General features: G+C 42.6%; 1 protein-coding gene across 1 annotated transcript; it reads right to left on the reverse strand.

Moving 5' to 3' along the window:
• Positions 1-5,860: 5,860 nt before the first annotated feature.
• LOC140268614 (dnaJ homolog subfamily B member 6-like) lies at positions 5,861-50,059 on the reverse strand. The gene is made up of 8 exons (XM_072363547.1): positions 49,882-50,059; positions 44,464-44,566; positions 30,307-30,416; positions 26,504-26,569; positions 15,125-15,235; positions 14,783-14,926; positions 9,512-9,734; positions 5,861-6,708 (listed from the first exon to the last, which is right to left on the reverse strand). Exons 2-8 carry the CDS (start codon positions 44,526-44,528, stop codon positions 6,603-6,605), a joined length of 825 nt encoding a protein of 274 aa, XP_072219648.1. The 5' UTR covers positions 44,529-44,566; positions 49,882-50,059; the 3' UTR covers positions 5,861-6,602.
• Between the last annotated feature and the right edge of the window lie 7,806 nt (positions 50,060-57,865).

Below are 57,865 nucleotides of genomic sequence, written 5' to 3' on the forward strand. Positions count from 1 at the left end.
CACACAGACCTTCACCGCAGAGCAGGTGAGGAGGGAGCTGTGCAGACTCCGCCCAGGCAAGGCAACAGGTCCCGATGGTGTCAGCCCGAGGGTCCTCGAAACATGTGCAGCCCAGCTGAGTGGAGTCCTGCAGCCCATCTTCAACCTGAGCCTGAGTCTGGAGAGGGTCCCTGCGCTGCGGAAGACATCCTGCCTATTTCCAGTACCAAAGAAGGCGCGTCCCAGCACCTCCAATGACAGACCGGTGGCGCTGACGTCCCACCTGATGAAGTCCCTGGAGAGGCTTGTCCTGTCTGTTCTTGAGCCCCAGGTCAGCTCATCACTGGATCCTCTTCAGTTTACCAGCCGAGACTTGGAGTGGAGGACGCCATCATCTTCCTGCTCCACCGTGCCGTACCCACCTGGACAAACCTGGAAGCACTGTGAGAATCTTTTTTTTTTACTTCTCCAGTGCGTTCCAACACCATCTGGCCTGCCCTGCTGTCTGAAAAGTTTGCTTATTATCAATATATAAATGTCACGGCCAGAGAGGCCATCATATATATATAAAAACTTCTCAAGGAGAAGTGGGGAGACAAAGAGAGCTGTGTTTTAAGAAGGAATGTTGCCTCCCCACTGATCGTTATCTTTATAGCTCCCCAAATAAGGAGATGCCTCCAAACTCAGGAGATATACCAGACCTGGGCACATGAAAGCAAATAGAGGATTGTATGTATGTGTGTGTGTGTCACCAAATAAAAGAGCAAGGGAGGCAACCACTCGCTGGAGAACTCTTGCAAAGCTGCAGAGAGAAGGTTCGTGTGTTGTTCTCCCCTTGCAAGTAAAATACTGAGGCCTCTGAGGGATTTCTTGGTTTCATGCCGTTGACTGTGAGTGAATTTTTCTAACACCTGCTGGAGAGTAAGCTGACGGCGATGCAGGTGGACCCCCCTCTGGTTTCCTGGATTACAGACTATCTGACGGGTCGTCCTCAGTATGTCAGACTGCAGGACTGTGTGTGTGACACTGTGGTCAGCAGCACAGGAGCTCCACAGGGAACTGTTCTCTCCCCTTTTCTGTTCACGCTGTACACCTCTGACTTCCAGTTGCACTCTGAGTCCAGCCACCTGTAGAAGTTTTCGGACAACCCTGCAATTGCTGGCTGTGTCAGTGAGGGGAAGGAGGAGGAGTACAGGGGTGTTGTGGATTCCTTTGTTAAGTGGAGTGAGACTAACCATCTGCATCTTAATACCACCAGCACTAAGGAGCTGATGATGGATTTCCGCAGGAAATTTCCACACCCATTTCCATCAATGGAGAGACTGTGGAAGTGGTCCAGGATTACAAATACTTTGGAGTACACCTGGACAACAAACTGAACTGGGCCATGGGTCAGAGCCGGCTTTATTTCTTGAGGAGGCTTTGAATGTATGTAACATCATACTGAGGATGTTCTACCAGTTGGTGGTAGCCAGTGCCATCTTCTTTGTTTTGGTGTGCTGGGGCAGCAGGCTGAGGGCAGCAGATGCCATCAAGATCATCAGGAAGGCTCGCTCCGTCCTGGGGATCCAGCTGGACTCTTTGTTGTTGGTGTCTGAGAGGAGGATGCTGTGTAAACTGCACAGAATCCTGGACAATACTCACCCTCTCCACCAGGTGCTAACCTCCCACAGAAGCACCTTCAGCAACAGACTCATTCCACCCCTTTGTAGGACTGAATGCCAGAGGAAGTCCTTTCTGCCTTTGGCCATCAGACTGTTTAATTCATCTACCTCAGGTCGAGAGAGGATTAGTGGAAACACTGCGTCCTGCGGCCAAATACCAATGACACTTCTCCTAATCACTTGCTTCTACATACTGTTTTCTTTACTGAGGCTGCTATTTGCTATTTGCACCCCGCACATATTGTACTCAGTTACTTATGTTATTTTATGTTAGCTTAATTTTATCTTATTTGTCTATTTTCATTTTATTTTATTTAGTACTTTCCCCCTTGTTCCATAACTGTTGCACAGCAATTTCCCTCGGGATAAATAAAGCCTCTTGAATCTTGAATCTACAGAGATTTGTCCACATAATCTCTGGACCTAGGGCCCACTGTGATGGTGCACACATGACTTTCTTAAGTTTACATGCTTCAGTTTTCAAGTACATTTTGCATCTGACTTAACTTTTAAAACAACTGTAACAGACAGAATCCTTTTGCTTGCGAATATCTTAATATTTTTTTAACAAAATTTTTTTCCTGTAAAGTCAAGTTTCTAAATGTATTTTAACCTCATTCCCTCCAAAAGCTTAAAATAAGTATAAATCGTCTCGTTATCTTGCCTTCTCATTCATGTAGTCCTTTTATGCTATTATAATAATTAAAAAAACTTGAATTAAAATTAAAAAGTAAATGAAATACCTGAATTAACAAGAGGATAGAGAAGTCAGAACAGTAAAACGTGCAGAGAATGAATTTAGTATTGTTTTTCACATTGGATATCTTTTCCAAAAACACATGCCATGCGAGTGTACACAGGTGAAAAAGTGCTTGTGTTGAACTGTGGGTATCTGTTATGGTTGTGCAGGCACTCCATGTATAGAGGCTACAGTCCTCGCTGCAGTTGGCCCTGGTTCAAGTCCTACAGCCTTTGCTACATGTCATTCCCCTCTCTCTGCCCCCTGTTCTATCCCTTAAAAGGCATAAAAAACATGCACACACATGCTAGTTTGAGATGTTTGCAAGTCTGGATGCTCTCTGATGCTCCTCTCAAGAAGCAGACAAATACTGCTGAAAATTTTAATTTCAAACAATGCAGAAAGCACTGTAGGTAGGTATTTATTAAATAATTACTATTCTCATGCTGCTGAAACTCAAGTGGCCATATCATAGATGGAAACAAGGTTGCGGTGCTGCAGGCTGACAGGCAGCGAGAAATTGCCCATAGTCAGAGTCAGCACAGCCCCAAAGACCAGGTGAAGGTCTCCTCATTACATTGTGACAGAAAATGGAGGAAGGTACTAGAGTGACTTGTAAGTAAGTAAACTCTTAGATTATTTAGATTTCTGCAGCCATAAATATTCATGTAAAAATACTTGTCAGTTTGTATATAGTTTGTATATATATTATATATATGTGAGCCCAGCTGCACATCCACCTCTGCAGCGGTTTCCACCGCCAGGCCTCCTTAACCCAGCCACACCTCCACTTCTGCAGCGGTTTCCACCGCCAGGCCTCCTGAACCCAGCCACACCTCCACCTCTGCAGCGGTTTCCACCGCCAGGCCTCCTGGACCCAGCCACACCTCCACCTCTGCGGCAGCTTCCACCACTAGACCTCCTGAGCCCAGCTGCATCTTCACATCTGTGGCTGCTGCCACCACCTGGCCTCCTCCTTCCAGCTGCACCCCCACCCCATCTGTAAAATATAGTATATGATAGCAACATCACTCCTGTCTTCATCCCTCGGCGACAATCTCTTTGTCTAACTATAGAGGAGGATGGAGCTGAGCTCAGGAGACTTCAGTCAGGGAGGGCTGCAGTCCCAGATGGACTCTGTCCAAGGCTTCTGAGGGACTGTGCTGGTCAACTAGCAGTCCCTCTTCATAGGCTCTTCAATATGAGCCTTCAGATTGAAAAACTCCCGGTGCTGAATGACTATAGACCGGTGGCTTTGACATCTCATGTCATGAAGACCTTGGAGAGATGAGATTGCAGGTTGCTGAGGATCTTGACCCCCTCCAGTTTGCCTTCCAGAAACACATAGGAATGGAAGACGCGATTCTGTAGATGCTGCATCGGGCATAAGCTTATCTGGATATACCTGGTTCATATGTGAGAATCATGTTCTTTGACTTCTCCAGTGCCTTCAACACCATACGGCCTCCCATACTGAAAGACAAGCTTCTGGGTATGGGAGTGGCCCCCTCCCTGACAGTGTGGATTATATTTGACTGCCAGACCACAGTATGTCAGGATAGGGAGATGTGTTTCTGGAACACTGGAATGCAGTACTGGGGCGCCACAGGATACTGTTTTGGCTCCTTTTCTTTTCACCCTGTACACATCAGACTTCAGATACAGAGTCCTGCCACATACAGAAGTATTCTGATGATAAGGCTGTTGTGGCATGTGTGTGCGGTGGACAGGAGAAGGAGTACAGGGACCTTGTGGAGTCCTTCTATGGCTGGACCAAAAATAACTTTTTGCTCCTGAACACTACCAAAACCAAAGAGCTGGTGGTGGACTTCAGGAGATCTAAAACTCCATACCAGTTAGTCTGCATTGATGGGGGGGAGACAGAGACTGATCAGACCTATAAATACCTGGGGGCATAGAAGCAGTGTACAGGAGGGGCCAGAGCCGTCTCTTCTTCCTGAGACGGCTCAGGTCCTTCCATGTCTGTAGTGATATATGATATGATATGCATGTTTTATCACATTATCACTGAGAGTGCACTGTTCTATGCTGTTGTCTGCTGGGGGAGTTGCTCTACAGACAAAAACTGTAGATGCCTGGAAAAAAAAAAAAACAGCCGGTTGTAGGCAGAAGACTGGACCCTCTCGGTGCTGTGGTGGAGCAACGGATGAAGAGGAAACTGTATTCTGTTTTGGAGAATAATTAATATCCTCTCCACAGCATCCTGGCAGGTCAGTAGAGCAGCTGCAGTGAGAGGCTGCAGGACTGAGAGGTTCAGGAGGTCCTTTGTCCCCACAGCCATAAGACTTTTTAATAGTGACTGCTGACATGTTCTTCTCAAATTAATTTATTTATGTATTTCGCCATTGATTATTATTATTGTTGTTGTCTAGTATGCAATCATTGTAAATATTTTTTTTTTTTTTTTAGATACTTGACTTATTTGAATTCCCCCCACTGGGGGATGAATAAAGTATTTTTCTATTTCTATTCTATATATCCAGATACTTTCTTAAATAGTCTTTTCTAATGCGAAACTTCATTTAACTGAAATGGTATGGAGGCTATTTGTATTGTCTTCTGTGTGCCAGACTTAATGATAGTTTCAGTTTTTTGTTGATCAATGACCATTTCTGAACATCTAAATCACAAAATGATAGTCTTCATATCCATTTAGCTTCAGCTTCTATATACTCGTTAATATATTCATTCTGTTTAAAGACCTAAAGTGAGGTTAATATGTAACAAGAGCTAAATTACTGTTTTTCATAGTGGCTTCATGGCTTATTTTGTGACTTTATGTTTCTGCATAAGGAGAGTCTCTAAAAACCTTAACTCCTCGTCAAATGCATTTATACCAAGAAGAAATTTCTGGACCTTTTTCTTTTTTCAGCTCCAGTCAACCCCACCAACACACAATCAATCTTTTTTGAACACTTAGACAAAAAACACAGAAGCAGTGTGTGAAAAACATAAACCAATGCTGCAAACCTCAATGAGCTGAAGCAACGCTGGAGAGAAGAGTGGGCCAAGATTCCTCCACAACCATGAGAGAGACTGATAATGTCCCACGGGAAACCATTACTGCAGCTCACTGCTGCTGAAGCTGCTGGATCAGGGGTTCACTTAGTTTTTCAATTTCTGCATTTTGTCATTAAATAGTGACATAGTAAATCTTGAACTGTTCATTTGCTTGCTGTTTATCTGAGTTTATGTTTTACTAATTTCAAGACATGGTAAAGACTAAATTATATTTTATGATTTTCTGACATGCAAAACCTTAGAATTCAAAAGGGGGAACCTAAATTTATGCCAGTGAAAAGAGAAATTCAGAGACATATTTGTAGAAATCTAACAAAGTGGCACTGGCATGTGTGTTACTGATGGTACTCTTTACAAATTAATTTTGGAACAAGTCTACATTATTGCAAACTAATACTAGCAGTAACTCAGATTTTAGCATACTGACAGGATGAGTGACTTACGATTTATTGGTTTTCAAAGTACACAATTCTTTTGTTGTATTCATGTCATTTACAGAATGCCTTCCATCACTTGAGTATCATAATGCAGTTGGAACATTAAGACTTAACAGGTGTACATGCTTAATTTAAATTAGAAAAAAAATCATATTAGGACATAAAAGAAAAAAAAGTGTAATTCATCCAACCAGCTTCACAGATATTTATTTTTTTTCAATGAAAATGAACAATTACTAAGAGGATTCAAGACAAGTAGTAAACAAGGGAAGGTGGGGGGAGACATGCCTGAATTATTCCCACTTTTCAAAAGTCAAAGAAAACACATTTTTATTTCAGATAAAAAAAAAGCAAAGTAATGCTTTCTTTTCTGAAACTAGTGCGCAATCTGCACACAGAATGACAGAGTGAAGTGCATACAGAAAGAGAAGTGTCCTGTCATATCAGAATAATACTGTGGTCCCAGGCAGAAAAAAATAACACCACCCTGAGGCACAATGGAAAGACAGCTTCAATTCTGAAAAGTTTAACAAAATGCATAGAAAAGTCTACATTGAAAGAATGTGATCTGAATCACTGATAAGAACATGAGAGGCAGTTGGGGAGGACATGAATTTTAACAAACACAACTCAAGTATATACATCAGACTAATAGTAGATCACTATTATTACATTGTTTTGTTGCTTTTTTTCCTTCTGTTTGTGCTGAGGTAACTTCTCCAGCGGGGGATGTGTCTGTCTTTACTTGTGTTCCAGTCGCAGCAACTGCTCCTTACCGTTAACGGTTAATGATCGCAACTGCCCATCCTCCTCCACCTCCACCCGCTCCTGACCATTCTCTACAATTCTGGAAGAGGAGATTCAGTACTGTTCTTAAGAATTGTGCTGATTGAAAGTTTTCAGAACCCACAGTCTATTCAAGCCTCATCTTGATACAATTTATTTTGTCAATATACACAATAACAAACCAAAAACACAAACTGTATATCAATATCTATATATATATATATATATATTATGGCACACCGTTCAGGAAATTAACCATTGAATATATAGAGTGAACCTTGAATATATTGAATGAAACTTTGAATATATGGAGTGAAACCTTGAACATATTGAATGAGACTTTGAAGATATTGAATAAAACTTTGAACATATTGAATGAAACTTTGAACATATTGAATGAAACTTTGAACATATTGAATGAGACTTTGAAGATATTGAATAAAACTTTGAACATATTGAATGAAACTTTGAACATATTGAATGAGACTTTGAAGATATTGAATAAAACTTTGAAGATATTGAATAAAACTTTGAACATATTGAATGAAACTTTGAACATATTGAATGAGACTTTGAAGATATTGAATAAAACTTTGAACATATTGAATGAAACTTTGAACATATCGAATAAAAGTTTTAATATATTGAATGAAACTTTGAACATATTGAATGAAACTTTGAATATATGGAGTGAACCTTGAATATATTCAATGAAACTTGAATATATGGAGTGAAACTGAATATATGGAATGAATCCTGAATATATTCAATGAAACTTTGAACATATTGAATGAGACTTTGAACATATGAAGTGATAATTGAATATATTGAATAAAACTTTGAACATATTGAATGAAACTTTGAACATATTGAATGAAACTTTGAAGGTATTGAATGAAACTGAAGATATTGAATGAAACTTTGAACATATTGAATGAAACTTTGAATATATTGAATGAAACTTTGAACATATTGAATAAAACTTTGAACATATTGAATGAGACTTTGAAGATATTGAATAAAACTTTGAACATATTGAATGAAACTTTTAACATATTTAATGAAACTTTGAACATATTGAATGAAACTTTGAACATATTGAATGAGACTTTGAACATATTGAATAAAACTTTGAAGATATTGAATAAAACTTTGAACATATTGAATGAAACTTTGAACATATTGAATGAAACTTTGAACATATTGAATGAAACTTTGAATATATTGAATGAAACTTTGAACATATTGAATAAAACTTTGAACATATTGAATGAGACTTTGAAGATATTGAATAAAACTTTGAACATATTGAATGAAACTTTTAACATATTTAATGAAACTTTGAACATATTGAATGAAACTTTGAACATATTGAATGAGACTTTGAACATATTGAATAAAACTTTGAAGATATTGAATAAAACTTTGAACATATTGAATGAAACTTTGAACATATTGAATGAAACTTTGAACATATTGAATGAGACTTTGAAGATATTGAATAAAACTTTGAACATATCGAATAAAACTTTTAATATATTGAATGAAACTTTGAACATATTGAATGAAACTTTGAATATATGGAGTGAACCTTGAATATATTCAATGAAACTTGAATATATGGAGTGAAACTGAATATATGGAATGAATCCTGAATATATTCAATGAAACTTTGAACATATTGAATGAGACTTTGAACATATGAAGTGATAATTGAATATATTGAATAAAACTTTGAACATATTGAATGAAACTTTGAACATATTGAATGAAACTTTGAAGGTATTGAATGAAACTGAAGATATTGAATGAAACTTTGAACATATTGAATGAAACTTTGAATATATTGAATGAAACTTTGAACATATTGAATGAGACTTTGAACATATTGAATGAAACTTTGAACATATTGATTGAGACTTTGAACATATTCATTGAGACTTTGAACATATTGAATTAAACTTTGAAGATATTGAATAAAACTTTGAACATATCGAATAAAACTTTTAATATATTGAATGAAACTTTGAACATATTGATTGAGACTTTGAACATATTCATTGAGACTTTGAACATATTGAATTAAACTTTGAAGATATTGAATAAAACTTTGAACATATCGAATAAAACTTTTAATATATTGAATGAAACTTTGAACATATTGAATGAAACTTTGAATATATGGAGTGAACCTTGAATATATTCAATGAAACTTGAATATATGGAGTGAAACTGAATATATGGAATGAATCCTGAATATATTCAATGAAACTTTGAACATATTGAATGAGACTTTGAACATATGAAGTGATAATTGAATATATTGAATAAAACTTTGAACATATTGAATGAAACTTTGAACATATTGAATGAAACTTTGAAGGTATTGAATGAAACTGAAGATATTGAATGAAACTTTGAACATATTGAATGAAACTTTGAATATATTGAATAAAACTTTGAACATATTGAATGAGACTTTGAACATATTGAATGAAACTTTGAACATATTGATTGAGACTTTGAACATATTCATTGAGACTTTGAACATATTGAATTAAACTTTGAACATATTGAATGAAACTTTGAACATATTGAATGAGACTTTGAACATATTGAATGAGACTGAACATATTGAATAAAACTTTGAACATATTGAATAAAACTTTGAACATATTGAATAAAACTTTGAACATATTGAATGAAATTTTGAACATATTGAATGAAACTTTGAACATATTGAATAAAACTTAATATATTAATATATGAGTGATGGAGTATTCAAAGATTAATTTTCTGAACGGCATGCCATACTTTATGAGAATTTAGTATGAGAATGATCCTTCCTTTTGGTCATTATTTACCTTTTAGTAGTGATCTTTCTGCCATTGATGATTTTAGTGGAGGTGGACACAGAGCGGAAGTTGCCCAAGTTTCCGCCACCACCTCCTCCAAAGGATGTTGAAGAGAAAGAGGTGAAGCCTCCACCTCCCAGGCTGCCCATGGTTGTCATGTGAGTCATTGGACCCACATGACCCATATGTCCCATGTGACCCATGGCACTCATTGAGCCAAAAGAACCAAACCCTGTGAAAAAGAAAAGGGAAACAAGTCAAACTGCTTTTGTCATTCTATTTCACTAACTGGTAACAGTTAATGCAAACTTATAAAATAACTAACTATTTTCCCAGTGACTGGTAACACTTATGGTGACTTTTTCAGTCAGTGATAACAGTAACATTTTCATTAAATGATGACAGTTCTGGTAACTTTTCCATTGACTCTTTCAGTAATTTGTAACAGTTATGGGAACTTTTTCAGTCAGTGATAACAGTAACATTTCCAGTAAATGATGACAGTTCCGGGAATATTTTCATTGACCGGTAACTGTCATTTACAGTGAATGGTAAAAGTTATGGCAACTTTTTTGGTCACTGATCACATTTAACAAACTCTTTCCAGCAACTGGTGACACAAGCAGTAATTTTTTCAGTGACTGATAACAGTTAGTTTAACTTTTTTAGTGACCTTTTCAGTAACCACTGACAGTTATGGTAACTTTTTCAGTTGCTGGTAAAAGTAAACAGCAACTTTTTCCCAGTGATTAGTAACATTTAGCAACTTTTTTCCAGTGAATGGTAACATTTAGCAGTAACTTCTTCGGTGACTTGTAAGTTAGCAGTAACTTTTTCATTGATCTTTACAGTAAGTAAAAGGAGTTAATGGTAACTTTGGCCATCACCTGCTGACAGTTAGCAGTAGCTTTTCAGTGACTTTTTCGGTCACTGGTAACAGCTAGCAGTAACTTTTTAAGTAACTGGTGACAATTAAACTTAACTTTTTCAGTAAGTGATAACAGTTAACAGTAACTTTTTCAGTAAGTGATAAAAGTTAACAGTAACTTTTAGTAAGTGTTAACAGTTAATGCTAATTTTATCAGAAAGTATTAACAATTAACTGTAACTGTTTCAGTATGTTTTAACAGTTAACAGTAACTTTTACAGTAAGTGATAAAAGTTAACAGTAACTTTTTCAGTAAGTGTTAACAGTTAACGCTAATTTTATAAGAAAGTGCTAACAGTTAACAGTAACTTTTTCAGTAAATGTTTACAGTTAACAGTAACTTTTTCAGTAAGTGTTAACAGTTAACAGTAACTTTTTAGTAAGTGATGACGTTAACAGTAACTTTTTCAGTAAGTGTTAACAGTTAACAGTAACTTTTTAGTAAGTGTTAACAGTTAACGCTAATTTTATCAATAAGTGTTAACAGTTAACAGTAACATTTTCAGTAAGTGATAAAAGTTAACAGTAACTTTTTCAGTAAATGTTAACAGTTAACGCTAATTTTATCAATAAGTGTTAACAGTTAACAGTAACATTTTCAGTAAGTGATAAAAGTTAACAGTAACTTTTTCAGTAAATGTTTACAGTTAACAGTAACTTTTTCAGTAAGTGTTAACAGTTAACAGTAACTTTTTAGTAAGTGATGACGTTAACAGTAACTTTTTCAGTAAGCGATAACAGTTAACAGTAACTTTTTCAGTAAGTGATAACAGTTAACAGTAACTTTTTCAGTAATTGTTTTACAGTTAAAAGTAACTTTTTCAGTAAGTGTCAACAGTTAACAGTAACTTTTTCAGTAAGCGATAAAAGTTAACAGTAACTTTTTCAGTAAATGTTTACAGTTAACAGTAACTTTTTCAGTAAGCGATAACAGTTAACAGTAACTTTTTCAGTAAGTGATAACAGTTAACAGTAACTTTTTCATTAATTGTTTACAGTTAACAGTAACTTTTTCAGTAAGTGTTAACAGTTAACAGTAACTTTTCAGTAAGTGTTAACGTTAACAGTAACTTTTTCAGTAAGTTTTAACAGTTAACAGTAACTTTTTCAGTAAGTGTTAACAGTTAACGCTAATTTTATCAATAAGTGTTAACAGTTAACAGTAACTTTTTCAGTAAGTGATAAAAGTTAACAGTAACTTTTTCAGTAAGTGATAAAAGTTAACAGTAACTTTTTCAGTAAGTGATAAAAGTTAACAGTAACTTTTTCAGTAAGTGATAAAAGTTAACAGTAACTTTTTCAGTAAGTGTTAACAGTTAACAGTAACTTTTTCAGTAAATGTTTACAGTTAACAGTAACTTTTTCAGTAAGTGATAACAGTTAACAGTAACTTTTTGAGTAATTGATAAAAGTTAACAGTAACTTTTTCAGTAAGTGTTAACAGTTAACAGTAACTTTTTCAGTAAGTGTCAACAGTTAACAGTAACTTTTTCAGTAAGTGATAAAAGTTAACAGTAACTTTTTCAGTAAGCGATAACAGTTAACAGTAACTTTTTCAGTAAGTCATAAAAGTTAACAGTAACTTTTTCAGTAAGTCATAAAAGTTAACAGTAACTTTTTCAGTAAATGTTTACAGTTAACAGTAACTTTTTCAGTGAATGTTTACAGTTAACAGTAACTTTTTCAGTAAGCGATAACAGTTAACAGTAACTTTTTCAGTAAGCGATAACAGTCAACAGTAACTTTTTCAGTAATTGTTTACATTTAACAGTAACTTTTTCAGTAAGTGTTAACAGTTAACAGTAACTTTTTCAGTAAGTGATAAAAGTTAACAGTAACTTTTTCAGTAAGTGTTAACAGTTAACAGTAACTTTTTCAGTAAGTTATAAATGTTAACAGTAACTTTTTCAGTAAGTGATAACGTTAACAGTAACTTTTTCAGTAATTGATAACAGTTAACGCTAATTTAATCAATAAGTGTTAACAGTTAACAGTAACTTTTTCAGTAAGTGATAAAAGTTAACAGTAACTTTTTCAGTAAGTGATAAAAGTTAACAGTAACTTTTTCAGTAAGTGTTAACAGTTAACAGTAACTTTTTCAGTAAGTTTTAACAGTTAACAGTAACTTTTTCAGTAAGTGATAAAAGTTAACAGTAACTTTTTCAGTAAGTGATAAAAGTTAACAGTAACTTTTTCAGTAAGTGTTAACAGTTAACAGTAACTTTTTCAGTAAATGTTTACAGTTAACAGTAACTTTTTCAGTAAGTGATAACAGTTAACAGTAACTTTTTGAGTAATTGATAAAAGTTAACAGTAACTTTTTCAGTAAGTGTTAACAGTTAACAGTAACTTTTTCAGTAAGTGTCAACAGTTAACAGTAACTTTTTCAGTAAGTGATAAAAGTTAACAGTAACTTTTTCAGTAAGCGATAACAGTTAACAGTAACTTTTTCAGTAAGTCATAAAAGTTAACAGTAACTTTTTCAGTAAATGTTTACAGTTAACAGTAACTTTTTCAGTAAGTGTTTACAGTTAACAGTAACTTTTTCAGTAAGCGATAACAGTTAACAGTAACTTTTTCAGTAAGCGATAACAGTTAACAGTAACTTTTTCAGTAAGTGATAAAAGTTAACAGTAACTTTTTCAGTAAGTGTTAACAGTTAACAGTAACTTTTTCAGTAAGTTATAAATGTTAACAGTAACTTTTTCAGTAAGTGATAACGTTAACAGTAACGTTTTCAGTAAGTGATAACAGTTAACAGTAACTTTTTCAGTAAGAGTTAACAGTTAACAGTAACTTTTTCAGTAAGCGATAACATTTAACAGTAACATATTCAGTAAGTGATAACAGTTAACAGTAACTTTTTCAGTAAGTGATAAAAGTTAACAGTAACTTTTTCAGTAAGTGATAAAAGTTAACAGTAACTTTTTCAGTAAGTGATAAAAGTTAACAGTAACTTTTTCAGTAAGTGTTAACAGTCAACAGTAACTTTTTCAGTAAGTGATAACAGTTAACAGTAACTTTTTGATTAATTGATAAAAGTTAACAGTAACTTTTTCAGTAAATGTTTACAGTTAACAGTAACTTTTTCAGTAAGTGATAACAGTTAACAGTAACTTTTTGAGTAATTGATAAAAGTTAACAGTAACTTTTTCAGTAAGTGTTAACAGTTAACAGTAACTTTTTCAGTAAGTGTCAACAGTTAACAGTAACTTTTTCAGTAAGCGATAACAGTTAACAGTAACTTTTTCAGTAAGTCATAAAAGTTAACAGTAACTTTTTCAGTAAATGTTTACAGTTAACAGTAACTTTTTCAGTAAATGTTTACAGTTAACAGTAACTTTTTCAGTAAGCGATAACAGTTAACAGTAACTTTTTCAGTAAGTGATAAAAGTTAACAGTAACTTTTTCAGTAAGTATTAACAGTTAACAGTAAGTTTTTCAGTAAGTTATAAATGTTAACAGTAACTTTTTCAGTAAGTGATAACGTTAACAGTAACTTTTTCAGTAATTGATAACAGTTAACAGTAACTTTTTCAGTAAGTTATAAATGTTAACAGTAACTTTTTCAGTAAGTGATAACGTTAACAGTAACTTTTTCAGTAATTGATAACAGTTAACAGTAACTTTTTCAGTAAGTGTTAACAGTTAACAGTAACTTTTTCAGTAAATGTTAACAGTAATTTTATCAGAAAGTGTTAACAGTTAACAGTAACTTTTTCAGTAAGTGATAAAAGTTAACAGTAACTTTTTCAGTAAGTGATAAAAGTTAACAGTAACTTTTTCAGTAAGTGTTAACAGTTAACAGTAACTTTTTTAGTAAATGTTTACAGTTAACAGTAACTTTTTCAGTAAGTGATAAAAGTTAACAGTAACTTTTTAAGTAAGTGTTAACAGTTAACAGTAACTTTTTCAGTAAGTGGAAACAGTTAATGGTAACTTTTTCTAGAAACTGGCGATAGATAACAGTAACTTTTTCAGTAACTGATGATAATTAGAGATAACTTTTTCAGTGACTGGTAACAGCAGTAAGCTTTTCAGTTAGTTTTTCAGTCACTGGAAACATTTATGGCAACTTTTTCAGTGAATGGTAAAAGTTAGTAACTTTTTCAGTTACTAGTAACATTTATGGTAACTTTTTCAAATAAGTGGTAACAGTTAGGTAACTTTTTCAGTAACAGGTGGAAATTAAATGTAACTTTGTCAGTAAGTGATAACAGTTAACAATAACTTTTTCAGTAAGTGGTAACGGTTAAGGGTAACTTTTTTCAGCAACTGATGACAGTTAACGGTAACTTTTTCCAGCTACTGACGACAGTTAACAGTCACTTTTTCAGTGAATAATTTCTTACCTGGGTCAAAATGTGAGAAACCAGCACCAAATGGAGGAAAACCAAAGCCTCCAAACAATGAGTTTCCTGCCCGGCTACGACTTGCCCGGCCTTGATTCCGTCTACCACTGCTGAAAAAGGGATCATCATTGAATGGATCTGCTCCTGAGAAGACAGGGTACAAGAGAAAGGTAGAGACAGTTTAAGAGGACTGTAAATTACAAATGCATAATGAGGTGAGGATAATTATCCTGACATACATAACTGCAGTTTAGTCAAAACTTCCAAATCGGAACAGGCAGCTGGCTGATCTCCTTTATTTCAGCAATCCATCAATTTCTTTGACTTGCAAGTACATCTTACCAAAAAAATCTGCAAATGGGTCTCTGCCGCCAAAGAATTCCTGGAAAACATCTTCAGGGTTACGGAATGTAAACGGTTCATGGAAATGCTCTCCATTATGGAAAGGTCCCCCTGAAAAATCATGAAAACTGCTGTTAAGAGTGTATACTCAGATCAAAGGCAAGTCTGCAGACAGTGTCTATCCCTTTCATTTAGCATCAGTGTTCTTCTGCAGTAGTAGGTAGTATCTGTTCTCAGACATAGACACCCCAACATGATGTATCTGACTTGTAACTAAAGTTACAATCCTGTAAACCTCACAGTGTCAGAATGTTACACAATTTGCTGACATGCTAATGAAGATTAGGAATCAACTGAATGAATGTTTAAATAATTTTGCAAGCCACTGTGCATGTCAATCTATACAATCTGCATCCATTATAACAACAATATTTATAATAATGAAGAAATTATTTAAAAATAAAAAAAATAATAAGAACTGTGTCAAGCATATTTGGCATGAACCTTGACGGAACTGCCAAACTGAATGAAGTGGTTGCCTTCACAGAGCAACTGTTTTCTGTAACTCCAGGAAGACATTACCCCCGTTCTGTGTCAGCATATAAAAACTGGCAAAATGCTGGCCTATAAACAAGTCAAGGCAAGTTAAGTCATGTTTATTTGTATAGAACATTTCATGTCCAAAACAATTCAAAGTGCTTTACATAAAATAAGAGCATTGCAGTGGGGAGTGGAAGAAGCTTTAAAAATAGATCAAATAAAATGAAAACAAAGAAAGAAAACAATTCAAATGATTAAAAACAAGCAACAGTCAAAATTAGACAAAACATTCTGTGTAGATTTCAAGCATAGACACATGAGAAAAGTAATGTTTTTAACCTGGATTTAAAAATGTCTCCATTTGGTGACAGTTTAATCTCCACTGGCAGTTTGTTCCACTTGTTTTCAGCATAACAGCTAAATGCTGCTTCTCCATGTTTAGTCTGGACTCTGGACTGGACCAGCTGATCTGAGTCCTTGGATCTAAGAGCTCTGCTGGGTTTATATTCTCTGAACATGTCACAGATGTATTTTGGGCCAAAACCATTCTGGGATTTGTAAACCATCAGTAGGCTTTTAAAATCTATTCTGTGACTGCCAGTGTAAAGATTTTAAAACTGGTGTGATGTGTTCAAATCTCTTAGTCCTGGTTAAAACTCTAACAGCAGCGTTCTGGATGAACTGCAGATGTTTAATGCTCTTTTTGGGAAGTCCAGTTAAAAGACCATTACAATAATCGAGTCTACTGGAGATGAATGCATGGATGAGTTTCTCCTGGTCTTTTTGGGAGAGAAAACCTTTAATTTTGTTGATGTTTCTGAGTTGGTAAAAAGCTTCCTTGGTGACAGCTTTGATATGACTGCTGAAAGTCAGATCTGAGTCTATCAACACTCCAAGGTTACAAACTTGGTCAGTGATTGTAAGGGCCCGAGTCTCAAGATATTTACCAATGCTGACCCTCTTCTCTTTGCTACCAAACAGAATGATCTCAGTTTTGTCTTCATTTAATTGTAGAAAATTCTCTCTCATCCAGGTGCTTATTTCCTTCAGACACTGACACAGTACGTCTGCTAGGCTGCAGTCGTCTGGTGACAAAGACACATAAAGTTGTGTATCGTCTGCATAACTGATGTGATAATTGATGTTGAAGTTCTGCAATATCTGACCGAAAGGGAGCATATACAAGTTAAACAGAAGAGGTCCAAGAATTGACCCCTGGGGGATTCCACAAGTCATGGCCACTCGCTCAGATTCATAGCTGCCAATTGTAACAAAATAACTCCGGCCTTCTAAGTAGGACCTGAACCAGTTAAGGACCGCCCCAGAAAGTCCAACCCAGTTTTCCAGCCTGTGCAACAGGATTCTGTGATGTACAGTATCAAACGCAGTGCTGAGATCCAACAGAACCAGGACTGAAACATAACCAGAATCAGTCGTTTAACACTTTGACCAGAGCTGTTTCAGTGCTGTGATGATGTCAGAAGCCTGATTGAAAGTTATCAAGACTTCCACTTTCATTCAAAAAGTCATTGAGTTGGTTAAATATAACCCTCTCAATAATCTGTCATGTTTTTATGTTCTGTCATGATCTGTGTTTCTGTTAAGTTTCTAGTTTACAGTTTAGCCTTGCCATTTCCTCACCTTCCTCAGTCTCTCTCTGGTCTGGTCATCAGCTTCAATCACTCCACCAGTGTTCATTGTCATCAGCTGCATTCACTCACCAATCACCCTCCTCAGTATTCATTCTCCTAGTTTGTCCATGCACATTGTCAGATCCTCACCATCACTCAGGCCAAGACACAGTCACTCATGGTGTCTCAGGTTTGGTCTTGCTCATGTCAGGTTTTGTCATTGACTTAGTCAATTCTACAAGTTTTTTTATATATATAGTCACAGTTAGGTTTTGTCAGCTATTAAGGTATGTGAATTCTTTGTTTGGAATAAATCAGGAGTTTTCATTTGAATTTCTGCATTCAGGTCCTCTCTCACCCGCTACACGTTCTGACATAATCCTGGATTTAAAAGAGAGGTTAGAGACAGGTCTGTAGTTGTTCATCATAGAGGCGTCTCGAGTTCTCTTCTTTAGGAGTGGCTTAATGGCAGCTGTCTTTAGTGACTTGGGAAAAATACCTGATGCCAGTGAGCTGTTAACTATTTGTAGGAGATCATTTTCTACTGAGGTAAAAACACTTTTTAAAAAGTCAGTTGTTGATTTCAGATGCCGAACTGTTTCCTCTAGGATTTTTAAATCAACAATATTAAATTGTGACATAACGTCTGAGTTATTTCTAGGTTTTAGAGACCTATTAGTTTTATTGTTTGTCTGTGTGGAGTTAATGTTTTGTCTAATTATTTAGATTTTTTTTTGGTGAAAATTTTGGCAAATTCGTTGCATTTCTCAGTGGAGAGGAGGTCTGGGTTTGACTGTTTAGGAGGATTTGTGAGTTTTTCAACCATTTGATTTCAGATGCCGAACTGTTTCCTCCAGGATTTTTAAATCAACAATATTAAATTGTGACATTGTTTTTCAACCATAGCAAACAGAGTTGGAGAATTGTTGGCATTCTTATTAATCATCTCAGATAAATGCAGCTCTCTGGCCCTGCACAGCTCATTGTTAGAACTACGCAGACTTTGTTTATACAGCTCACAGAGAATCTGAAGCTTTGTTTTCCTCCACTTACGTTAAGCTTGCTGGATAGTGTACCGGTATTATTGCCACCATTCGTGTGGAAGACCTCAGTACAAACCCCCTGCATGAAAGGTACTATCTCCAGTAGGGGTCCTTAGGCAAGACCCCTTTACCCTTCATGCTTACCTGTAAGTTGTTTTGGATAAAAGCGTCTGCTAAATGCATAAACATTTAACATTCAAAGTTCATATTCATAGTTTATTGAAATGATTTAGCAGTCCGTCAACCGACTGTGCGCTCATAGTAGGTGACATAGCTATGGCCTCCCTAAACTGAGCACTTGTTTTCTCATGAATGTACCTCTTCTTAACTGGGAAGCTGTTGTTTGAACATTCTGAGTGATCAATAAATCAAATAAAATACAGAAATGGTCAGACAAGGCCAAATCAATAACCACAACAGAAGAAATATCAACACCTTTAGAAATGACCTGGGGCCTCATGTACAAAGGGTGCATACTCACAAAAAAGTGGCGTATGCCCTTTTTTATGTCAACACTCAGATGTATCAAGAGTGAAATGTGCAGTGTCTCACGGCAACTTCAGGGCTGTCGTACGCACTTTTCTACAGATGTTGATTCTTTGGTGACACTTAGCGGTGATGTTGGGAAACTGTTATAATAAATAAATGTGAACACAATTTGTCCTCAGACTGAGTGATGTGCACATTTGAGACACATGAACAATTATCACTGATGAATTAACACACCCATGTGTCTGCAATTACACAAGTGGATATAAAAGCATGCGCAAAGTGTTGTAATGCATACCATTAAAAACAATGGCTGCTTTCGCAGTATTGACTTTGCAAATGGTGCAATTGGAAGAGAGCACGTGTTAAGAGACAGAGGATTTGCTGGCACATGATGATGACAACTGGCTCATCAGCCGTTTTTGAGGGAACTGTGAGCAGAGCTGCGGCCGGCGTTGGAGCGCAACACAGCGAGGAGCCATGCGCTGCTTGTGCCACAGGTGATGACCACACTGGGGTTCCTAGCAACCGGGGCATTCCAGAGGGAGCTGGCCAACCGATTGGGACTGTGCCAGTCGCCCCTGAGCCGAGCCATGCCAGCGGAGTGGGATGGGATTATCTGCATCTCAGCAGGTATATCAAATTCCCACAATGCAGTTGAACAGGCCAACATTGAAGCGCAATTTGAAGCGAGAGCCGGTTTTCCTAATGTAATCGGAGCTATCGACTGCACACACAGTGCTATAAAAGCGCCATCACATGATGAATTTGTATATCAACAGGAAACATTTTCATTCCATCAATGTGCAGATCGTATGTGATGCGCAAATGCTTTGTGGGGGTGGCCTGGTTCAACGCACGATTCATACATTCAGTAACAGAATTGTTGGGAACAGACTACAAGCTGGCACAGTGCGCGATGGGTGGCTTCTTGGTGAGTAACTTTATTCGTGTAATTGTCCTAATATTATTCCCCGTGACGTGCATTGAGCATGTGCGCCCCCAATTTCTATCCCGTCTTCACAGCATCATAGTTGGTGGTTAAAGTTAGTAACTTGTTGTTTTTTGCTGGTTAAACAACATCTTTAGATCTTTCTAACAAGCCCCTGAGCGTATCGGTGTGCAAATGTTAATAACCCTGTACATAAAGTGTGAAATGTCTTAATCAGCCTCACCTTTTCCCCGGCGCACTTCTGCACTGGTTACTGTATGAACACGTTTGTTGTGAGTTACACAAGTACAGGTATTTACCATGGGGGTAATCAGTCACCCACACTCCCACACCCACGAGAGAGCAGTGTCACCCATAGTTCTCTGGTCAAACAGGGTGGGCCCCTCTTCTCCTGTTCCCCCCGCCTGTTTTGGCCACACTTAGGCGGTGGGCAGCCATTCTCCACTTCACATCCACCTTAATATCGGACCACTTCTTCAACTCTGCTTGTGTTTGCTTCTCTGACCCCACAACATTAAAGGCCTCACTCACGCTCTCCCCACCCACTCCTCTTATGTTTGCTGCTTGTATCGTAGGACAGCGTGCCAAAGAGTACATTTTTGCAGGCCTCCACTTCAGAAAGTAGCACCTCCATCTCGCTTTCTGTGAAGTTCTTCTTTTTTCCCCGTCTTACTCATTCTTTTTTCTTTATTTTCTAATCGTGCAGACAGGGAAATCGCAGGTGCAGGGCTCACTTAAATAGGATTTGCATATTCAAGTAGGGGCATGGACAGGGAGGAGTCGGGTACTCTGACAAGTGCGCTCAATTGCATGTTGATTGGGATGTACAAAGGAAATGTGCTTGGATTCATGCGTATGCACAGATTCATACATCTGGATATTTTTGTGTGGGAGGGCATTTGGGTTTGAGCGTATGCCAAGTTTCAGTAGGAAATCCATGAAAGTCTTTGTACATGAGCCCTGGCCCAGAGTGTGACCTCGAAGGTGGGTCGGTTCTGTTACATGTTGCCACAAACCAAACATGTCCGGCACAGAAGAAAATTCTTTGGCATTACCATCCTTCATATTATCTATGTGAATGTTAAAATCCCCAGTCAAGATAAAATGGTTAAAATCAGTCGAGATAACAATAATTCAGAAAATTCATCTTGCACAGTATCCTGGATATCTGTAAATTATTAAGAACAGAATTTTAGGAACACCCTTTAAAATAAAACTAAGATATTCAAAAGAAGTTAAATCACCGAATGAGATCTCTTTACACTGAAATGTATCTTTAAATAAGACAGCTTCTCCCCCACCTTTCCTCCCATTTCAGCATTTATCCATAAAACTAAAATTTGGGGGTGCTGTTTCATTAAGAACAGTAGCACTTGTGCTTTCAGTTAACCATGTTTCTGTGAGAAAAAGAAAATCGAAATTATGAAGTCATTCACTAACAGTGACTTATTGGACAGAGATCTAATATTAAGTAGTAGCTTTGTGGAGTTTACACTGGTCTCTGTTGTATTCTGAGTTGTACGTGGTACCGTTAACAGATTAGATAGATTCACCCAGCAAGTTGGCTGTTTTGGATTCCTTCTTTTACTCACTAATACAGGAATCCTACTGGGTCCCAGCTTGTTCTCAGAACAGCTGTCAGTAGTATGACCACTATAGCAGGGACCCTGAACGCTGAATGTTTGCCTCGCTGCTGTGTCCTTCACCGTTATCTGTACAGTCATGTTTGGGTTTGCCATACCAACAGCATGATGTAAGTGTGCACCTAGTGATCTGCAACCAGTTCAATTTGGATGCATGCCATCAGGTCTGAAATGCTCCTTACAGTTCCAAAAGATATTGAAGTTATCAATGAACTTAATCCCATGGGCGATGCATGCATTTGATAACCATGTATTCAGACCAAGAAGTCTGCTGAAAAGTTCAATCCCTTTACCCACAGTAGGAATGGGGCCTGAAATGGAGACACAGTGTGCCCCATAGTGACACAGTTTCTCCAACAGCAGAGAAAAGTCTTTCTTCAGGATCTCAGAGCCAGTCTTCCTTCTCAGAATATCAAAAGACCCCGTGTGGATAATGATCTTCATGCCATCTGGCTGTGTAGACAGAATGGTCGGCAAGACAGAAAAAGTTATATTTTCTGTCTTTGCCATTCTGACAGGTTGTGTAACAGAGTCCCCAATCAGAATGGTATCTATTCCATTTTGTGTGGAGGTGTCGATTGCTTCTGTAGTCCTCACCTTGGTTGTGGCATTTGGGCTTCTTCTGGTATTCTGGTTCGCCCTTAACTGAGTTTTGGGGCCATTTCTCTTGTTTTGATTATTTTTTGCATTACATTCATCATTGCAAATTGTATGTGGAGTCAATGGATCGTATCTATCATGTAATGGGACTTCAGGTGGTGGTGCGAGTGCTGGAGGTTTAGGTTTCACGCTGGGTTTACCTCTGCCACGGACAACATGAGACCAGGTCCTGGCTGGGGTTGATGACTTTGGTTTGGCATCAACACTGTTCCAGTAAGAGATGTCAGTCGGTTTGGGAGCTTCACCAGATATTTCAGTGTCATTTGGACACATCCAGGGAAGTGTGTCAGCCAGGTCTGCAGTGTGAGGCTCCAAATCAGCTGTTATCCCGCGTAGAAAGATCTGAGTTAGTCCTTTAGCACATGAATGCTCCACAGCCTGTACAGGAGCTATAATAGAGTCAATAGAGTCAAAAGTCGTTCGCACAAATTTCTTGCAGCGTTTCAATCCTCTTCTCGAGCTGTGTTGTCCTCACAAAGAGACACTCTGTGCAGCTAACTGATAATGCGGGGTTAGGAGACATTGTTCTGTTCGATTCTCTTTGCAAACAGGAGGGCTAATACCGGTTACAAATATACACTTAAAAGAAAAAGAATACCAGTAAAATAATAAAATTATATCCAAGACTAGTGGAAAGAAGTAGAATGATTTAAAAGCAAATAAAGCAGTAAGCAGCAGGAGGAAGCGGAGTCTGCACTCTTCAGAAGAACGAAGGATGTGGATCATTTACAACTGTACTTAATGTTCGACAACGGAAAATTTGAAAAACAAAAACAAACCAACAGTCAAGTATTAGCAATACTGAAATTACATTGAGATACACTCCACCACCAACCACTAGATAACCATTAAGTCATTGCGACATTCCTTTTAAAAAAAAAAAAAAAGAATGTTGGCCTAACAGTAAAGCATAGTTGTAATATGAGAATATGGAGCTGCACGTGTGCAAATGTTGTTGGGGAAATGACAATTAAGTAATGAATGAACTGGGTTACAGTTTTCCCTTTTTAATAATTACCAAAGCAGTAACAACACAAATTAGTGTCTACAATCCCTGGAAAACATCATGGTTACACCACTCTTAAAAGATGTTCATTCAGAAAGTAGCAAAAAAAAAAAAAACACTAATACAACACAAAAATGATTTAGGAAAAAAATACTGAATCAGCTTGTAATTTGCATTTCTTAAACAAGTACCGAAATATGTCTAAATAGGCAAAGGAGAGTTCTTACAGATCTTAATGAGCTGTTGCAGCTGGATAACTGCTAGGAAACATGGCCGCAACCAGAGAGCTGTCAGTGGAATCAATGGTAAAGGTTTATTAGACTCAGCTCAGTGTGGTAAAAGATGTCGGATGTTCCCAGTCAGCTGGGTCTAAAGTACAAACAGAACGGGAAGATTGTAAAAGAGACCAAAGAAGAAGTCAAAGCTGGTCCAACAAAAAACAAAACGATGACTGGCTGAAGAAAACCAGCACATTTCCACTATCACTGATGATATGGGGCTGATGTCAGGTAAAGGACCAGCGGAGATAACCGTCATGTACAGGTGGACTCATTCCATCAATCAAAAAGTGGTTTGGTGATGCTGAGCTCATTTTTCAGGATAATGACGCATCTCTCCACAGAGCAAAGAGGGTTCAAACTTTTCTCCAGCAAAGACACATCAGCTCAATGACATGACCAGCAAACAGTCCAGATCTCAATCTGACAAAAAGTTTCTGGCGGAACGGATTCAAGCTATCATAAAGGCCTGAGGAGGTGCAACAAAACCATCACTTCCATCACTTTTATCCTCTACTTCATCTGAGAAAAAGAAATGAAAAACTGACAAATGTATTACAATCTTCTGAGGTGTGTTTAGAATGCTCAGCAACTTTAAAAAATGTGCATACTGTCATATGTGATATGAAAAAATTATGCTGTAATAATAATCAGGAGCCTTTATCTTCCAAACAATAGTTTAAGTAATATTTATCTGATAGGTTCCAGTTTGTTCTTGTAAATGAAGAATCTTCCTCACACACCAGAGTAAGTCAGAGTTCCTCAGGGTTCTGTGCTAGTTTAATTTCCATTGTTATGCTGATGATACTCAGCTGTACTTATCTATGAAACCAGATGAAACCAATAGGCTGGTCAGACTACAAGCCTGTCTTAAAGACATAAAGACCTGAATGACTCAGAACTGTCTGCTTCTAAATTCAGACAAAACTGAAGATGTTCTCTTTGGACCCGAGCGCTTCAGGGAGAAACTGTCCAGCAATATAAAGAGCAGGTGGACAAAAAATAAATTAAACATGGCCACAACAAGCAAAAGAGGTGTATGTCAAATCTCATCAGAAAGACATAAGGAGGAGATAGCATATTTTCAAATGGTGCAATCCTTTTAGGTGTGCCAGTTTACAGGAGTCAAGTGCAGAATGTGTCATTCTTTGATTGACAAATATTGCTAAAATCAGGAACATCCTGTCTCAGAATTTAAGATTCTTCTCCTCACATATAAAGCTCTTAATGACCGAGCTCCATCATATCTTAAAGATCTCATTGAAAGATATTTTCCTAACAGAGCACTTTGCTCCCAAACTGCAGGTTTACTTGTTGTTCCCAGAGTTTCTAAAAGTAGAATGAGAGGTAGAGCCTTCAGTTATCAGGCCCCTCTCTGTGGAACCAGCTGCCAGTTTGGGTTCAGGAAGCAGACACCCTCTCTACCTTTAAGATTAGGCTTAAAACTTTCCATTTCGAGGAAGTCGTCCCAGTAGAGGTGTGTATAAAATTCCCTCCGCTAGCTCTCCTATAGCTGCAAGTAGCCACATAACAGCAGCTATGAACTAACAGAGCAATAGTACACATTCATTCATTCATTCTTCTTAAAGTATTGGTGAAATAAAGACAGATACTACCTTATTTAGAGGCTGAATCGTCTCTGCCCGTTCACTCCGTTATATGGATATACACCGATCACGAGTTATCTAAATAGCTCCCGAAGGACGCCGACTTTCACCAAACTGTTCTTGGTGAGTAGATTGTGAGTAGGCAGAAATAAGGTCTAGGTTTAAAAATACCGGAGTTCCCCTTTAAGATGACATTTGTTGTAATTTGGCGCTATATAAATAAAACTGAACTGAATGGAATTATACACTGCTGCACTCCTTCAATTAGTGATCTCAGGACCAGAACCAACGTAGGTGAAAACGTGGATGGTAATATTAGAGCAACTCAAAAATATGAACAGCGACAAGTAAATAAAAGCATTGAAGCACAAAAGCATAAAACCACTGAAAAATCTTTCCACACAGTGAGCAAGTTCCTGTCACAGCTCTTTAGGACATCTGTTTCACAGCACAGCTTATATGAAACATCAATACATTATCAAAATAAGAAAAAAAATGAATATTTTAAAAAGAGAACTTGTGACATTCTTAAAATAATTAACAATTTCAATCATTCAAATTACCATCCAAAATGGAGGCCCAATGTCGTCTTTAAGTTCCTTTTTTTTTCTTAAAAATTTTTTCAGCACAAGCAGCCTTTATTGAAGAGTTGCTTGACAGGAAAAGGGACAGAGAGTGAGCAAGAGGGGAAGGACATGCAGCAAAGGGCCCAGAGCCACGACTGGAACCGGGGACGGCTGGTCAAGGAGCTTAAGCATCTGTGTAGGGTATGCCTACTCAACCCATCGAGCTAAACCGGCAACCAGGTTGTCTGACATTTCCTCCATCCATGATCAGTCTACCACATGACACATCAAGAGCAAAATTTAGGCGCCGCTTTATCGCTCCTTGTCAAAAGTAAACCATGTGCGACACATTTTAGGAAACCATACTTAATTCTGCACTTTGACATGGAAACCACTCGTAAAAAGTCCAAGACACTAATACTAACTTACAACTGAGCCTCTTTAGTCAATTCTTTTTTTTCTTTTTTAAATGGCAAAACACAGTTTAAGGCAGGCGCAAAATGTTAGCAAATGTGAACCTGTCTCCGGAATCATGAGAGTAAAAGAATGTTTTAGCATAATGATCAAAATCCTGCTGCCAAAAACACAAAAGAGATCAAGTATTTATCCGATGTCAATCAAACGCATTTGTGTATTTGGGCTGTGAAGTACTTAGAAGCAGTCAGAGTGCACTCTGTTGGGAGAACCTGATGTTGCCTGATGGTCAAACTAGAGCTAAAGGCTACTTAGAAGGGGACCAGGAGAAGCGCAAACATTTTGCCATCTAAAACAACTCAAATCTCAAGTTTCATACCTTTTAGTTTTGGCTTGCCCATCAAAACACCTTCTGCTTCAACAAACAAAGAGCTCTGATCGCTACATCGAAGAGCTACTTCACAGGAGTACAACCTTCTTTCAGTGCCTTTACGAGTTCTTTTCAGGTAAGACTAAAGACAAACAAAGAAACGACGGAGGGTAACTTTACCTGTGACTCCATTATTTCCCGTTAGCCCCTCTTTGCCATAACGATCGTATATGCTCCTCTTGTTGGCTGGAAGAAGAAAGGAACAAGTCGCAACAGAAGAAAACAAAAATGACAGTACCAATTTTCAACAATAAACAAGAGTCCGTGAAGATGACAGAGAGATGATGTATCCGATCCCCTCACACGGCTGAGCTCGACTTCTTCAGAGACATCTTTTTTGTTTGTACAGTGGTGTTGTATGAAGCTCCTTAGAGTAGTCATCGTCTGACCTGCAGTAGACAGCAGTCAGAGCGCTGTTGCTGTAGAGAAGCAGGTTTCCTGATGGGCAAGCCAAAATTAAAAGCTACACACAACAGAGACACCATTTAAATCTTCTCAAACCATCATAGTGATTAGATTAAGAGCTGCAGTGTGGATATTTACACAGAATAACGCATGCATCACACAGCAGTGCAGGATGTCTGCCTCAACATCCATGTTGTATCACAGACTCGTCAACTGTTCGATACAGTGTTTTCTTGGCCAATATAAAACTTTTGAAGTTTCAATCAGTTTTTAATGGTGAAAACTTTGCTCGTCCGGTAGCTTTTAGCTTCAGCTCGTCTATCAGGAAACTCTTTACTTCTCCACAGTAACAGCACTCTGACTGCTGTCTACTGCAGGTGAGTTCTTCACACAGCTCCACATAAAAAGAGAGAGATATACTTTGCTACAGTGCAGTATTCACACACCTGAAAATGAGTGGACGCTGGATCGACTTGCTGCCGCTGCTCACCGGTAACTTTTAAGTGTTTATGGGTTTATGACCCAATCCAAATATGTAGTTGCTCTTATGTATGAGCAGTGACAGTTATCTATCAATGGATGTTTAGCGAGCACTCCAGCGTTTTGTGAAATCAGACAAATAATCGCCTACCTGCCTGCTCCTGTCACTTGGCACCTGGCTTGTGGATCTACCTGGTCACTGTGCGGATCAAAATGTGGGCCAGCAAACCCTGCATCTGGTTCGTGCTTAACTGGCTGCTCCTGTCATCGCCCTGTGGCTGGGCTACTTCGGTACACAGCCGCTGAGCTTTTCTGGCTCCGCTGTCATCTGCCTGAGCTTCCGCCGCTGGTGCTGAATCACCTGGACATCGCTCGCCTTCCTCGTTGGCGATACATCCACCGTGGGTCCCAGAGGAATTTCCACCAGGACAACTCGAAAGCAATAAAATCCTTCTGGTCTACCTCTCGCCGCCCCCTCAGGAACACCGCTCAGTTTGTTGACCAAACCGCATTGGCCAGCCTATCCAGGTCAGCTAACGCTACGGTCAAACCCAACAACTCTGCCATCAACGTCGGTCTGCTCAACATCCGCTCACTTACGACCAAGGGTCAGTTCACCCAGGATCTCCTTGCTGACCGCAAACTTCACTTTCTCCGTTTAACTGAAACTTGGCAACAGCCCAATGACTTCTGGCAACTCAATGAATCCAGTCCACTGGGCTTTGTTTACATCTCTCGTCCCCGTGGCAATGGCCGGGGAGGAGGTCTCTGTCACTTCTTCCTCTCATTCAATGTCGTCCTCTCCCTTTCTATAGTCACACCTCCGCGCCCCATCTCATTTCGGAATATCAACAGGATTAACATTGACACCCTCTGGTCCAGTACTGACTCTACCTTGATCCCTGATTTCCCACCTCGGATGATCTTGTCTCACTCTATAATGATGGATTATGCAGCATATTAAACTCTCTTGCACCAGTGAAAACACGGGCAGTCTCCTTCTCCTCAACATCACTCTGGTACACTCCTGAACTCCGGTCCATGAAAGCTAAAGGCCGTCAAGCTTGAGCGGCTTTATAGAAGAACTGGTTTCACTGTTCATAAAGACATGCAAAAAACCTATTTTTCACTCTACAAGGACTCCATCATCCATGCTAAATCTAATTATTACTCTGGTCTAATCAACTCCAATGACGGTAACACCAAGACTCTGTTTTCACTGCTTAATAATATTTTCCAGCCACCTGACTTTCTGCCCCCCCATCTGTACTCAACTGACACCTGTAATTCCATGATGCCGTTTTTTATTAACAAAATCCACGACCTTCACCAGCAACTGACCCGAAACCCACTGCCTCTCCCCTCACCTGAACCTCTCCCACACTGCCAGCCTTTTTCCAGCTTTCTGCTCCCTGCCCGGACTGAAATCTCCAACCTCATCAGGAAATCCAAGCTCTCCACATGTCAGCTGGATCCTCTCCCCACATCCCAGGTCAAATCCTGCCTCTTCTTTCTCCTCCCCCTCATTACTGCCACCATCCACTCTTCACTTACAACTGGATTTGTTCCATCTCTCTTCAAGACTGCAGCTGTCACTCCAATATAAAAAAAAAAACCTGGTTCAGATCCCAAGAACTACAATAATCTCCGCCCCATCTCTAACCTACCCTTCATATCCAAAATCCTCCCAACTTCACTCCCACTTAACTCTGAATTCCCTCTATGAGCCCTTTCAGTCCGGTTTCCGTCCCTGCCACGGTACTGAAACCGCACTCCTAAAGATAACCAATGACCTCCTCACTGCAGCTGACTCTGGCCTACTCTCCATCCTCATCCTCCTCGACCTCAGTGCGGTCTTTGACACTATTCTCACTCCATCCTCCTCGATAGACTCCTATCCATTGGCATCACTCACACCCACCTCCACTGGTTTCATTCTTACCTCATCAGCCGCACCCAGTTCATACAGCTCAAATCCTTCAGATCCGACCCCTCTCCAGTCACTACAGGTGTGCCCCAGGACTCAGTCCTGGGGCCCCTTCTCTTTATCATTTATCTCATCCCTCTCAGCAACATTTTTCGTAAATTCAACATCCAATTCCACTGCTTCGCCTCCTGCTTATCTGAAATAATTCTGGTTCACTTCCAACTTCTGGAAATTAAACAGTGAAAAAACTGAGTTACTTCTCACTGGTACTAAATCATTACTATCCAAAGTTGACAGCTTCTCTCTTACCATCGACGGTGCCTCCCCCTCCCCCTCCCCTCAGGTTAAGAGTCTGGGTGTCATCCTTGACAACACTCTGTCCTTCCATTCCCACATCAATAACATCGTCAGGTCTGCTTACTTCCACCTTCGCAATATAAACCGACTTCATCCCTCCCTTACTGTTTCCATCTTTGTCCACAGTCTTGTCACCTCCCGCATCGATTACTGTAATTTTCTCCTCTTTGGTCTCCCCCAGAAGTCTTTCCACAAGCTTAAACTCGTCCATAACTCTGCTGCCCGGATCATAACAAGGACTCCATCCTCACATCAACCCCATCCTAGAGCAGCTCCACTGGCTCACTGTCATCCACAGAATCAATTACAAACTCCTTCTGTTTACCTTTAAGGCTATTCTCTATCCATTCTCTTGCCCCGCCATTTGACCTCCTCCACGTCGCCACACTCCAGCCCGCTCCCTCAGCCCGCTCCTCCTCCATCCACCTCACTGTACCACCTGTCCGCCTCAGCACCATGGGGTGCAGAGCTTTCAGCCGCTCTGCCCCCAAACTCTGGAACTCTTTACCACCTGACATCCGAAATATTGACTCTCTTCTCATATTCAAATCAAGACTCAGAACTTATCTGTTTAAGACTTCATATTTAAGTTCAACTGCACTGTCTTCTTCTATTTGTTATTATACATTTGTTTTATTAATTGTTTTTATCTGTTTTGTAAAGTGCCCTTGAGTTTTTTGAAAGGCGCTTTTAAAGGCGCTTATTCTTATTAGTATTCTGCATCTGTTGATTATATTCATCTTGTGATACAAACCATCTGACAGGACTTCGTAAGCCTCTGACAGCTCCTTAAACTTCTTCTCAGCATCCTCCTTGTTGTCTGGATTTTTATCTGGGTGCCACCTCAAAGCGAGCTTTCTGTACCTGCCACAAAACACAAGGTGATCAATGTTTAAAGAAGAGTGCTTATTGCACTTATTTAGCTGTTAAAACACTGATTATAACAATAAACACTGTTCTCTCTGTCCTTAATTTCAGTGTAGCATTGGGGTGCCGGTTAGCTCAACTCGTTGATCAGGTGTCCCATATACAGAGGCCCAGTTCCACTTCCAGTTCGGGGCGCTTTGCCACACACATGCACAAGCTAAAGTGTGTCTTACGCTTCTACCTACGCTTACGCTTTTTGTTTTTCAAAGTCACCAAAGCGCCGTGCAAACTCCGTGCACAGTGCGCTCAGTTTATCAGCAAAGTGTGTATTTGGGAACACCGTTGTGCCGACTTGGTTCAGCATGACTTGGCAACAGGGAAAGTAAGGCAAGTTGCACTGGTGCATTTGAGTCTCCCATAAAAGCAGCTTCACTTGAAATGCCTTTACTGCGTCATACATGTCAGTGATCATGCAGTCACGTCCCTGGAGCTGAAGGTTTAAGGCATTGAGATGATCTGTAATGTCAGCCAGAAACGCCAACTCACATTTCCACTTTTCATCCCGCAAAACGGTGGAGTCTTTTCCTTTACTGTTCATGAACTGACAGATTTCTTTGCTGAGCTCAAAAACTCTGTTGAGAACTTTTCCCCAACTTAGCCAACGCACCTCTGTGTGATAAGGAATGTCGGCAAACTCTGAATCTATCTCCCCTAGAAAGGACTGAAATTGCCGGTGATGTAAACCTTTATTTCGGATAAAGTTTAAGGTTTGCGTCACAGTGCTCATTACATGGTCCATCTTCAGGACTTTGCCCCATAGTGCCTCCTGGTGTATGATGCAGTGATATGCTGTTAGAGTCAAATTTTTTCTTCGGCATCATGAGGGGCTAGCTTCCCTATAACTTGCAGCAACAGACACTAGACTTTATTGGCACGGAAAGTGCTTGGGAAGGCAGCTGAAGCGCTGCATTATGGGATCTGTAGTTTATTGTGTTACCAGCGTTTCATATCGCCAGGCCATTAGTAACAATAATATAAAATGATCTCACGGGCCAGATATAATTGCAAGCCGGGCTGGATGTGGCCCGCGGGCCTTGAGTTTGACTCATGTGGTGTAGAGGATGAAGAGCAGTGGGGAGAGGAAACAGCCTTGAGGAGAGCCAGTGGAGGTGTAGCGTAGGTCAGAGAAAGTGCACCGTGGTGCACCAGCGTGAGCTCACGTAGAGACAAATGCCGCCACCATGTTGTTTGCCAGGGGTGGCAACACCCATTCCGAAATACCGCCATTCCGACATCCCGCTATTCCGACATCCCGCCATTCCGACATCCCACCATTCCGACATGCAAACGTCCCACCATTCCGACATCCCGCTATTCCAACATTCAAACGTCCCACCATTCCGACAAGGCTTTCAGTTTAAGGAAATGTGCGTTAATCAACAGGCGAGTCCCTTCTTTCTGTTCATGCAATTTATATGATTAACACATGTTTACAGATAAGCGTTATTAAAGACACAAAGTCTCGGCAACTGGAGGAGGAGAAGCAGACCGCGGTGGTTTTCAATCACACACTCCAATGCCACTTGTTTCAACTTCCGAAAATTTAATCCAGGAAAAAAAGGCTTACAAATATGGACCGAAACGGCTCCATAACACGCACAAGAATCCAAAAGAAACGAAAGTTAACTAAAAGAAAGCAAATACGCAGCATGAAGTGGTCAAAATTGGTTTTACGCATGCCTATGTGCGTCTGGCACATGCGTCTTCGGGCTCTCCCACGTTGGTTTGTGGATGAAAGCTATATGTTCAGCTGTAATGTCATGTAAAAACAATCTCTACATGACATATACTCCCAGGTGTGACCAGTTAGGTCCTTAAGATATCAACAGGCCGTATAAAGCCTTGCGCAACGGCTGTGTGTTTGTGCCAAATGCGCAAAGCCCATCCGCGCTTCCCATAAGTACTCATAAATCACGTGAATTACATGAATAAACGTTTTTACTGCATTTTGTTGGGTTTTATACGTTCTATGCTGTCATTTCTCTCCTCTCCTGTTGACAAGGCAAGGCAGAGTGCTCGCATCTGTAAATGCAATTATTACTTTTGCATATGATGACAGCGGGCAAAAGACGCATGGGCTCTGTGGAGAGCTCCGCTCCAGCTGTCTGCTGTGACAGCTCACTGACACTGTATTTCTGCTTAATCAGTTTCAGTCTCGCCAGAGTTACATTAATATCTGTATTTTTATATTTGACATTTCAGGGGATTTTAATAATAGATTATTAAAGTTTGTTTGCGAGGCTGATATGCCGGCGCAAATACTACGAGTGACATACACTCGATATATTAAGCTCATTAAACAATTGTACCTGGAGACCTCCATCTTTATCAGAAACATGCCGATAATGTAACGTTAGCACACCGAGAGCGGTACACAGCGTTCAATGTAGCAGCGAGAGCAACAGCGGTTGTATCATCGGACTTGCGGCTGTATGTCCTGGACAGTCGGGTGAAGAGAGGGGCGGAGCTGTCAACTGATCACCACCTGGTGGTGAGTTGGCTCCGCTGGTGGGGGAGGATGCCGATCAGACCTGGCAGGCCCAAACGTATTGTGAGGGTCTGCTGGGAGCGTTTGTCAGAATCCCCCGTCAGAAGGAGCTTTAACTCCCACCTCCGGCAGAGCTTCAACCATATCCCGGGGGAGGTGGGGGACATTGAGTCCGAATGGGCCATGTTCCGTGACTCCATTGCAGAGGCAGCTGATCGGAGTTGTGGCCGTAAGGTGGTCGGTGCCTGTCGTGGCGGCAACCCTCGAACCTGCTGGTGGACACCAGTGGTGAGGGAAGCCGTCAAGCTGAAGAAGGAGTCCTATCGGGCCTTTTTGGCCAGTGGGACACTGGAAGCAGCTGATAGGTACCGACAGGCCAGACGGGCCGCGGCTTCGGCGGTTGCTGAGGCAAAAACTCGGGCCTGGGAGGAGTTCGGTGAGACCATGGAGAACGATTTCCGGACGGCCTCGAAGAGATTCTGGTCCACCATCCGGCGTCTCAGGGGGGGGAAGCGGCTCACAGTCAACACTGTTTACAGTGGGGACGGGGCTTTGCTGACCTCAACTAGGGATGTTGTGAGTCGGTGGGGGGAGTACTTCGAGGAACTCCTCAATCCTACCAACACGTGCTCGGAAGAGGCAGAGTCGGAGAGCTCGGAGACAGGGCCTCCCATTTCTGGGGCTGAGGTTGCCAAGGTGGTCAAAAAGCTCCTCGGTGGCAAGGCCCCGGGGGTGGATGAGGTCCGTCCTGAGTTTCTCAAGGCTCTGGATGTTGTAGGGCTGTCTTGGCTGACACGCCTCTGCAGCATCGCGTGGACATCGGGGACAGTGCCTCTGGACTGGCAGATTGGGGTGGTGGTCCCCCTCTTTAAAAAAGGGGGACCGGAGGGTGTGTTTCAACTATAGGGGTATCACACTCCTCAGCCTCCCTGGTAAGGTCTATTTGGGGGTATTGGAGAGGAGGATCCGTCGGATAATCGAGCCTCGGATTCAGGAGATGCAGTGTGGCTTTCGTCCTGGCCGTGGAACAGTGGACCAGCTCTATACCCTCGGCAGGATCCTGGAGGGTGCATGGGAGTTCGCCCAACCAGTCTACATGTGTTTTGTGGACTTGGAGAAAGCGTTCGACCGTGTCCCTCGTGGAGTCCTGTGGGGGGTGCTCCGGGAATATGGAGTGCCGGACCCCTTGATAGGGGCCGTTCGGTCTCTGTATGACCGGTGCCAGACCGGTGGAGTTTGGTCCGCATTGCCGGCAGTAAGTCGGATACGTTTCCGGTGAGAGTTGGACTCCGTCAGGGCTGCCCTTTGTCACCGATTCTGTTCCTAACTTTTATGGACAGAATTTCTAGGCGCAGCCAGGGCGTTGAGGGTGTCCCATTTGGCGACCTCAGAATCGGGTCTCTGCTTTTTGCAGATGATGTGGTTCTGTTAGCGTCGTCAGGCCGTGACCTTCAGCTCTCACTGGAGCGATTCGCAGCCGAGTGTGAAGCGGCTGGGATGAGAATCAGCACCTCCAAATCCGAGACTATGGTTCTCAGCCGGAAGAGGGTGGAATGCTCTCTCTGGGTCGGGAATGAGATCCTTCCCCAAGTGGAGGAGTTCAAGTATCTCGGGGTCTTGTTCACGAGTGAGGGACGAATGGAGCGGGAGATTGACGGGCGGATCGGTGCGGCGTCTGCAGTGTTGCGGGCTCTGCACTGACCCGTCGTTGTGAAGAGGGAGCTGAGCCAGAAGGCGAAGCTCTCTACTTACTGGTCAATCTACGTTCCCATCCTCACCTATGGTCACGAGTTGTGGGTAGTGACCGAAAGAACAAGATCGCGAATACAAGCGGCTGAAATGGGTTTCCTCCGCAGGGTGTCTGGGCTCTCCCTTAGAGATAGGGTGAGAAGCTCAGTCATCCGGGAGGGGCTCGGAGTAGAACCGCTGCTCCTCCGCATTGAGAGGAGTCAGATGAGGTGGCTCGGGCATCTGGTTAGGATGCCCCCTGGACGCCTCCCTGGGGAGGTGTTCCGGGCACGTCCCACTGGGAGGAGACCCCGGGGAAGACCCAGGACACGCTGGAGAGACTATGTCTCTCGGCTGGCCTGGGAACGCCTCGGGGTCCCCCCGGAAGAGCTGGAGGAAGTGGCCGGGGACAGAGACGTCTGGGTTTCTCTACTCAAGCTGCTGCCCCCGCGACCCGACCCCCGGATAAGCGGCAGATGATGGATGGAGTTATTTCTCAGATGCTTCCATTTCCCTGCTCTGAAGTTCAGGCTCTGAGAGTTGGAACTGATCCTCTTTGTGCCTTAGTTCCTTCAGTCCAACGTTGAACTAGACCAAGTTGTTAAAACAGTGGGATGAAAAGTGGCTGCTGCACATTCACAGTCTTTAGCGAACTCTGATTATGGCTCACAGTTAATGAAAAGCCAAAATTCAGAGTCTCAGACAATTAGAATATTACATAAGATCAATAAAAAAGGATATTTTAAACAGAAATTGTCACAGTCTGTCATGTCATAGTTTATGTTAATCATGTTTTTCCCCTGTCACGTTCAGTTCACTCTAGTCACCTGGTTAATTGTTCACAGTTGCACCTCATGTCACTGATCACTCCCCTCACAGTATTTAGCTTCCTGGTTTACTTTCAGTCACTGCAGAATCCTCACTATCCCTCCATGCTTTGTTGCACTAAAGATAAGGCCGGTGTCATGCCTCATAGCCATAGTCAGTGTTTTTCATAGCCTTGTTTGTTTAGTGTTTTTTTTCATAGCCTTCTTTTGTTATAGCCTCGTTTTGTTTGTCATAGTTCTTTTTGTAGTCAAGTCATTTTGATGATCCGGCTTTGCCGTGCCCTTTGTTCATGCTCCCTGTCTTGTTTTGCGAATAAACCTTGTTTTTTTTATCTAAAAGAGAACTGCATCTGGGTCCTACCTTCCCACGATCCTGACAGAAATGTCAAGCTTCTGTAAAGTATGTTCATTTCTATGCACTCAGTACTTGGTTGGGCCTCCTTTTGCATGAATTACTGCATCGATTCGGCGTGGCATGAAGGCGATCAGCCTGTGGCACTGCTGAGGTCAACTGCCTCCTTGAAATAAAAACCTGGATATCATCAAATCTACTCAAACTAAACAGCAATAAAAACAGAGCGCATGGTGGTAGCCCCCAGGACCCTACTCAGGAAGGTTGGAGATTTTTTCCTGACCATTCATAGTTCCACCATCAGAGGTCTGCAATCTGGGCGTGCTCTTTGACTCCTCCCTCTTATTCCAATTTCACATCAAATCCGTCACCAAATCTGCCTTCTTCCATTTGAAAAACATTTCCAGACTCTGACCATTACTCTCCGATTCTGTGGCAGAAAAACTCTTCATCACCTCCCATTTGGACTACTGCAATGGTGTCCTGTTCCAGGTTCCCAACAAAACCCTGGACAGGCTCCAATATGTCCAGAACTCAGCTGTCAGGGTTCTCACTCACACCAGGCCCTGGCAACACATCACCCCCATCCTCATTCAGCTCCATTGGCTCCCAGTCAAGTTCCGCATAAAATACAAAATCCTACTACTCACTTACAAGTCCCCCAGTACCTGTCTGACTTCCTCCATCTCCACACCACATCCTGAACTCCACTGACTCCAGTGGAGTCCTGCTATCCATTCCTTGCTCCCGACTCCGCACCTTTGGGGATCGGGCCTTCGGTTTTGCCACACCCACCTCTGGAACTCTCTCTTCTCTTATATACGCAATGCCCCATCTGTGGACACTTACAAAACCATCCTCAGAACTCATCTGTTCAACACGGCTTTCAACCAGTAATCCCCTTCACCCCGTCTGTTAAATTATCTGTGATATCTTGTGTTCTGCTTGTTTGTTTGCTGGTTGGTTGGTCTGTGACCATGTTCTTCGGCTATGTTTTTGCAAGGCGACCATGGGTCCTTTTAAAGGCGCTATACTAATTAAAGTTATTATTATTATGATTAAGGAGTGAAGGAAACCCAGGTTGCTTTGATAGCGGCCTTCAGGTCATCTACATTGTTGGGTCTGGTGTCTCTCATCTTCCTCTTGGTTCAGGTCAGGTGACTTTGCTGGCCAATCAAGCATAGTAACAGCATGGTCATTGAACCAGCTTTTGGTACCTTTGGCAGTGTGGACAGGTGTCGAGTCCTGCTGGAAAAAAAAATCTGCATCGCCTTAAAGCTTGTCAGCAGAAGGAAGCATGAAGTGCTCTGAAGTTTCCTGGTAGATGGCTGTGTTGACTGTGGACTTCAGAAAACACAGTGGACCAACACCAGCTGATCACATGGCACCCAAACCATCACTGACTGTGGAAACTTTACACTGGACTTGAGCAACGTGGATTCTGTGCCTCTCCACTCTTCCTCCAGACTCTGGGACCTTGATTTCCAAAATAACATGCAAAATATTACTTTCATCTGAAACGATGACTTTGGACCACTGAGCAACAGTCCAGTTATTTTTCTCCTTGAACTTCTCTGCTTGAGGAGCAGCTCGACACGAGGAATGCGACATTTGTAGCCCGTGTCCAGGATTTGTCTGTGCGTAGTGGCTCTTGATGTCCAGACTCCAGCCTCAGTCCACTCTTTGTGAAGCTCTCCCAATCCTCTCAAGGCTGCAGTTGTCCCTGTTGCTGATGCACCTTTTCCTACCACACTTTTTCCTTCCACTCAACTTCCTATGAATATGCTTGAATACTGCTCTCTGTGAACAACCAGCCTCTTCAGCGATGACCTTTTGTGGCTTACCCTTCGTGTCAGTGACTGTCTTCTGGACATGTGTCACGCCAGCAGTCTTCCCTTGATTGTGTAGCCTACTAGCCCAGACTGAGAGACCGTTTAAAGGTTCAGGAAACCTTTGCAGGTGTTTTGAGTTCATTAGCTGATTAGGGTGTGACACCACGAGTTTCCAATATTGAATATATATTTCCTTTGTTTATTTTTACAATATTCTAATTTTCTGACACTGAATTTTGGCTTTTCATTATCTGTAAGCCATAATAAGTCATAATAAGAAACAAAGGCTTGAAATGTTGCACTCTATGTGTAATGAATCTATAGAATATGCAAGTTTCACTTTCTGATATAACTTTTTCAAGATATTCTAATTTTTGAGCTGTACCTGTAAGTCACCTTTAAAGTTGTTGAAGCTGATAAGCAGGCTGACATTGTGTAAAGGGAGTAATAAATCTGTAGACTCAGCAAAGTTAGCTGTTCCTCAGGGGCACCAGAAGGCCTTGTTGGATCTCTTCAACCGAAGCAGTAAAGTCCTGTTTATGAACCAGAGCCTGACGCTGACCCAAAACTTCTGTTCTGTTCACCAAAGCTCTGGCTCCAGCCCGTCTGTGAGTGTCTCCTGGTGTGTAACGCACCATCAGCTCTGCTGGACCTCATCTAGGCTTTTTTCAGATGATTTGGTTGGCTGTTCAGTGCAGCTAATGAACTCTGTAGTAGGTTAATGTGACCAACAGTTTTTTTTGAACGCATAAAACGCCCATGCTTATTTTGTTTTATGCATGTATGAGTTATGCATGGAGGTCACAGCAAGATGGTTGCTGGTTTGAATTCCAGCTACGGCTTCTCTGTATGGAGTATGCGAGGGTTCTCTTTCTGACCTTTCGGCAGAATCAAACACGGCTCACCTCTGAACTGGGAAACATTTCCGCAACTGAATAACTTTGCCAGATTAACCTTAAAGTTAAAAATGTTTATATTTTTTAGGGACTTTAACACGTTAATTAAGATGATCACAAAAATTAACGCACTCATTTTTGCACCGCGGAACGTTTCTTACTGGATGAGTTTCAGGCGTACTGATTATACTGGAGCACTAGTCCACGTCTGAAAAAATAACCAACTCCCTGGCTCACTGGATTGCACTCGACTGTAGACCACTTGGAGTGGTAGAAGACAAACAGTTTCCCCTGGGAACTGTTTTGTCTGACACAACATATGAGCTGCCATGCAGAAAGATTTTTCAATTCAAATTACCTCGCTTTATTGACATCAAGTGGCGTCTTCCCTCATTTGCCTTGACCATCCAGAAGACCACCACTAGGCACTTTGCTGAAAACGTGGCAGAAGATTTTGAGTCTGAGGCAGAGGCCTGGGAAGTGACACAAAAGGTCACCACAATCGGAACAGACTGTACCCGAACCATGACCGCTGCAATGAGACAGCTCACATTCCAGAAAATGCCGTGTGTAGCTCACGTGTTGCAAAGGACTATCGTAGTTTGCCTTGCTGACAGCGGGTTCAAAGGCACATTGGCAAGATGTCGTAAGATAGTAGGGCATTTTAAACACAGCCCCTCAAACACAGAGGAACTGCAAAAGGAGCAAACAGAACTAGAACAAGACAAAGAGCCACTGATACAGGATGTTTCCACAAGGTGGAATTCAACACTGTTAGGGTTTTTAACATTTATCTCATGATATACCCTGTGTTACAACTACCTTACTGTGCCTTTAATTGTATTGCTATGCTTTAACTGCATTTCTTACGCTTTACTATACACGTCCTATATGACATATACTGCATTTAGTTCCAATCATGTGGCGAGGAAATGAGGGTGCTTGTGAACAAAGAGAGATGCCTCAGGACGGAGTCTTCCAGAGGTCAACCGAGTTCACACTACAAACCAACAATGGCTGATTCACACTAGTTTATTGATGTATCTCTTTGTATGATTGTGGTCAAGGTCTCACACTCTAATTGGCAGATTTGCCTCCATTTGGAGATGCATACGTAAACGACCGACGTTCTGATTTTTCTATGAAACCCTTTGTTTTTGTAAAGCTCTTCCCCCTTTCTTATCTCTGAATAAAACCAGGCTGCTGCAATGAGGGAGTCGGAGATTGTTGTAGGTTGCTTAGACACATACACCTGTGGCTGAAGCAGCGACGGCTCTCCCCTTTTGCAAAAGCTGAACTTTATATTGATTTCTTGTGTGGTTCTTTCTGTTTAAGGTGGGACTTCGTTAGTAAGAACAAAAAACCCCATCAAACACCATTTATGATCTCTCATCTGCTGAAGAATCAAGAGGCTGTGAAGGCTACTCTAGCCAAACAGAAGCACAAGCTCACCATGTGATACTACAGCAGAGTGGGACAGACTGCAGAGGCTCGAGACCCTCCTTAAACCATGCAGGTAAACACTCACCAACTGTTTTATTAATGCTATACTTTTTTGTTTTTCTCTTTTCTTGCTTTTTGACCGCCCCCTTTCTATGGAATAACAATATGATGGGAACCATGGACGAAAATGAATTTCACCCACCTTTTTACTTTTAAATCTGATGTGACAATAAACCTGATTCTGATTTCTTGACGGCCATATCCGCAAATGCAATGAAATACGGCGATATTCATCCAGGCTCACCACACAAAAAAGGCCAAAACACTCACGGTTTTCCAGAACATTGCAACAGTTAATTTGCACTCACAAGGTCTCACTTCTTAGGTGAAAGAATACAATAATGTTTTGTCTTTGTTTCGAACTTATTTACTGGACACAGCACTGTCAATGAAACACAACACATTTAGTTTACTTTATTTTGTCATTTAAAAAAATGTTGATTAAATATGTATACATGTATATGTACATATATTTGGTGTCTTTGGGGTATCATGGCTGTTGCTGCTGTCCTGTTTCTTCGCTAGCAAAGGGGTGGCTATATAAGGGAAGCGAGCTCTTTGGTAGACCTAAAGTGTCTACCAAAAGGAGAGCGAGGGGATGTGTGGACCAGCGTTGAGGCACTACTGTGAAAAGAACCAGACAGAGCCACTCCAGAACCCATAGAGGAGCCACAGCAAAGAAGAGGAGCCTCCTGCTGTTTAATTCATACTGTAGTCGCATTCGGACAGAGACGTTCTAAGAATGCAGTTCTAAGAACTGTCCACCTCGAATTTCATGATAAGAACTGCCTCTCCCCAGGGGAAAAGCAGGGGAACTTTCATTTTGCATTCGCACATGAGTCGGGGACTTTGACAGGGACTCATGTGACGCAGCCGTCTGCCACAGACGTGTTACTTTAGCGCCACTCAACAACAAAACAAAACCCGTGAAAAGTAAGGAGTAACAACACCACCAAGAAGCTAAGACCATGGTCCCAGTTCCTCTAACCAAAAGGTTAGAGGAACTGTAAAAGGTTCAGTGGGAATGCACCCTCTAAATCAAAGGAAGAGAAGGGGCCCAACAGGGCTCTAGGCCGCTACAGGGCAGAGCCCACCATCAGTGAGACAGATTGCCCATTGCAGTGGTGGTCCACTCACGAGGGGGCCCATCCACAGCTTTCTGCCCTGGCTCGCAAGTATGTGGGCAGCCCTGCCACTTCTGTCCCTTGTGCGAAACTTTTCTCACTGGCAGGTAACATAATTCAAAACAAGAGGGCAGCTTTGAGCTCTGAAAATGTAAACAGGCTAGTTTGTCTCAGCAACTGGATGAAAGAGAAGAAGTAGTCTTTGAGGCATCCTGAGGCCAGTGGGCTTGTTGTTACTGAAATGTTGATCAAACAGTGGCCTATGCAACAGAGATTTTATTTTTCATCAAGATATTGGAAGAATAGGAGGGATCGAGGTCAATCACTGGCACTTTTTTATTTTATTTGAAATGGTACACTTTATGTTGAACTATTAATTATGTTGTTGGTGCAACTGGCACCTCATGTTTAACTGTTTATTGTTTTGGCCAAGATTAATGAGAGTTGGACTGAAATTGATTCGATTTTTTAAAAGTCTGTTATGGCCTCTGAAACAACAGAGAGATGTTTTCTAAAAGTCAGGGTTTCCAATGTTGTGAATGTACTTGAAAGTATTGTGTTTTACTTAAAAAACAAAGTCAACCTTCCTAAAGGCTACCTGAATCTCTGATATGTACTATATCAGAGCATTTCGTTGTCTCAGTACCTGTACTTTGTGCAATGACAAAGTTGAATCTAATTTAATCTAATCTAATATTTAAATATGCTATTGCTACACTTTATGGCAAACATTGCACTGGTCTGTTGGTCTTGGTCTGTTGGTCATTATTCAATGGTAAACTAAAATCCATGTGAAAAAAATTGCTTCTCACTGTTCTCAGGTCAAATATTTATATGCGATTAAAATGCGATTGATTAATTACAAAACCTCCCTATGGGAGCGGCCGTGGTCAGAGTGGGTCGTCCAGTAATGACGGTTGATGGTTCGAACCCCACTCTCACCGCTCAAAAGGTTCTCACCAATCCACCACGGCTGAGGTGCCCTTGAGCAAGGTACCGTACCCCCCATGCTCCCCGGGCACTGTGAATGGCTGCCCACCTCTCCAGTGTATGTTGTCTGTCTCTATGAGTGTGTGACCCTGTGCATGTTCGTGTCAACAGGTGCCAACCTGGATGGGTTAAAGGCGGAGGACACATTTCGTGTGTTTGCATGTATGCATGACAAATAAATCTGATCTCTTAATCTCTAATTAATTAGATTTTCTTTTTGAAAAAGGGCCCCATCTCAAACACTCTGGAGCACAGTGAAGAAAGTCTGAACAGCCTGATGGATTTTTAACCGGATCGTCAGACTCAGTCTACCAAAACATCTTCAAGCTCCAAAAGAAGTCGCAATGAGGCGAGTTCAGCCAGCAACAGGTGCAGCCTCTGGCTGCAGTGAACACCACCTCAAATCCGCAATAACCTACTTAATTCACAGTTCAGGCACATTAGAACATTTTAGAGCCTGGACAGCACAAAATGCTGCTAACTGTTGGCCATATTGGATTATTTGGGTTTGTTCGGTCTCGCACTTTTACTCTTTTGCGTGGTTCTTCTTTTCTTTCTTCATTTACCATTTTGCTGCATTTTCACTTTATTGATGTTACACAGAGATTTCTACACCACACACAACACGTCTACAGCACTGACGGTGCGCTGACACACACCAGCATACGCTAACACAAACACAAATTTACTGCATGCACAAACAAAAATGAACAATCTCCAACAGATTGAATGATCTATAGTCAGAGACTAATTTATCAAAGACATCAGCTGATGTTCTCACCACAGCACAGTTACAACTCCAGACATTCTGATAAGTAGAAGAGTACATTTCACCGTACACAACACAGTTACAGATCCAGAAGGTAGCTTTCTAATAGTTAATTTATCTATTCAAAATATAAAAATAATAGCCTGCCAGGAATGTCAGCTTGTACTCTCTGGGAAGCCGGAAAAGCAGAGGCAAAATAATCTCTTTTTCATCAAATAAGAAAAAGAGGGAAAGTTCAAGGATATCAGATTTAGAACTCAGGATTAAATCATGAGAGGATGTCACCAGCGCTTTGGTCCCTGTATAACCAAACAAAGAGCCACATTCTCAGCACAAAGTCGAGCTTGTTCACAGCATGCGCTGAAGTTCCTTGAACTTCCCGTTTGAATTTTCATAGGATTTTGTTAAGGAGAGGAGGGCGTCTGGTTTGGGAGCCTCAGGGTTACATCTCTGCTTTCAGCAGATGACGTGGTTCTGATGGCTTCTTCAAGTCATGACCTTCAACTGCTCTGGAGCTGTTCAAAGCTGTGAGTGAAGCAGCCAGAATGAAAGTCAGCTCTTCCAGATCCGAGGCCATGGTTCTGAACAGGAAAAAGGTGGAGTGCTCCCTCCGGGTCGGGATGAGTCTCTGCCTCAGCTGGAGGAGTTTCAGCATCTCTGGACCTTGTTTTCAGTGATGGTGAGTTGGAGTCAGAGATGGACAGACGGATCAGGGCTTCGTCAGCAGTAATGAGGGCGCTGCTCCGGTCCGTTTGGTGAAGAGGGAGCTGAGCCGGAAGGAGAAGCTTTCAGGTTCCTGCTCCATCTTTGTTCCAACCCTCACTTGTGCTCACAGATCTGGGTTCTGACCCAAAGAATGAGGTCGTGGATACAAGCGGCTGAAATGAGTTTCCTTCAGAGGGGGGCTGGGCTCAGCCTCAGAGATAGGGGGAGGAGCTCCACCATCCGGAGGGAGCTCAGGGTAGAGCCGCTGCTCCTCGACAACACTCTCCAGCTCCTCCTCGTGTTGCTGGGGAGACGGATGTCTGGATTTTTCTCCTAAACCTGTTGCCTCTGTGATCCAAGCTCAGGTAAGCAGAAGATAATAAATGGATGGATGTTTCCATTTTTTCCCTTACTCAATCATTTATAGACTCCTGCCTCGAGTCGACAGTCGGAGGTTTCTTTGTTTGTGCTTCTGAGAGCCAGCAGCCGCAGCAGTGAATCTCTTCTTCTATCCATCTACTTTATCCCTCTGCATCCTGAGCTCAACAGTCCAACTCCACAATTCACTAAAACATTTGCTTCTGTGGCTTTTAGCATTTTTAAGCAGTTCTTGACTAACACATGAAACAAGTTTCCAGTCACATCTCTGATAGCTTTACTCAGACTGGCTTTATGTCTGTAGTCAAATACCTTTAGCGAACACAGAACCTCTGTGTTCACATTCTAAAGCATTTCACCACAGTAAACATTTTAAAACTTTAGGAACTCACGCTTTCTTTATGTCATCTGCAGATGCATCCCTCCGTACACCTAAAATCTGGTAGTACTCCACCATGATCAGGGGATGAAGACGCTTCAGCAACCCTGATGCACCTGAAAGAGCAAAGCACCGACGAATGTTACTGGACAATCAAAAAGCAAATCTGTGTCTAAGACAGGCAGTCTGAACTCTGCCTTTCACAAACAAGCATCTACTACCCACTGAGGCTTCCGGCCAACTTCTTCAACTTGTGGCACTGATTCTTCCTGCTTACAGTTTTAGGAGAACAGCATAAAATGTCAGAGACTTCATGGTCTGCAGCTGAAGGCCCTGCAGCTGAAGGCCCTGCAGCTGAAGACCCTGCAGCCAACACAATAGCGCTGTTTGATGTGTGCCAGGCAGAAATGACCAGCAGGTGGATTGTCCTGTGCTCACAACAAGTTCATGTTTCCCACTCGTCAAAACTTTTACCAGAGCAGCTGACATCTAGAAAACTGGAGGGCAACCACTGAAGATGACTGGTGGTAGGTAAGACTCCATATAAGAGTGCATGACTGAAAACGAAAAAGGAGCAGTTGAGCTTAATTCTGAAAAGCCCAGTTCATCATTTCAGATAACAGTGACTTTGGCTGCTGGAGCTGTGGAAACTGTTGACATGTGGCCGGGGCAAGCTGGCCTGTTGGCAGGCGACTGCTCTACATTCTGAGCTAGAGCTGCCAGTCAATCGCTTTGTGACATAGTGTGGGAAACAATCCGCTCATTTTAAACACACTGAAGACTGAAGACACTGCTCTGGAGACTGCTCAGCGGACTGCTCCGGGGTCTGCTCTGGGGAAGCTCAGGAGCCTGTTCTGGGGACTACTCAGAAGCCTACTCAGGGGACTGCTCTGGGGAAGCTCAGGAGCCTGTTCTGGGGACTACTCAGCAGCCTACTCAGGGGACAGCTCTGGGGAAGCTCAGGAGCCTGTTCTGGGGACTACTCAGCAGCCTACTCAGGGGACTGCTCTGGGGAACCTCAGGGGCCTGTTCTGGGGACTGCTCCGGGGACTTCTCTGGGGAAGCTCAGGGGACCGCTGAGGGGACTGCTCCAGGGGAAGCTCAAGGGACTGCTCTGGGGCCTGCTCAGCAGCCTACTCAGGGGACTGCTCTGGGGACTTCTCCGTGACCTAATCAGGAGACTGCTCCAGGGGAAGCTCAGGGGACTGCTCCGGAGCCTGCTCTGGGGACTGTTCCAGGGGAAGCTCAGGGGACTGCTCTGGAGCCTGCTCTGGGGAATGCTCCGGGGCCTACTCTGGGGACTGCTCCGGGGCCTGCTCTAGAGACTGCTCAGAAGCCTACTCAGGGGACTGCTCTGGGGACTTCTCCGTGGCCTGCTCTGGAGCATGCTCAGGTGACTGCTCGAGGGCCTGCTCTGGAGACTGCTCAGCGGACTGCTCCGGAGTTTGCTCTGGGGAAGCTCAGGAGCCTGTTCTGGGGACTGGTCTGGGGCCTGCTCTGGGGACTTCTCCGTGGCCTGCTCTGGAGCCTGCTCTGGGAACTTCTCCGTGGCCTACTCTGGGAACTGCTCCGGAGCCTGCTCAGGGGAAGCTCAGGGGGCTGCTCGAGGGCAGGCTCTGGACACTGCTCGGGGGCCTGCTCAGGTGACTGTTCAGGTGACTGCTCGAGGGCCTGCTCTGGAGACTGCTCAGCGGACTGCTCCGGGGTTTGCTCTGGGGAAGCTCAGGAGCCTGTTCCGGGGACCAGTCCCCTGGGGACTGCTTCGGGGCCTGCTCTGGGGACTGCTCCGGGGCCTGCTCTGGGGACTGCTCCGAGGACTGCTCTGGGGACTGCTCAGGAGCCTGCTCTAGGGCCTCCTCAGGGGAACCTCAGGGGCCTGCTCCGGGGAACCTCAGGGGCCTGCTCCGGGGAACCTCAGGGGCCTGCTCCGGGGAACCTCAGGGGCCTGTTCTGGGGACTACTCAGAAGCCTACTTAGGGGACAGCTCAGGGGACCGCTCAGGGGACTGCTCGAGGGCCTGCTCTGGAGACTGCTCAGGGGACTGCTCAAGAGCCTGCTCAAGGGCCTGCTCAGGAGCCTGCTCAGGGGACGGCTCAGGAGCCTGCTCAGGGGACTGCTCCGGGGCCTGTTCTGAGGACTGCTCAGCAACCTACTCAGGGGCCTGCCCAGGAGCCTGCTCCGGGGACTTCTCTGGGGAAGCTCAGGGGACCGCTGAGAGGACTGCTCCAGGGGAAGCTCAGGGGACTGCTCGGGAGCTTGCTCTGGGGACTGCTCATTAGCCTACTCAGGGGACTGCTCCGGGGACTGCTCGAGGGCCTGCTCTGGAGACTGCTCAGCAGACTGCTCCGGGGAAGCTCAGGAGCTACTACTCAGCAGCCTACTCAGGGGACGGCTCAGGGGACTGCTCTGGGGAAGCTCAAGGGGACTGCTCGAGGGCCTGCTCTGCAGACTGCTCAGGGGACTGCTCAAGAGCCAGCTGAGGGGACTGGTCAGGAGCCTGCTCTGGGGCCTCCTCAGGGGACTTCTCTGGGGACTGCTCTGGGGTGCTCCGGGCCTGCTCAGGGGAACCTCAGGGGACTGCTCAGGAGCCTTTTCTGGGGACTTCTCCGGGGCCTACTCAGGGGCCTGCTCCGGGGAAGCTCAGGAGCCTGTTCTGGGGACTACTCAGCAGCCTACTCAGGGGACTGCTCTGGGGAAGCTCAGGGGACTGCTCCGGGGCCTGCTCAGGGGACTGCTCCGCGGCCTGCTCAGGGGACTGCTCCGCGGCCTGCTCAGGGGACTGCTCCGGGGCCTGCTCAGGGGACTGCTCGGGAGCCTGCTTTGGGGCCTGCTTTGGGGACTGCTCCGGGGCCTGCTCAGGAGCCTGCTCCAGGGACTTCTCTGGGGAAGCTCAGGGGACTGCTCCGGGGCCTGCCCAGGTGACTGCTCGGGAGCCTGCCCAGGTGACTGCTCGGGAGCCTGCCCAGGTGACTGCTCGGGAGCCTGCTCAGGTGACTGCTCTGGAGCCTGCTTTGGGGCCTGCTTTGGGGACTGCTCCGGGGCCTGCTCAGGAGCCTGCTCCAGGGACTTCTCTGGGGAAGCTCAGGGACCGCTGAGAGGACTGCTCCAGGGGAAGCTCAGGGGACTGCTCGAGGGCCTGCTCTGGAGACTGCTCAGGGGACTGCTCAGGAGCCTGCTCTGGGGACTGCCTCGGGGCCTGCTCTGGGGACTGCCTCGGGGCCTGCTCTGGGGACTGCCTCGGGGCCTGCTCTGGGGACTGCCTCGGGGCCTGCTCTGGAGCTTGCTCCAGGGACTTCTCTGGGGAAGCTCAGGGGACTGCTCCGGGGCCTGCCCAGGTGACTGCTCGGGAGCCTGCCCAGGTGACTGCTCGGGAGCCTGCTCAGGTGACTGCTCGGGAGCCTGCTCAGGTGACTGCTCGGGAGCCTGCTCAGGTGACTGCTCAGCGGACTGCTCCGGGGCCTGCTCCGGGGCCTGCTCTGGGGACTGCTCCGGGGCCTGCTCTGGGGACTGCTCCGGGGCCTGCTCTGGGGACTGCTCCGGGGCCTGCTCTGGGGACTGCTCGAGGGCCTGCTCTGGAGACTGCTCAGCGGACTGCTCCGGGGTTTGCTCTGGGGAAGCTCAGGGGCTGTTCTGGGGACTACTCAGCAGCCTACTAAGGGGCCTGCTTTGGGAAGCTCAGGGGACTGCTCGGGAGCCTGCTCAGCAGCCTATTCAGGGGACTGCTCAGGAGCCTGCTCCGGGGCCTCCTCAGGGACTTCTCTGGGGAAGCTCAGGGGACTGCTCGAAGGCCTGCTCTGGAGACTGCTCTGGGGTGCTCTGGGGAACTTCAGGGGACTGCTCAGGAGCCTGCTCTGGGGACTTTCCGTGGCCTACTCTGGGGACTGCTCCAGAGCCTGCTCAGGGGAAGCTCAGGGGACTGCTCGAAGGCAGGTTCTGGAGACTGCTCGGGAGCCTGCCCAGGTGACTGCTCGGGAGCCTGCCCAGGTGACTGCCCGGGGTCTTGTTGGAAAAATTATATAGTTATACTATGACAGAAGAGTCCCTCCATCTGTTCACCTTCTATGATTCAAGCAAAAGAGTTTTGACTCTGGTACTAGTCTTTCCCATAATATTAACTGGTGAGAAGCACCTCTTATGTTCCTTCCCATAACAAGGAATGGGGAGAGAAGCACCTTTCCCCATAACATTGAATGTTCCTTCCCATAATAATGAATGGTGAGAAAAGCGCCTTTTCTCATAACATTGTGTGATCAGCAAGCATAAACAACATAAATAGCTGGAGCACCATTTGGTCGGGAGACAACTCTGAGCGGTCTTCCCGACAGGTTGAGTGGATTTGTGCGGACTTGTCTCTTTCTTGCAAGAAATAAATGTTTTGTGTTAATTAATCGTATCCAGCGACTCTGAGCCTAATTTTACAGAGAATTTTTCTAACAGGTCTGCTCTGGGGAAGCTCAGGAGCCTGTTCTGGGGACTACTCAGCAGCCTACTCAGGGGACTGCTCTGGGGAAGCTCAGGGGACTGCTCCGGGGCCTGCTCAGGGGACTGCTCGGGAGCCTGCTTTGGGGCCTGCTTTGGGGACTGCTTTGGGGACTGCTCCGGGGCCTGCTCAGGAGCCTGCTCCAGGGACTTCTCTGGGGAAGCTCAGGGGACTGCTCCGGGGCCTGCCCAGGTGACTGCTCGGGAGCCTGCCCTGGTGACTGCTCGGGAGCCTGCCCAGGTGACTGCTCGGGAGCCTGCCCAGGTGACTGCTCGGGAGCCTGCTTTGGGGCCTGCTTTGGGGACTGCTCCGGGGCCTGCTCAGGAGCCTGCTCCAGGGACTTCTCTGGGGAAGCTCAGGGACCGCTGAGAGGACTGCTCCAGGGGAAGCTCAGGGGACTGCTCAGAAGCCTGTTCGGGGGCCTGTTCTGGAGACTGCTTTGGGGACTGCTGGGGGGACCCTGGAGCTGGTTGTTAAAAGAACAATGCTGCACAAGCTGTTCATCAGCCTACCAACACTTCTACATCAAACAGTGATTAAAAAAATACTTCAGTCAGAGGCTTCTTCCTCTCCTCAGCAACAAACAGTACATGTTATTCCTGCCCACCGCAATGCCTCTGCATGACATTTTTAAAAATCTTTTTAAGCATAAAATCCCAAATTTTTCCTACCTAGGGATGAATAAAGTACTATTTCATTCAATGCAGCTTCCTTCCTGAACCTTGCAGGGTTGCAGCTGCTCGGTGTAACGAAAGAACATAAAGTACCAGGAACTGTGGCGTTTGAAAAAATACCCATGACAAGTGAAACAGCAACCCCATCCCCAGTGCAAAAGGTCATGTCACTGAGACGATTGTGTTTGAGGTGGTATCACCGAACCAAACGTAAACTGGCTGGAACCTTAGCTTAACTCTGCGCGACGTAAACATTAAATCATGAATGCAGCCCTACCCAATATCGTCAGGTGTCCGCGGTGTCGGCAGGTGTGTAGGACAGACCCACAGGCAATTATTAGGCTACACAGAAGCTATAAACGGTTAATCATGTCCGGTAGTCTTTAGATTCTCAAATTATAAGCAACATCTAATTGCTATTTCATCTTCTTCGGCCATAATATGTCGACGGTTACTCGAGGTTACAGGCGCTGTACCGCCGCCCGGTGGACTCAGTAGGCATAGCACATACACCACAGGTTTCCTCGGCTTATCTACCAGGATGACATCGTTTCATAGATGTAATTTGCATTATTTAATGCATATATGCAGCATAATTACAATAGACAGACAGAATGTTCATGTTCTAGGGACCTCTTAAAAGTCACCTCAGAACATTTTAAAATCATGTCAAGTGTCCTTTGTGTTGGTTGTTATTCAGTGACCACAAGCCATTGTTTCATGTGTGGATTATTTTTTTCGAGGATTAACCTAATAAGAAAAACAGAAAAAAATGGAAGAAATCACTGAAATATATGAAACTTTTTGTTCCATGCTGTGTTCAGGCATAAATTAACTCCTGATCCCACACAATTACTGATCTTTTGAACTATTTGTGTATTTCTGTGAATAGTTTTTAATAAAAGCTTATGTGATGAATTCTGCCATCTTTTTTCCTCATCTTTATGTTAGAATGGCTGCATGGTAGTTAGCTCTGTCTTCTCATAGTCAGAGGGTTCCTGGTTCAAATCCTTGATGGGGCCTTTCTGTGTTTGCATGTTCTCCCCTGGTTTTCTCTTGGTACTCCGGCTTCTTCCCACAGTCCAAAAACATGCATGTTTCGTTTGTGCATGGTTGTTTGTCTCATTTATCTCTGTGTGGCCCTGTGATGGCCTGATGACCTGTTCAGAGTGTATTCTGCCTCTCGTCTGGGATAACTACCAGTCCCAATGCGACCCTGAAATGGATTAAGTGGGTATAGAAAATGAATGGATGTAATATTATGACATCTACTCTAATGTGAGGAAATAGCCATGGTGGATCAGGACAGGAATTTCAAAAATTGCTTTGTAGACTTCAGTAGCTATGTTTCCATGGACAAATATTTCTTTTTTTTACTTAAATTATTCTGAGTAGAGATTAAAGACACTCTAAGAACTTCATTTTTAACTAGGAAGCATTTAAGCCCTCCTTTCATGTAGTCTACAACCAAGCAGAGAGTGAAAGTGGACTCAATTCACTCTGTGACCGATCAAGGAGTTTTCCTCATTGAATCAGTAGTTCAGGAATGGAGCATTGTAAAAATATTCAACCAGGATTTTAAACAACCCATAACTGTTCTGAGGTGTCAAACAACAAAAGAAATATTCATCAATGTTTCAAAAAGCCTAATGTGTGCACCAAACTTAAATCCTGTTTCTAAACTTTAGATATGCGCTTTCCACGTATTCTTTGCTTTAAGCCACGTTCCAAGATATTCAAACTCCTTAACTTTACCCATATTCGGCCCATATAATTCCAATGACTGTTTCTCGACATTTTCTTCCTCCTAGTGACAAAACAGAACTTAATTAGTGAGAACTTAAATCCCCGATCATAAACCCATCATTCAACTTTTGAAATAGCTTCATTACCCCTCATCAGTACAGTTTTATCATTCCTCCCTCTGTTCTGGATAGCTATATCATGAACAAACAAACAAAATCTGGTCAAAATTTCAGAAAATACAAAAAACGCTGAACTGATGAGTGAATGAAATTCCCTGTGGAATACTATTAACCATATTCAATTCTTCAGATAATTAAAACATTTAACTCTGAACTTTGGATCTAATGGGAAATTTAAAATCCAAATATATAATCTACCAACAATATTGATTCAATGAACAAGTCTTCTCTCCACAGTGAGTCTTAAGTGATTCTGTATCAAATAATGCAACAGCCATCCATTCTTCCATCATGAAAATATAGATTTTTCTATTTTATTACTCACTATTTTAACAGCATACATCAAAAACTGCTTTGATATGATGACAAATGATTTTTGAGTTCTAAAATGTTTCTTTATCTTAAGTCCAAATCCTCCAACTATTTACACAAATAAAAGGATAAAACAGCAAATCTGTACTTGCTAGTGTTGTTTGAATCTCTCCCAGGTTAAGCAAAAGTTAACATGAGAGCGGTTTTCTAGATCTTAAGCATTAATAACTCTCTCCAAAGTTTATACAAAAAAATCCTAGAATGATAATTTGCATTTAATACGAAATATGGTATAACTCAATTCATCTTCTAGTTATATCTAGATGTTATATCTAGTTATATAGTTCTTCTAGATGGTATTTCCTTGGCTTCTAGTTCTACAGTGAGGAACCTTGGAGTTATTTTTGACCAGAATTTATCATTTGACACACATATAAAACTGGTTTCTAGGACTGCCTTCTTTCACCTTCGTAATATTGCTAAAATCAGCAACATCCTGTCTCAGGGTGATGCAGAGAAACTAGTTCATGCATTTGTTACTTCAAGATTGGACTACTCTAATTCTTTATTATTGGGCTGTCCCACATATTCTCTGAAAAGCCTCCAGCTGATCCAAAATGCTGCAGCCAGAGTTCTGATGAGAACTAACAGGAGAGATCATGTTTCTCCAGTTTTAGCTTCTCTTCATTGGCTCCCTGTTAAATTCAGAATAGAATTTAAGATTCTTCTCCTCACATATAAAGCTCTTAATGACCGAGCTCCATCATATCTTAAAGATCTCATTGTAAGATATTTTCCTAACAGAGCACTTCGCTCCCAAACTGCAGGTTTACTTGTTGTTCCCAGAGTTTCTAAAAGTAGAATGGGAGGCAGAGCCTTCAGTTATCAGGCCCCTCTCTTGTGGAATAAGCTGCCAGTAAATGTCCGGGAAGCAGACACCCTTTCCACGGGAGATTGGACTGAAGACAAGTTTCGGTGCAATCTGTTGGTTTCCTTAGCTAGGATATTATTTTTTGAATTGGCTCTATATGAATTAATTGGATTATCATTACAATGAATTGAATTCCAATTGGCTTGAATTGGACTTTATTATTTAAGTGCCTTGAGATGACATTTGTTGTAATTTGGCGCTATATAAATAAAACATGAATTGAATTGAATTGAATCTTGACCTGTTGCTGTGTAATCATTAGCATGGATGGATAATTTGAGTTGATTTAGAGTTTTGGCAGCATGTAGAGCAGATCCCTCTCCATTATCTCTCAACAGTTCTGTTTCCTTTCTGTATGTAAATCATCTAGTTGGTTCCCAATATATATATTTGCTCTATCTACTTACTATATCAAGCATATCAGCCCTTTTCTTTATCTAATACAGGTATAATCTCTCCATCTTCCAAAACTGACACTTTCATATATTTCCTTTTCCCACTCATTTTCTGCACTGAATTGTATCTCACTTGTTATTGTAGAGTGAAAATCCCTCCAATAGCTCAATCTAACAAATTTCCTTGAGTGAGGTTTCTTCTTCAAAGACACCGTGCTGTATTTAGTTCTGTCTCTGCTTAAGTACATTCAGTGCTCCAGCACAGCTCCATTTTCCTTTTCCAGGTGTATTTCACATGACAATGCTTTCAGAAGGCACCATATCCCCACACTCCCCAGGCACTGTGAATGGCTGCCCACTGCTCCAGTGTATAGCATCTGTCTTTATGAGTGTGTGACCCTGTGCATGTGTGTTCAACAGGTGCAGACCTGTTGAAATTTCATGTGTAGGCATGACAAATAAACCTGATCTTAAAGCACCTATTTGTGACTTGGGTATCAGCCTTGACTTTATATCTTCAGCTTATTAGTAGTATATCTAATAGTCATTATCATTTACCGATATTAGATCTCATATTTACACTCCCATTCACAAGCACCAGCAGTATTTCTTGAAGTAAACGTAAGATAAGGAACCTGTATGCAAATACATATACATATGCATATACACACTATATCAATGCTTATTCCTCAACCGTTAGACTCGCTGAAAAGCTTCCCTTCGTTAAATCTTTTGTCACATTTCTCATATGATCATCCGTGTGACTCTACTTTCTGAGTGTGAGTATTGACATCTCCACTCTGAAATTCATCTTCTATTGTCATTTTCTATTTTGTGAAACATAACAATATTAAATTTTTTATACATTCTTTGCAAGAATTATTAAATGTACTATTTTGAAATGATTATCTGAATTACACTACTTCAGAATGAGTGTGAATACACACTCATCACCAACTCATTTGATGATTCAATATTTCTAAGGTTCTAAACCATCATATTTCAGTGTCAGACATCCTCCACCCCGACCTGTGATCCGCTCATGTTGTGTACATCTTGTAGGGTGTGTCCACATTTCTTGAACTCATAAAATGGGATTGTGCTTTTTGTTCTGAAGCCATTTGCAACAAGGCTTCTGGCAGTCCATTGAATGAAACACGATGAATATAAAACTAATCATTACCTTGAGACACTCGATCATTGTGTTTTGAGCATCTAATGGATGTCCTCAGATTTTACTCCTTTGTTGAGAAATTCCATAGCAGCATTAACCACTTCTTATTACTCTTTTCGTTGTTTGGTTCCAACATTTATTTCAGGCAAAGGAAAATAACTGGTTTACCTATTCAAAAGCACATCTTCTTTCAGTTCACACTTGTGAAGGACTAAACTGTTCGAATGCCTATCTCCCTGCTGCATTCTGATCATGTCTCCTTGAGTTAATGAAATAGGGCCAATCAATTATCCCTCTTCCTTCAACATTCCTCATATCATTATTTAACTCATAAAACTATTTATTTTCTCCAGGATATCTGCCTTATCATTATTTTGTATTTCTGAACTTGCTTTTGGAGAACACATCCACCAAAACCAGCTCTGTCTTTTCCAGCAGTTACATCACATGATTTATTCTTTCTGATAGTTATCTACATCTCCACATTTAGCACACCATTATTTACCATGAGATTGTACCATACATGTGGCAAAATCTTTACTCCATCAAGAGTTTCTAACTTTTATTGGAAAATTTAAAATAACATTTTATTTTGTTGTTTACTTAGTAAGCAGAAATGAGGCCTCGGATTGTTGAGCAGTTTGGCATATCTGTTCTTCCAGATTTCTCTTTCAATTGCATTGATCATTCTTACAGGATGGAAATGTCCAGTTTCCCTCTCAAACTCAAATTATCACTTTCAACTCTATCTTCTTTTTATTTTGTAAGGATTCAAGATACATCTTTGTGATGTGCTGGGATGCATCATCAGTGATGTGTCTGGGGTCTTGGTTTCTGGTCTTTCAACATCAGACCCCCTCACCCAAATGACCCAGCCGTGTCCCATCTTGAGACCCAGCAACAACAATCCAGGGGTCTCCCCTATCTAACCAAAGCCATCTTGTGGCTCTCTGTGGCATTGGTGATGGAGCATACGGCTCCCGTCTTTACTGCTCCATTCAAACCCAGCTTGGGCAAAGCTTTGCATAGGAAGAAGCCTGCAAAGCCTCGGCAACCCACTTCGATGGCATCAGAGTGTGTATGCCACCCCTGGTTCCGGCACTCCTCCACCAGGCCTTGATATTTAGCCAGTTTCCTCTTGTGGGCATTCTTCAATATGTTCTTCCCAAGGCAGCGTGAGTTCTCACACAATGACTTGCTTGGTGAAGTCTGAGGAACTGACTAAATCTGGTCGGAGTGTTATGCAGATAATGTGCTCTGGCAACTTGAGCTGGCTGCCAAAATCTACCTTAAACTGCCAATCTGGAAGTGTAGAGAGCAGGTTAGGTCTTCTCTGTGGAAGTGGGGGCTGTAGCTCAGGAGGAAGAGCAGTCGCCCACCAATCGGAAGGTCGATGGTTTGACTCTGGCTTCCCCAGGCTACATGTCGAAGTGTCCTTGGGCAAGACACTGAACCCCACATTCATACCCCAGTGAATGATTATAAAAAGCACGTAGTTAAGTATCTTAAGACGTGCTGAATGCGTGTGAGTGGGGTGAATGCGGCATGTAGTGAAGCGCTTTGAGTGGTCAGTTAGACTAGAAAAGCGCTATACAAGTACAAGTCCATTTACCATTTACTCTGAAGAAGGAGATAAAGGTGCCTTCAGTATCATGAAGTATCATGGTCATGGCACCAGCAGTAGTGGCCATTGGCCAGTGCATTTGGACAGCTGTTGAGAAGGTCCCTCTTCCACCACACTGAAAGAAGGAAAGTTGAGCTTTGCTGTGGAGTGTGGAGTTTAGTAGGACTTTTTAAGGACTTGTTAAGGTGTCATATAGTCCCTCGACAAAAAAATTGATACGTTGGGTGTCAGACTGCCAGATGTCTGACCAGGAGATCTTTTGCTGCACCATCTTCTCCCATCATGTCCAGGCTCCTTGTTGGCCCAGTCCTACCACCATTGTTCTTTCACTCTAGCACAGACCTCCTCCTGGATGAAGCACTGCCTCTCCTTCCCAATGGCTTTGTTGATGTTGCAGCTTGGAATGTGACTTAGGACAATTTGTACTGTTGTTACAGCCCTAATGAGAGCCCATTGGGGTGATGCACAGCCAATGAGAGCCCCAATGGGCATCAGCTGTGTCTCTTCCACCTGAAGCTCTCAAGCAGCACTAGTTATGTGCCCAAATTTATGGTTGGTGTGCAACTCGATCTGTGTTCCTGCTATTTTGGGGTCCCTGGAGTCCCTGTACTGAATGGCCTCTCTTGTTTGTGTCACCACAAACTCTTTGGTAAGCACCCTTCAGGAAAACTGCAGGATCTTGGTCGTCCCATACAGTGCACACTGCTTAGGCTCCTTGGTAGGCCAAGTCTCCTTCACAGAAAGCTTCTCATCTTCCTGTCCAAGGCATCCACAGTTGAAAAAGCAATTTCATACAGTGGAAAGGGCACTCCAGACAGAATGGTATGCTGTTACACCCAGGCCTTGAACCAGCCAGGAAGTCCTGATTTATCAACCTTAGTGAGCCAGATTTCAAGGTCAGCACAGTCTTCAGGATTGCAGATGTGTGCTTTAGACTGCTGTCTCAAAGAGCTTCCCTAGGCTCTTGAAAAGCTGGTCTGACAGTGTTAGGATGGTGGATGCAGCAATGGTAAAGTGGAACTTGTCTCTTACTTTCCCTTTCTATATTACATCAGATCTGGATATTGATGATTTAAAGCTCTTTCTTGCCTGTCACAAGCTTCTTGAGCCCTTGTAATATCCATCTGCTGGCAGAGACTGATGTTGTGGTGATGATCAGGTCATCCATGAAGGCCCTTATTGGGGAAAATGCAGTCCAGATTTTGCTAGTGGACCTCTACACCCCACCTCCACTGATTTGACCACCATGTTCATGGCCAGTGCAAAGAGGATGACTGAGACCAGCTAACCAGTTATGATTCCCTTGAGGTGACTCTCATCTTCGAGTTGCTGCAGTAATCAAGGATGAATGTATTGACCTTGGCTGGCACATAGTGTCTCTGAAGGGCATCATCCACCAGCTTGTGTGGAATGGAGCCATGGGCATTTGCAAGGTCCAGTCACAGGACTACCAAGTTACCCTGTCCCTCTATTGCCTCTCTCAGGAGTTGCAGGATTTCCTTGTGTGTTCTCCAGATAGCCTTCCAGCAATCCCACATTTTTATAGCAGTTGTTGAGGAGAAACTCTTGACAGTCTTCATGACAACATACTAAAAATGGTCTTGCTTTCAGTGCTCAGCAGTGATATGGTCCAAAGCTGCTAAACTACTTAAGTACTGTCCTGAGAAGCTCACTTTTTTTATTACCGACTTCATGAATGCTCAAATCTGACTAAGTGGCTGTCTCCCACTTTTCTTGTACCCTCCTTCTCAATTTAAGAGTCATGTTGCAATCCACATTTTCCTCCTTGGCTTTGTCCTTCAGCTTGAATCTGTCCTCAAATCATCCATCATCCACCAGCCTTTGGACATCATCATTTCTGTTATTCACAACTTAGCTTTTGGTGGATGCTTCTTTTATA

This window comes from Leuresthes tenuis, unplaced genomic scaffold (assembly GCF_036924035.1).
Source record: "Leuresthes tenuis unplaced genomic scaffold, fLeuTen1.0.hap1 SCAF_14, whole genome shotgun sequence".
NCBI classification, from domain to species: domain Eukaryota; kingdom Metazoa; phylum Chordata; class Actinopteri; order Atheriniformes; family Atherinopsidae; genus Leuresthes; species Leuresthes tenuis.

Excerpts from the sequence above, each read along its gene's own strand:
- LOC140268614 (XM_072363547.1), bottom strand. The coding sequence starts at position 44,528 with ATGGTGGAGTACTACCAGATTTTAGGTGTACGGAGGGATGCATCTGCA. Across the intron at positions 30,417-44,463 it reads GCAGATGACATAAAGAAAGC|GTACAGAAAGCTCGCTTTGA; the intron begins GTGAGTTCCTAA and ends GTTTTGTGGCAG. Across the intron at positions 9,735-14,782 it reads TTTCTCACATTTTGACCCAG|GGTTTGGTTCTTTTGGCTCA; the intron begins GTAAGAAATTAT and ends TCTTTTTCACAG.